The sequence below is a fragment of the Lissotriton helveticus genome, chromosome 6 (genome assembly GCF_964261635.1).
Source record: "Lissotriton helveticus chromosome 6, aLisHel1.1, whole genome shotgun sequence".
Classification (NCBI taxonomy): Eukaryota; Metazoa; Chordata; class Amphibia; order Caudata; family Salamandridae; genus Lissotriton; species Lissotriton helveticus.
Window position 1 is genome coordinate 1,796,747,646 of NC_136067.1, and position 72,089 is coordinate 1,796,819,734.

Below are 72,089 nucleotides of genomic sequence, written 5' to 3' on the forward strand. Positions count from 1 at the left end.
CACACCTGCCATAAGTTGGCAGGGTATGCTCTGATGTGAGTCCCTTGCTCACGTTGCCACTGGATTCAAGCAAGCCTGGATGAAGACAGCTGGAATGCCAAAAACCGGTCCTGGGAAGCTTGTTTCCGGTCCAGGGAAGGCATGGCTGGCAGTTCGGGCTGGACTGTTCCCATGAGGCACAGGGTCAGACTGATTTGCATATGGCCATGTCTGATCTGGGGTGGCAGAGTGGGCTAAAGAACGTTGATGGATTAAACCCAGATCTGTTGACTGGGTGTGAGTGTTTGATTGGTTGAGATGCTCCGCCCATCACCACCGCCTTTTGTACCGCTTTGTTCACCATAAGTTAGCAGGGTATGCTCAGACGTGAGTCCCTTGCTCACGTTGCCATTGGATTCAAGCAAGCCTGGCTGAAGACGGCTGAAATGCCAGAAACCGGTCCTAGGAAGCTTATTTCCGGTCCAGGGAAGGCATGGCTTGGCAGTTCGGGCTGAACTGTTCCCATGAGGCACAGGGTCAGACTGATTTGCATATGGCCATGTCTGAACTGGGGTGGCAGAGTGGGCTAAAGAACGGTGATGGATTAAACCCAGATCTGTTGACTGGGTGTAGGTGTTTGATTGGTTCAGATGCTCCGTCCATCACCACCCCCTTTTGTACCGCTTTGTTCTCCATAAGTTGGCAGGGTATGCCCGGATGTGAGTCCCTTGCTCACTTTGCCACTGGATTCAAGCAAGCCTGGCTGAGGACCGCTGAAATGCCAGAAACCGGTCCTAGGAAGCTTGTTTCCGGTCCAGGGAAGGCATGGCTTGGCAGTTCGGGCTGGACTGTTCCCATGAGGCACATGGTCAGACTGATTTGCATATGGCCATGTCTGAACTGGGGTGGCAGAGTGGGCTAAAGAACGGTGATGGATTAAACCCAGATCTGTTGACTGAGTGTGAGTGTTTGATTGGTTCAGATGCTCCGTCCATCACCACCCCCTTTTGTACCGCTTTGTTCGCCATAAGTTGGCAGGGTATACTCAGACGTGAGTCCCTTGCTCACTTTGCCACTGGATTCAAGCAAGCCTGGCTGAAGACGGCTGAAATGCCAGAAACCGGTCCTAGGAAGCTTGTTTCTGGTCCAGGGAAGGCATGGCTAGGCAGTTCAGGCTGGACTGTTCCCATGAGGCACAGAGTCAGACTGATTTGCATATGGCCATGTCTGAACTGGGGTGGCAGAGTGGGCTAAAGAATGGTGATGGATTAAACCCAGATCTGTTGACTGGGTGTGAGTGTTTGATTGGTCAGATGCGCCGTCCATCACCACCCCCTTTTGTACTGCTTTGTTCGCCATAAGTTGGCAGGGTATGCTCAGACGTGAGTCTCTTGCTCACTTAGCCACTGGATTCAAGCAAGCCTGGCTGAAGACGGCTGAAATACCAGAAACCGGTCCTAGGAAGCTTGTTTCCGGTCCAGGGAAGGCATGGCTTGGCAGTTCGGGCTGGACAGGTTCCCACGAGGCACAGGGTCAGACTAATTTGCATATGGCCATGTCTGAACTGGGGTGGCAGAGTGGGCTAAAGAACGGTGATGGATTAAACCCAGATCTGTTGACTGGGTGTGAGTGTTTGATTGGTTCAGATTCTCCGTCCATCACCACCCCCTTTTGTACGGAGTTGCGTCGCAAGCGCGACGCACCTCCAGCAAGGCTCTGGGGGGCCCAATCTTGTTAATGCTGCATTAATCCTTATTCCTGCTTCAAGCAGGCACAGGGTTTTGACTCCTTTCTGGTGAAGAATTGGCTTGGTAGTTTGGTCTGCCCTGTTCCCATGATGCACTGGGCCAGGGACAGACTAATTTGCATATAGCCAGGTTCTGAGCTGGGATGGGGCAGTGAGCTAAATAACGGTGATGGATCAAGCCCTGATCTTTGGACTGGGTAAGAGTGGTCTGCTTAATTCAGACACTCTGTTCATCACCACCCCCTTTTCTGAATCGTTTTTGGCCACTATAGGTGTGGCAGGGTATACTCAGACATGAGTCCCTTGCTCACTGCTCCATCAGGATTCAAGCAAGCCGGGCCGACGAGGCTGAAATGCCAGAAACCGGTCCCCGGTAGCTTGTCTCCTTTCTGGTGAAGAATTGGCTTGGTAGTTTGGTCTGCCCTGTTCCCATGATGCACTGGGCCAGGGACAGACTAATTTGCATATAGCCAGGTTCTGAGCTGGGATGGGGCAGTGAGCTAAATAACGGTGATGGATCAAGCCCTGATCTTTGGACTGGGTAAGAGTGGTCTGCTTAATTCAGACACTCTGTTCATCACCACCCCCTTTTCTGAATCGTTTTTGGCCACTATAGGTGTGGCAGGGTATACTCAGACATGAGTCCCTTGCTCACTGCTCCATCAGGATTCAAGCAAGCCGGGCCGACGAGGCTGAAATGCCAGAAACCGGTCCCCGGTAGCTTGTCTCCTTTCTGGTGAAGAATTGGCTTGGTAGTTTGGTCTGCCCTGTTCCCATGATGCACTGGGCCAGGGACAGACTAATTTGCATATAGCCAGGTTCTGAGCTGGGATGGGGCAGTGAGCTAAATAACGGTGATAGATCAAGCCCTGATCTTTGGACTGGGTAAGAGTGGTCTGCTTAATTCAGACACTCTGTTCATCACCACCCCCTTTTCTGAATCGTTTTTGGCCACTATAGGTGTGGCAGGGTATACTCAGACATGAGTCCCTTGCTCACTGCTCCATCAGGATTCAAGCAAGCCGGGCCGACGAGGCTGAAATGCCAGAAACCGGTCCCCGGTAGCTTGTCTCCTTTCTGGTGAAGAATTGGCTTGGTAGTTTGGTCTGCCCTGTTCCCATGATGCACTGGGCCAGGGACAGACTAATTTGCATATAGCCAGGTTCTGAGCTGGGATGGGGCAGTGAGCTAAATAACGGTGATGGATCAAGCCCTGATCTTTGGACTGGGTAAGAGTGGTCTGCTTAATTCAGACACTCTGTTCATCACCACCCCCTTTTCTGAATCGTTTTTGGCCACTATAGGTGTGGCAGGGTATACTCAGACATGAGTCCCTTGCTCACTGCTCCATCAGGATTCAAGCAAGCCGGGCCGACGAGGCTGAAATGCCAGAAACCGGTCCCCGGTAGCTTGTCTCCTTTCTGGTGAAGAATTGGCTTGGTAGTTTGGTCTGCCCTGTTCCCATGATGCACTGGGCCAGGGACAGACTAATTTGCATATAGCCAGGTTCTGAGCTGGGATGGGGCAGTGAGCTAAATAACGGTGATGGATCAAGCCCTGATCTTTGGACTGGGTAAGAGTGGTCTGCTTAATTCAGACACTCTGTTCATCACCACCCCCTTTTCTGAATCGTTTTTGGCCACTATAGGTGTGGCAGGGTATACTCAGACATGAGTCCCTTGCTCACTGCTCCATCAGGATTCAAGCAAGCCGGGTCGATGAGGCTGAAATGCCAGAAACCGGTCCCCGGTAGCTTGTCTCCTTTCTGGTGAAGAATTGGCTTGGTAGTTTGGTCTGCCCTGTTGCCATGATGCACTGGGCCAGGGACAGACTAATTTGCATATAGCCAGGTTCTGAGCTGGGATGGGGCAGTGAGCTAAATAACGGTGATGGATCAAGCCCTGATCTTTGGACTGGGTAAGAGTGGTCTGCTTAATTCAGACACTCTGTTCATCACCACCCCCTTTTCTGAATCGTTTTTGGCCACTATAGGTGTGGCAGGGTATACTCAGACATGAGTCCCTTGCTCACTGCTCCATCAGGATTCAAGCAAGCCGGGCCGACGAGGCTGAAATGCCAGAAACCGGTCCCCGGTAGCTTGTCTCCTTTCTGGTGAAGAATTGGCTTGGTAGTTTGGTCTGCCCTGTTCCCATGATGCACTGGGCCAGGGACAGACTAATTTGCATATAGCCAGGTTCTGAGCTGGGATGGGGCAGTGAGCTAAATAACGGTGATGGATCAAGCCCTGATCTTTGGACTGGGTAAGAGTGGTCTGCTTAATTCAGACACTCTGTTCATCACCACCCCCTTTTCTGAATCGTTTTTGGCCACTATAGGTGTGGCAGGGTATACTCAGACATGAGTCCCTTGCTCACTGCTCCATCAGGATTCAAGCAAGCCGGGCAGACGAGGCTGAAATGCCAGAAACCGGTCCCCGGTAGCTTGTCTCCTTTCTGGTGAAGAATTGGCTTGGTAGTTTGGTCTGCCCTGTTCCCATGATGCACTGGGCCAGGGACAGACTAATTTGCATATAGCCAGGTTCTGAGCTGGGATGGGACAGTGAGCTAAATAACGGTGATGGATCAAGCCCTGATCTTTGGACTGGGTAAGAGTGGTCTGCTTAATTTAGACACTCTGTTCATCACCACCCCCTTTTCTGAATCGTTTTTGGCCACTATAGGTGTGGCAGGGTATACTCAGACATGAGTCCCTTGCTCACTGCTCCATCAGGATTCAAGCAAGCCGGGTCGACGAGGCTGAAATGCCAGAAACCGGTCCCCGGTAGCTTGTCTCCTTTCTGGTGAAGAATTGGCTTGGTAGTTTGGTCTGCCCTGTTCCCATGATGCACTGGCCCAGGGACAGACTAATTTGCATATAGCCAGGTTCTGAGCTGGGATGGGGCAGTGAGCTAAATAACGGTGATGGATCAAGCCCTGATCTTTGGACTGGGTAAGAGTGGTCTGCTTAATTCAGACACTCTGTTCATCACCACCCCCTTTTCTGAATCGTTTTTGGCCACTATAGGTGTGGCAGGGTATACTCAGACATGAGTCCCTTGCTCACTGCTCCATCAGGATTCAAGCAAGCCGGGCCGACGAGGCTGAAATGCCAGAAACCGGTCCCCGGTAGCTTGTCTCCTTTCTGGTGAAGAATTGGCTTGGTAGTTTGGTCTGCCCTGTTCCCATGATGCACTGGGCCAGGGACAGACTAATTTGCATATAGCCAGGTTCTGAGCTGGGATGGGGCAGTGAGCTAAATAACGGTGATGGATCAAGCCCTGATCTTTGGACTGGGTAAGAGTGGTCTGCTTAATTCAGACACTCTGTTCATCACCACCCCCTTTTCTGAATCGTTTTTGGCCACTATAGGTGTGGCAGGGTATACTCAGACATGAGTCCCTTGCTCACTGCTCCATCAGGATTCAAGCAAGCCGGGCCGACGAGGCTGAAATGCCAGAAACCGGTCCCCGGTAGCTTGTCTCCTTTCTGGTGAAGAATTGGCTTGGTAGTTTGGTCTGCCCTGTTCCCATGATGCACTGGGCCAGGGACAGACTAATTTGCATATAGCCAGGTTCTGAGCTGGGATGGGGCAGTGAGCTAAATAACGGTGATGGATCAAGCCCTGATCTTTGGACTGAGTAAGAGTGGTCTGCTTAATTCAGACACTCTGTTCATCACCACCCCCTTTTCTGAATCGTTTTTGGCCACTATAGGTGTGGCAGGGTATACTCAGACATGAGTCCCTTGCTCACTGCTCCATCAGGATTCAAGCAAGCCGGGCCGACGAGGCTGAAATGCCAGAAACCGGTCCCCGGTAGCTTGTCTCCTTTCTGGTGAAGAATTGGCTTGGTAGTTTGGTCTGCCCTGTTCCCATGATGCACTGGGCCAGGGATAGACTAATTTGCATATAGCCAGGTTCTGAGCTGGGATGGGGCAGTGAGCTAAATAACGGTGATGGATCAAGCCCTGATCTTTGGACTGGGTAAGAGTGGTCTGCTTAATTCAGACACTCTGTTCATCACCACCCCCTTTTCTGAATCGTTTTTGGCCACTATAGGTGTGGCAGGGTATACTCAGACATGAGTCCCTTGCTCACTACTCCATCAGGATTCAAGCAAGCCGGGCAGACGAGGCTGAAATGCCAGAAACCGGTCCCCGGTAGCTTGTCTCCTTTCTGGTGAAGAATTGGCTTGGTAGTTTGGTCTGCCCTGTTCCCATGATGCACTGGGCCAGGGACAGACTAATTTGCATATAGCCAGGTTCTGAGCTGGGATGGGGCAGTGAGCTAAATAACAGTGATGGATCAAGCCCTGATCTTTGGACTGGGTAAGAGTGGTCTGCTTAATTCAGACACTCTGTTCATCACCACCCCCTTTTCTGAATCGTTTTTGGCCACTATAGGTGTGGCAGAGTATACTCAGACATGAGTCCCTTGCTCACTGCTCCATCAGGATTCAAGCAAGCAGGGCCGACGAGGCTGAAATGCCAGAAACCGGTCCCCGGTAGCTTGTCTCCTTTCTGGTGAAGAATTGGCTTGGTAGTTTGGTCTGCCCTGTTCCCATGATGCACTGGGCCAGGGACAGACTAATTTGCATATAGCCAGGTTCTGAGCTGGGATGGGGCAGTGAGCTAAATAACGGTGATGGATCAAGCCCTGATCTTTGGACTGGGTAAGAGTGGTCTGCTTAATTCAGACACTCTGTTCATCACCACCCCCTTTTCTGAATCGTTTTTGGCCACTATAGGTGTGGCAGGGTATACTCAGACATGAGTCCCTTGCTCACTGCTCCATCAGGATTCAAGCAAGCCGTGCCGACGAGGCTGAAATGCCAGAAACCGGTCCCCGGTAGCTTGTCTCCTTTCTGGTGAAGAATTGGCTTGGTAGTTTGGTCTGCCCTGTTCCCATGATGCACTGGGCCAGGGACAGACTAATTTGCATATAGCCAGGTTCTGAGCTGGGATGGGGCAGTGAGCTAAATAACGGTGATAGATCAAGCCCTGATCTTTGGACTGGGTAAGAGTGGTCTGCTTAATTCAGACACTCTGTTCATCACCACCCCCTTTTCTGAATCGTTTTTGGCCACTATAGGTGTGGCAGGGTATACTCAGACATGAGTCCCTTGCTCACTGCTCCATCAGGATTCAAGCAAGCCGGGCCGACGAGGCTGAAATGCCAGAAACCGGTCCCCGGTAGCTTGTCTCCTTTCTGGTGAAGAATTGGCTTGGTAGTTTGGTCTGCCCTGTTCCCATGATGCACTGGGCCAGGGACAGACTAATTTGCATATAGCCAGGTTCTGAGCTGGGATGGGGCAGTGAGCTAAATAACGGTGATGGATCAAGCCCTGATCTTTGGACTGGGTAAGAGTGGTCTGCTTAATTCAGACACTCTGTTCATCACCACCCCCTTTTCTGAATCGTTTGTGGCCACTATAGGTGTGGCAGGGTATACTCAGACATGAGTCCCTTGCTCACTGCTCCATCAGGATTCAAGCAAGCCGGGCCGACGAGGCTGAAATGCTAGAAACCGGTCCCCGGTAGCTTGTCTCCTTTCTGGTGAAGAATTGGCTTCGTAGTTTGGTCTGCCCTGTTCCCATGATGCACTGGGCCAGGGACAGACTAATTTGCATATAGCCAGGTTCTGAGCTGGGATGGGGCAGTGAGCTAAATAACGGTGATGGATCAAGCCCTGATCTTTGGACTGGGTAAGAGTGGTCTGCTTAATTCAGAAACTCTGTTCATCACCACCCCCTTTTCTGAATCGTTTGTGGCCACTATAGGTGTGGCAGGGTATACTCAGACATGAGTCCCTTGCTCACTGCTCCATCAGGATTCAAGCAAGCCGGGTCGATGAGGCTGAAATGCCAGAAACCGGTCCCCGGTAGCTTGTCTCCTTTCTGGTGAAGAATTGGCTTGGTAGTTTGGTCTGCCCTGTTGCCATGATGCACTGGGCCAGGGACAGACTAATTTGCATATAGCCAGGTTCTGAGCTGGGATGGGGCAGTGAGCTAAATAACGGTGATGGATCAAGCCCTGATCTTTGGACTGGGTAAGAGTGGTCTGCTTAATTCAGACACTCTGTTCATCACCACCCCCTTTTCTGAATCGTTTTTGGCCACTATAGGTGTGGCAGGGTATACTCAGACATGAGTCCCTTGCTCACTGCTCCATCAGGATTCAAGCAAGCCGGGCCGACGAGGCTGAAATGCCAGAAACCGGTCCCTGGTAGCTTGTCTCCTTTCTGGTGAAGAATTGGCTTGGTAGTTTGGTCTGCCCTGTTCCCATGATGCACTGGGCCAGGGACAGACTAATTTGCATATAGCCAGGTTCTGAGCTGGGATGGGGCAGTGAGCTAAATAACGGTGATGGATCAAGCCCTGATCTTTGGACTGGGTAAGAGTGGTCTGCTTAATTCAGACACTCTGTTCATCACCACCCCCTTTTCTGAATCGTTTTTGGCCACTATAGGTGTGGCAGGGTATACTCAGACATGAGTCCCTTGCTCACTGCTCCATCAGGATTCAAGCAAGCCGGGCCGACGAGGCTGAAATGCCAGAAACCGGTCCCCGGTAGCTTGTCTCCTTTCTGGTGAAGAATTGGCATGGTAGTTTGGTCTGCCCTGTTCCCATGATGCACTGGGCCAGGGACAGACTAATTTGCATATAGCCAGGTTCTGAGCTGGGATGGGGCAGTGAGCTAAATAACGGTGATGGATCAAGCCCTGATCTTTGGACTGGGTAAGAGTGGTCTGCTTAATTCAGACACTCTGTTCATCACCACCCCCTTTTCTGAATCGTTTTTGGCCACTATAGGTGTGGCAGGGTATACTCAGACATGAGTCCCTTGCTCACTGCTCCATCAGGATTCAAGCAAGCCGGGCCGACGAGGCTGAAATGCCAGAAACCGGTCCCCGGTAGCTTGTCTCCTTTCTGGTGAAGAATTGGCTTGGTAGTTTGGTCTGCCCTGTTCCCATGATGCACTGGGCCAGGGACAGACTAATTTGCATATAGCCAGGTTCTGAGCTGGGATGGGGCAGTGAGCTAAATAACGGTGATGGATCAAGCCCTGATCTTTGGACTGAGTAAGAGTGGTCTGCTTAATTCAGACACTCTGTTCATCACCACCCCCTTTTCTGAATCGTTTTTGGCCACTATAGGTGTGGCAGGGTATACTCAGACATGAGTCCCTTGCTCACTGCTCCATCAGGATTCAAGCAAGCCGGGCCGACGAGGCTGAAATGCCAGAAACCGGTCCCCGGTAGCTTGTCTCCTTTCTGGTGAAGAATTGGCTTGGTAGTTTGGTCTGCCCTGTTCCCATGATGCACTTGGCCAGGGACAGACTAATTTGCATATAGCCAGGTTCTGAGCTGGGATGGGGCAGTGAGCTAAATAACGGTGATGGATCAAGCCCTGATCTTTGGACTGGGTAAGAGTGGTCTGCTTAATTCAGACACTCTGTTCATCACCACCCCCTTTTCTGAATCGTTTTTGGCCACTATAGGTGTGGCAGGGTATACTCAGACATGAGTCCCTTGCTCACTGCTCCATCAGGATTCAAGCAAGCCGGGCAGACGAGGCTGAAATGCCAGAAACCGGTCCCCGGTAGCTTGTCTCCTTTCTGGTGAATAATTGGCTTGGTAGTTTGGTCTGCCCTGTTCCCATGATGCACTGGGCCAGGGACAGACTAATTTGCATATAGCCAGGTTCTGAGCTGGGATGGGGCAGTGAGCTAAATAACAGTGATGGATCAAGCCCTGATCTTTGGACTGGGTAAGAGTGGTCTGCTTAATTCAGACACTCTGTTCATCACCACCCCCTTTTCTGAATCGTTTTTGGCCACTATAGGTGTGGCAGGGTATACTCAGACATGAGTCCCTTGCTCACTGCTCCATCAGGATTCAAGCAAGCCGGGCCGACGAGGCTGAAATGCCAGAAACCGGTCCCCGGTAGCTTGTCTCCTTTCTGGTGAAGAATTGGCTTGGTAGTTTGGTCTGCCCTGTTCCCATGATGCACTGGGCCAGGGACAGACTAATTTGCATATAGCCAGGTTCTGAGCTGGGATGGGGCAGTGAGCTAAATAACGGTGATGGATCAAGCTCTGATCTTTGGACTGGGTAAGAGTGGTCTGCTTAATTCAGACACTCTGTTCATCACCACCCCCTTTTCTGAATCGTTTTTGGCCACTATAGGTGTGGCAGGGTATACTCAGACATGAGTCCCTTGCTCACTGCTCCATCAGGATTCAAGCAAGCCATGCCGACGAGGCTGAAATGCCAGAAACCGGTCCCCGGTTGCTTGTCTCCTTTCTGGTGAAGAATTGGCTTGGTAGTTTGGTCTGCCCTGTTCCCATGATGCACTGGGCCAGGGACAGACTAATTTGCATATAGCCAGGTTCTGAGCTGGGATGGGGCAGTGAGCTAAATAACGGTGATAGATCAAGCCCTGATCTTTGGACTGGGTAAGAGTGGTCTGCTTAATTCAGACACTCTGTTCATCACCACCCCCTTTTCTGAATCGTTTTTGGCCACTATAGGTGTGGCAGGGTATACTCAGACATGAGTCCCTTGCTCACTGCTCCATCAGGATTCAAGCAAGCCGGGCCGACGAGGCTGAAATGCCAGAAACCGGTCCCCGGTAGCTTGTCTCCTTTCTGGTGAAGAATTGGCTTGGTAGTTTGGTCTGCCCTGTTCCCATGATGCACTGGGCCAGGGACAGACTAATTTGCATATAGCCAGGTTCTGAGCTGGGATGGGGCAGTGAGCTAAATAACGGTGATGGATCAAGCCCTGATCTTTGGACTGGGTAAGAGTGGTTTGCTTAATTCAGACACTCTGTTCATCACCACCCCCTTTTCTGAATCGTTTTTGGCCACTATAGGTGTGGCAGGGTATACTCAGACATGAGTCCCTTGCTCACTGCTCCATCAGGATTCAAGCAAGCCGGGCCGACGAGGCTGAAATGCTAGAAACCGGTCCCCGGTAGCTTGTCTCCTTTCTGGTGAAGAATTGGCTTGGTAGTTTGGTCTGCCCTGTTGCCATGATGCACTGGGCTAGGGACAGACTAATTTGCATATAGCCAGGTTCTGAGCTGGGATGGGGCAGTGCGCTAAATAACGGTGATGGATCAAGCCCTGATCTTTGGACTGGGTAAGAGTGGTCTGCTTAATTCAGACACTCTGTTCATCACCACCCCCTTTTCTGAATCGTTTTTGGCCACTATAGGTGTGGCAGGGTATACTCAGACATGAGTCCCTTGCTCACTGCTCCATCAGGATTCAAGCAAGCCGGGCCGACGAGGCTGAAATGCCAGAAACCGGTCCCCGGTAGCTTGTCTCCTTTCTGGTGAAGAATTGGCTTGGTAGTTTGGTCTGCCCTGTTCCCATGATGCACTGGGCCAGGGACAGACTAATTTGCATATAGCCAGGTTTTGAGCTGGGATGGGGCAGTGAGCTAAATAACGGTGATGGATCAAGCCCTGATCTTTGGACTGGGTAAGAGTGGTCTGCTTAATTCAGACACTCTGTTCATCACCACCCCCTTTTCTGAATCGTTTTTGGCCACTATAGGTGTGGCAGGGTATACTCAGACATGAGTCCCTTGCTCACTGCTCCATCAGGATTCAAGCAAGCCGGGCCGACGAGGCTGAAATGCTAGAAACCGGTCCCCGGTAGCTTGTCTCCTTTCTGGTGAAGAATTGGCTTCGTAGTTTGGTCTGCCCTGTTCCCATGATGCACTGGGCCAGGGACAGACTAATTTGCATATAGCCAGGTTCTGAGCTGGGATGGGGCAGTGAGCTAAATAACGGTGATGGATCAAGCCCTGATCTTTGGACTGGGTAAGAGTGGTCTGCTTAATTCAGACACTCTGTTCATCACCACCCCCTTTTCTGAATCGTTTGTGGCCACTATAGGTGTGGCAGGGTATACTCAGACATGAGTCCCTTGCTCACTGCTCCATCAGGATTCAAGCAAGCCGGGTCGATGAGGCTGAAATGCCAGAAACCGGTCCCCGGTAGCTTGTCTCCTTTCTGGTGAAGAATTGGCTTGGTAGTTTGGTCTGCCCTGTTGCCATGATGCACTGGGCCAGGGACAGACTAATTTGCATATAGCCAGGTTCTGAGCTGGGATGGGGCAGTGAGCTAAATAACGGTGATGGATCAAGCCCTGATCTTTGGACTGGGTAAGAGTGGTCTGCTTAATTCAGACACTCTGTTCATCACCACCCCCTTTTCTGAATCGTTTTTGGCCACTATAGGTGTGGCAGGGTATACTCAGACATGAGTCCCTTGCTCACTGCTCCATCAGGATTCAAGCAAGCCGGGCCGACGAGGCTGAAATGCCAGAAACCGGTCCCCGGTAGCTTGTCTCCTTTCTGGTGAAGAATTGGCTTGGTAGTTTGGTCTGCCCTGTTCCCATGATGCACTGGGCCAGGGACAGACTAATTTGCATATAGCCAGGTTCTGAGCTGGGATGGGGCAGTGAGCTAAATAACGGTGATGGATCAAGCCCTGATCTTTGGACTGGGTAAGAGTGGTCTGCTTAATTCAGACACTCTGTTCATCACCACCCCCTTTTCTGAATCGTTTTTGGCCACTATAGGTGTGGCAGGGTATACTCAGACATGAGTCCCTTGCTCACTGCTCCATCAGGATTCAAGCAAGCCGGGCCGACGAGGCTGAAATGCCAGAAACCGGTCCCCGGTAGCTTGTCTCCTTTCTGGTGAAGAATTGGCTTGGTAGTTTGGTCTGCCCTGTTCCCATGATGCACTGGGCCAGGGACAGACTAATTTGCATATAGCCAGGTTCTGAGCTGGGATGGGGCAGTGAGCTAAATAACGGTGATGGATCAAGCCCTGATCTTTGGACTGGGTAAGAGTGGTCTGCTTAATTCAGACACTCTGTTCATCACCACCCCCTTTTCTGAATCGTTTTTGGCCACTATAGGTGTGGCAGGGTATACTCAGACATGAGTCCCTTGCTCACTGCTCCATCAGGATTCAAGCAAGCCGGGCCGACGAGGCTGAAATGCCAGAAACCGGTCCCCGGTAGCTTGTCTCCTTTCTGGTGAAGAATTGGCTTGGTAGTTTGGTCTGCCCTGTTCCCATGATGCACTGGGCCAGGGACAGACTAATTTGCATATAGCCAGGTTCTGAGCTGGGATGGGGCAGTGAGCTAAATAACGGTGATGGATCAAGCCCTGATCTTTGGACTGAGTAAGAGTGGTCTGCTTAATTCAGACACTCTGTTCATCACCACCCCCTTTTCTGAATCGTTTTTGGCCACTATAGGTGTGGCAGGGTATACTCAGACATGAGTCCCTTGCTCACTGCTCCATCAGGATTCAAGCAAGCCGGGCCGACGAGGCTGAAATGCCAGAAACCGGTCCCCGGTAGCTTGTCTCCTTTCTGGTGAAGAATTGGCTTGGTAGTTTGGTCTGCCCTGTTCCCATGATGCACTGGGCCAGGGACAGACTAATTTGCATATAGCCAGGTTCTGAGCTGGGATGGGGCAGTGAGCTAAATAACGGTGATGGATCAAGCCCTGATCTTTGGACTGGGTAAGAGTGGTCTGCTTAATTCAGACACTCTGTTCATCACCACCCCCTTTTCTGAATCGTTTTTGGCCACTATAGGTGTGGCAGGGTATACTCAGACATGAGTTCCTTGCTCACTGCTCCATCAGGATTCAAGCAAGCCGGGCAGACGAGGCTGAAATGCCAGAAACCGGTCCCCGGTAGCTTGTCTCCTTTCTGGTGAAGAATTGGCTTGGTAGTTTGGTCTGCCCTGTTCCCATGATGCACTGGGCCAGGGACAGACTAATTTGCATATAGCCAGGTTTTGAGCTGGGATGGGGCAGTGAGCTAAATAACGGTGATGGATCAAGCCCTGATCTTTGGACTGGGTAAGAGTGGTCTGCTTAATTCAGACACTCTGTTCATCACCACCCCCTTTTCTGAATCGTTTTTGGCCACTATAGGTGTGGCAGGGTATACTCAGACATGAGTCCCTTGCTCACTGCTCCATCAGGATTCAAGCAAGCCGGGCCGACGAGGCTGAAATGCTAGAAACCGGTCCCCGGTAGCTTGTCTCCTTTCTGGTGAAGAATTGGCTTCGTAGTTTGGTCTGCCCTGTTCCCATGATGCACTGGGCCAGGGACAGACTAATTTGCATATAGCCAGGTTCTGAGCTGGGATGGGGCAGTGAGCTAAATAACGGTGATGGATCAAGCCCTGATCTTTGGACTGGGTAAGAGTGGTCTGCTTAATTCAGACACTCTGTTCATCACCACCCCCTTTTCTGAATCGTTTGTGGCCACTATAGGTGTGGCAGGGTATACTCAGACATGAGTCCCTTGCTCACTGCTCCATCAGGATTCAAGCAAGCCGGGTCGATGAGGCTGAAATGCCAGAAACCGGTCCCCGGTAGCTTGTCTCCTTTCTGGTGAAGAATTGGCTTGGTAGTTTGGTCTGCCCTGTTGCCATGATGCACTGGGCCAGGGACAGACTAATTTGCATATAGCCAGGTTCTGAGCTTGGATGGGGCAGTGAGCTAAATAACGGTGATGGATCAAGCCCTGATCTTTGGACTGGGTAAGAGTGGTCTGCTTAATTCAGACACTCTGTTCATCACCACCCCCTTTTCTGAATCGTTTTTGGCCACTATAGGTGTGGCAGGGTATACTCAGACATGAGTCCCTTGCTCACTGCTCCATCAGGATTCAAGCAAGCCGGGCCGACGAGGCTGAAATGCCAGAAACCGGTCCCCGGTAGCTTGTCTCCTTTCTGGTGAAGAATTGGCTTGGTAGTTTGGTCTGCCCTGTTCCCATGATGCACTGGGCCAGGGACAGACTAATTTGCATATAGCCAGGTTCTGAGCTGGGATGGGGCAGTGAGCTAAATAACGGTGATGGATCAAGCCCTGATCTTTGGACTGGGTAAGAGTGGTCTGCTTAATTCAGACACTCTGTTCATCACCACCCCCTTTTCTGAATCGTTTTTGGCCACTATAGGTGTGGCAGGGTATACTCAGACATGAGTCCCTTGCTCACTGCTCCATCAGGATTCAAGCAAGCCGGGCCGACGAGGCTGAAATGCCAGAAACCGGTCCCCGGTAGCTTGTCTCCTTTCTGGTGAAGAATTGGCTTGGTAGTTTGGTCTGCCCTGTTCCCATGATGCACTGGGCCAGGGACAGACTAATTTGCATATAGCCAGGTTCTGAGCTGGGATGGGGCAGTGAGCTAAATAACGGTGATGGATCAAGCCCTGATCTTTGGACTGGGTAAGAGTGGTCTGCTTAATTCAGACACTCTGTTCATCACCACCCCCTTTTCTGAATCGTTTTTGGCCACTATAGGTGTGGCAGGGTATACTCAGACATGAGTCCCTTGCTCACTGCTCCATCAGGATTCAAGCAAGCCGGGCCGACGAGGCTGAAATGCCAGAAACCGGTCCCCGGTAGCTTGTCTCCTTTCTGGTGAAGAATTGGCTTGGTAGTTTGGTCTGCCCTGTTCCCATGATGCACTGGGCCAGGGACAGACTAATTTGCATATAGCCAGGTTCTGAGCTGGGATGGGGCAGTGAGCTAAATAACGGTGATGGATCAAGCCCTGATCTTTGGACTGAGTAAGAGTGGTCTGCTTAATTCAGACACTCTGTTCATCACCACCCCCTTTTCTGAATCGTTTTTGGCCACTATAGGTGTGGCAGGGTATACTCAGACATGAGTCCCTTGCTCACTGCTCCATCAGGATTCAAGCAAGCCGGGCCGACGAGGCTGAAATGCCAGAAACCGGTCCCCGGTAGCTTGTCTCCTTTCTGGTGAAGAATTGGCTTGGTAGTTTGGTCTGCCCTGTTCCCATGATGCACTGGGCCAGGGACAGACTAATTTGCATATAGCCAGGTTCTGAGCTGGGATGGGGCAGTGAGCTAAATAACGGTGATGGATCAAGCCCTGATCTTTGGACTGGGTAAGAGTGGTCTGCTTAATTCAGACACTCTGTTCATCACCACCCCCTTTTCTGAATCGTTTTTGGCCACTATAGGTGTGGCAGGGTATACTCAGACATGAGTCCCTTGCTCACTGCTCCATCAGGATTCAAGCAAGCCGGGCAGACGAGGCTGAAATGCCAGAAACCGGTCCCCGGTAGCTTGTCTCCTTTCTGGTGAAGAATTGGCTTGGTAGTTTGGTCTGCCCTGTTCCCATGATGCACTGGGCCAGGGACAGACTAATTTGCATATAGCCAGGTTCTGAGCTGGGATGGGGCAGTGAGCTAAATAACAGTGATGGATCAAGCCCTGATCTTTGGACTGGGTAAGAGTGGTCTGCTTAATTCAGACACTCTGTTCATCACCACCCCCTTTTCTGAATCGTTTTTGGCCACTATAGGTGTGGCAGGGTATACTCAGACATGAGTCCCTTGCTCACTGCTCCATCAGGATTCAAGCAAGCCGGGCCGACGAGGCTGAAATGCCAGAAACCGGTCCCCGGTAGCTTGTCTCCTTTCTGGTGAAGAATTGGCTTGGTAGTTTGGTCTGCCCTGTTCCCATGATGCACTGGGCCAGGGACAGACTAATTTGCATATAGCCAGGTTCTGAGCTGGGATGGGGCAGTGAGCTAAATAACGGTGATGGATCAAGCCCTGATCTTTGGACTGAGTAAGAGTGGTCTGCTTAATTCAGACACTCTGTTCATCACCACCCCCTTTTCTGAATCGTTTTTGGCCACTATAGGTGTGGCAGGGTATACTCAGACATGAGTCCCTTGCTCACTGCTCCATCAGGATTCAAGCAAGCCGGGCCGACGAGGCTGAAATGCCAGAAACCGGTCCCCGGTAGCTTGTCTCCTTTCTGGTGAAGAATTGGCTTGGTAGTTTGGTCTGCCCTGTTCCCATGATGCACTGGGCCAGGGACAGACTAATTTGCATATAGCCAGGTTCTGAGCTGGGATGGGGCAGTGAGCTAAATAACGGTGATGGATCAAGCCCTGATCTTTGGACTGGGTAAGAGTGGTCTGCTTAATTCAGACACTCTGTTCATCACCACCCCCTTTTCTGAATCGTTTTTGGCCACTATAGGTGTGGCAGGGTATACTCAGACATGAGTCCCTTGCTCACTGCTCCATCAGGATTCAAGCAAGCCGGGCAGACGAGGCTGAAATGCCAGAAACCGGTCCCCGGTAGCTTGTCTCCTTTCTGGTGAAGAATTGGCTTGGTAGTTTGGTCTGCCCTGTTCCCATGATGCACTGGGCCAGGGACAGACTAATTTGCATATAGCCAGGTTCTGAGCTGGGATGGGGCAGTGAGCTAAATAACAGTGATGGATCAAGCCCTGATCTTTGGACTGGGTAAGAGTGGTCTGCTTAATTCAGACACTCTGTTCATCACCACCCCCTTTTCTGAATCGTTTTTGGCCACTATAGGTGTGGCAGGGTATACTCAGACATGAGTCCCTTGCTCACTGCTCCATCAGGATTCAAGCAAGCCGGGCCGACGAGGCTGAAATGCCAGAAACCGGTCCCCGGTAGCTTGTCTCCTTTCTGGTGAAGAATTGGCTTGGTAGTTTGGTCTGCCCTGTTCCCATGATGCACTGGGCCAGGGACAGACTAATTTGCATATAGCCAGGTTCTGAGCTGGGATGGGGCAGTGAGCTAAATAACGGTGATGGATCAAGCCCTGATCTTTGGACTGGGTAAGAGTGGTCTGCTTAATTCAGACACTCTGTTCATCACCACCCCCTTTTCTGAATCGTTTTTGGCCACTATAGGTGTGGCAGGGTATACTCAGACATGAGTCCCTTGCTCACTGCTCCATCAGGATTCAAGCAAGCCGGGCAGACGAGGCTGAAATGCCAGAAACCGGTCCCCGGTAGCTTGTCTCCTTTCTGGTGAAGAATTGGCTTGGTAGTTTGGTCTGCCCTGTTCCCATGATGCACTGGGCCAGGGACAGACTAATTTGCATATAGCCAGGTTCTGAGCTGGGATGGGGCAGTGAGCTAAATAACAGTGATGGATCAAGCCCTGATCTTTGGACTGGGTAAGAGTGGTCTGCTTAATTCAGACACTCTGTTCATCACCACCCCCTTTTCTGAATCGTTTTTGGCCACTATAGGTGTGGCAGGGTATACTCAGACATGAGTCCCTTGCTCACTGCTCCTTCAGGATTCAAGCAAGCCGGGCCGACGAGGCTGAAATGCCAGAAACCGGTCCCCGGTAGCTTGTCTCCTTTCTGGTGAAGAATTGGCTTGGTAGTTTGGTCTGCCCTGTTCCCATGATGCACTGGGCCAGGGACAGACTCATTTGCATATAGCCAGGTTCTGAGCTGGGATGGGGCAGTGAGCTAAATAACGGTGATGGATCAAGCCCTGATCTTTGGACTGGGTAAGAGTGGTCTGCTTAATTCAGACACTCTGTTCATCACCACCCCCTTTTCTGAATCGTTTTTGGCCACTATAGGTGTGGCAGGGTATACTCAGACATGAGTCCCTTGCTCACTGCTCCATCAGGATTCAAGCAAGCCGTGCCGACGAGGCTGAAATGCCAGAAACCGGTCCCCGGTAGCTTGTCTCCTTTCTGGTGAAGAATTGGCTTGGTAGTTTGGTCTGCCCTGTTCCCATGATGCACTGGGCCAGGGACAGACTAATTTGCATATAGCCAGGTTCTGAGCTGGGATGGGGCAGTGAGCTAAATAACGGTGATAGATCAAGCCCTGATCTTTGGACTGGGTAAGAGTGGTCTGCTTAATTCAGACACTCTGTTCATCACCACCCCCTTTTCTGAATCGTTTTTGGCCACTATAGGTGTGGCAGGGTATACTCAGACATGAGTCCCTTGCTCACTGCTCCATCAGGATTCAAGCAAGCCGGGCCGACGAGGCTGAAATGCCAGAAACCGGTCCCCGGTAGCTTGTCTCCTTTCTGGTGAAGAATTGGCTTGGTAGTTTGGTCTGCCCTGTTCCCATGATGCACTGGGCCAGGGACAGACTAATTTGCATATAGCCAGGTTCTGAGCTGGGATGGGGCAGTGAGCTAAATAACGGTGATGGATCAAGCCCTGATCTTTGGACTGGGTAAGAGTGGTCTGCTTAATTCAGACACTCTGTTCATCACCACCCCCTTTTCTGAATCGTTTTTGGCCACTATAGGTGTGGCAGGGTATACTCAGACATGAGTCCCTTGCTCACTGCTCCATCAGGATTCAAGCAAGCCGGGCCGACGAGGCTGAAATGCTAGAAACCGGTCCCCGGTAGCTTGTCTCCTTTCTGGTGAAGAATTGGCTTGGTAGTTTGGTCTGCCCTGTTCCCATGATGCACTGGGCCAGGGACAGACTAATTTGCATATAGCCAGGTTCTGAGCTGGGATGGGGCAGTGAGCTAAATAACGGTGATGGATCAAGCCCTGATCTTTGGACTGGGTAAGAGTGGTCTGCTTAATTCAGACACTCTGTTCATCACCACCCCCTTTTCTGAATCGTTTTTGGCCACTATAGGTGTGGCAGGGTATACTCAGACATGAGTCCCTTGCTCACTGCTCCATCAGGATTCAAGCAAGCCGGGCAGACGAGGCTGAAATGCCAGAAACCGGTCCCCGGTAGCTTGTCTCCTTTCTGGTGAATAATTGGCTTGGTAGTTTGGTCTGCCCTGTTCCCATGATGCACTGGGCCAGGGACAGACTAATTTGCATATAGCCAGGTTCTGAGCTGGGATGGGGCAGTGAGCTAAATAACAGTGATGGATCAAGCCCTGATCTTTGGACTGGGTAAGAGTGGTCTGCTTAATTCAGACACTCTGTTCATCACCACCCCCTTTTCTGAATCGTTTTTGGCCACTATAGGTGTGGCAGGGTATACTCAGACATGAGTCCCTTGCTCACTGCTCCATCAGGATTCAAGCAAGCCGGGCCGACGAGGCTGAAATGCCAGAAACCGGTCCCCGGTAGCTTGTCTCCTTTCTGGTGAAGAATTGGCTTGGTAGTTTGGTCTGCCCTGTTCCCATGATGCACTGGGCCAGGGACAGACTAATTTGCATATAGCCAGGTTCTGAGCTGGGATGGGGCAGTGAGCTAAATAACGGTGATGGATCAAGCCCTGATCTTTGGACTGGGTAAGAGTGGTCTGCTTAATTCAGACACTCTGTTCATCACCACCCCCTTTTCTGAATCGTTTTTGGCCACTATAGGTGTGGCAGGGTATACTGAGACATGAGTCCCTTGCTCACTGCTCCATCAGGATTCAAGCAAGCCGGGCCGACGAGGCTGAAATGCCAGAAACCGGTCCCCGGTAGCTTGTCTCCTTTCTGGTGAAGAATTGGCTTGGTAGTTTGGTCTGCCCTGTTCCCATGATGCACTGGGCCAGGGACAGACTAATTTGCATATAGCCAGGTTCTGAGCTGGGATGGGGCAGTGAGCTAAATAACGGTGATGGATCAAGCCCTGATCTTTGGACTGGGTAAGAGTGGTCTGCTTAATTCAGACACTCTGTTCATCACCACCCCCTTTTCTGAATCGTTTTTGGCCACTATAGGTGTGGCAGGGTATACTCAGACATGAGTCCCTTGCTCACTGCTCCATCAGGATTCAAGCAAGCCGGGCAGACGAGGCTGAAATGCCAGAAACCGGTCCCCGGTAGCTTGTCTCCTTTCTGGTGAAGAATTGGCTTGGTAGTTTGGTCTGCCCTGTTCCCATGATGCACTGGGCCAGGGACAGACTAATTTGCATATAGCCAGGTTCTGAGCTGGGATGGGGCAGTGAGCTAAATAACAGTGATGGATCAAGCCCTGATCTTTGGACTGGGTAAGAGTGGTCTGCTTAATTCAGACACTCTGTTCATCACCACCCCCTTTTCTGAATCGTTTTTGGCCACTATAGGTGTGGCAGGGTATACTCAGACATGAGTCCCTTGCTCACTGCTCCTTCAGGATTCAAGCAAGCCGGGCCGACGAGGCTGAAATGCCAGAAACCGGTCCCCGGTAGCTTGTCTCCTTTCTGGTGAAGAATTGGCTTGGTAGTTTGGTCTGCCCTGTTCCCATGATGCACTGGGCCAGGGACAGACTAATTTGCATATAGCCAGGTTCTGAGCTGGGATGGGGCAGTGAGCTAAATAACGGTGATGGATCAAGCCCTGATCTTTGGACTGGGTAAGAGTGGTCTGCTTAATTCAGACACTCTGTTCATCACCACCCCCTTTTCTGAATCGTTTTTGGCCACTATAGGTGTGGCAGGGTATACTCAGACATGAGTCCCTTGCTCACTGCTCCATCAGGATTCAAGCAAGCCGTGCCGACGAGGCTGAAATGCCAGAAACCGGTCCCCGGTAGCTTGTCTCCTTTCTGGTGAAGAATTGGCTTGGTAGTTTGGTCTACCCTGTTCCCATGATGCACTGGGCCAGGGACAGACTAATTTGCATATAGCCAGGTTCTGAGCTGGGATGGGGCAGTGAGCTAAATAACGGTGATAGATCAAGCCCTGATCTTTGGACTGGGTAAGAGTGGTCTGCTTAATTCAGACACTCTGTTCATCACCACCCCCTTTTCTGAATCGTTTTTGGCCACTATAGGTGTGGCAGGGTATACTCAGACATGAGTCCCTTGCTCACTGCTCCATCAGGATTCAAGCAAGCCGGGCCGACGAGGCTGAAATGCCAGAAACCGGTCCCCGGTAGCTTGTCTCCTTTCTGGTGAAGAATTGGCTTGGTAGTTTGGTCTGCCCTGTTCCCATGATGCACTGGGCCAGGGACAGACTAATTTGCATATAGCCAGGTTCTGAGCTGGGATGGGGCAGTGAGCTAAATAACGGTGATGGATCAAGCCCTGATCTTTGGACTGGGTAAGAGTGGTCTGCTTAATTCAGACACTCTGTTCATCACCACCCCCTTTTCTGAATCGTTTTTGGCCACTATAGGTGTGGCAGGGTATACTCAGACATGAGTCCCTTGCTCACTGCTCCATCAGGATTCAAGCAAGCCGGGCCGACGAGGCTGAAATGCTAGAAACCGGTCCCCGGTAGCTTGTCTCCTTTCTGGTGAAGAATTGGCTTGGTAGTTTGGTCTGCCCTGTTGCCATGATGCACTGGGCCAGGGACAGACTAATTTGCATATAGCCAGGTTCTGAGCTGGGATGGGGCAGTGCGCTAAATAACGGTGATGGATCAAGCCCTGATCTTTGGACTGGGTAAGAGTGGTCTGCTTAATTCAGACACTCTGCTCATCACCACCCCCTTTTCTGAATCGTTTTTGGCCACTATAGGTGTGGCAGGATATACTCAGACATGAGTCCCTTGCTCACTGCTCCATCAGGATTCAAGCAAGCCGGGCCGACGAGGCTGAAATGCCAGAAACCGGTCCCCGGTAGCTTGTCTCCTTTCTGGTGAAGAATTGGCTTGGTAGTTTGGTCTGCCCTGTTCCCATGATGCACTGGGCCAGGGACAGACTAATTTGCATATAGCCAGGTTCTGAGCTGGGATGGGGCAGTGAGCTAAATAACGGTGATGGATCAAGCCCTGATCTTTGGACTGGGTAAGAGTGGTCTGCTTAATTCAGACACTCTGTTCATCACCACCCCCTTTTCTGAATCGTTTTTGGCCACTATAGGTGTGGCAGGGTATACTCAGACATGAGTCCCTTGCTCACTGCTCCATCAGGATTCAAGCAAGCCGGGCCGACGAGGCTGAAATGCCAGAAACCGGTCCCCGGTAGCTTGTCTCCTTTCTGGTGAAGAATTGGCTTGGTAGTTTGGTCTGCCCTGTTCCCATGATGCACTGGGCCAGGGACAGACTAATTTGCATATAGCCAGGTTCTGAGCTGGGATGGGGCAGTGAGCTAAATAACGGTGATGGATCAAGCCCTGATCTTTGGACTGGGTAAGAGTGGTCTGCTTAATTCAGACACTCTGTTCATCACCACCCCCTTTTCTGAATCGTTTTTGGCCACTATAGGTGTGGCAGGGTATACTCAGACATGAGTCCCTTGCTCACTGCTCCATCAGGATTCAAGCAAGCCGGGCAGACGAGGCTGAAATGCCAGAAACCGGTCCCCGGTAGCTTGTCTCCTTTCTGGTGAAGAATTGGCTTGGTAGTTTGGTCTGCCCTGTTCCCATGATGCACTGGGCCAGGGACAGACTAATTTGCATATAGCCAGGTTCTGAGCTGGGATGGGGCAGTGAGCTAAATAACGGTGATGGATCAAGCCCTGATCTTTGGACTGGGTAAGAGTGGTCTGCTTAATTCAGACACTCTGTTCATCACCCCCCCCTTTTCTGAATCGTTTTTGGCCACTATAGGTGTGGCAGGGTATACTCAGACATGAGTCCCTTGCTCACTGCTCCATCAGGATTCAAGCAAGCCGGGTCGACGAGGCTGAAATGCCAGAAACCGGTCCCCGGTAGCTTGTCTCCTTTCTGGTGAAGAATTGGCTTGGTAGTTTGGTCTGCCCTGTTCCCATGATGCACTGGGCCAGGGACAGACTAATTTGCATATAGCCAGGTTCTGAGCTGGGATGGGGCAGTGAGCTAAATAACGGTGATGGATCAAGCCCTGATCTTTGGACTGGGTAAGAGTGGTCTGCTTAATTCAGACGCTCTGTTCATCACCACCCCCTTTTCTGAATCGTTTTTGGCCACTATAGGTGTGGCAGGGTATACTCAGACATGAGTCCCTTGCTCACTGCTCCATCAGGATTCAAGCAAGCCGGGCCGACGAGGCTGAAATGCCAGAAACCGGTCCCCGGTAGCTTGTCTCCTTTCTGGTGAAGAATTGGCTTGGTAGTTTGGTCTGCCCTGTTCCCATGATGCACTGGGCCAGGGACAGACTAATTTGCATATAGCCAGGTTCTGAGCTGGGATGGGGCAGTGAGCTAAATAACGGTGATGGATCAAGCCCTGATCTTTGGACTGGGTAAGAGTGGTCTGCTTAATTCAGACACTCTGTTCATCACCACCCCCTTTTCTGAATCGTTTTTGGCCACTATAGGTGTGGCAGGGTATACTCAGACATGAGTCCCTTGCTCACTGCTCCATCAGGATTCAAGCAAGCCGGGCCGACGAGGCTGAAATGCCAGAAACCAGTCCCCGGTAGCTTGTCTCCTTTCTGGTGAAGAATTGGCTTGGTAGTTTGGTCTGCCCTGTTCCCATGATGCACTGGGCCAGGGACAGACTAATTTGCATATAGCCAGGTTCTGAGCTGGGATGGGGCAGTGAGCTAAATAACGGTGATGGATCAAGCCCTGATCTTTGGACTGAGTAAGAGTGGTCTGCTTAATTCAGACACTCTGTTCATCACCACCCCCTTTTCTGAATCGTTTTTGGCCACTATAGGTGTGGCAGGGTATACTCAGACATGAGTCCCTTGCTCACTGCTCCATCAGGATTCAAGCAAGCCGGGCCGACGAGGCTAAAATGCCAGAAACCGGTCCCCGGTAGCTTGTCTCCTTTCTGGTGAAGAATTGGCTTGGTAGTTTGGTCTGCCCTGTTCCCATGATGCACTGGGCCAGGGACAGACTAATTTGCATATAGCCAGGTTCTGAGCTGGGATGGGGCAGTGAGCTAAATAACGGTGATGGATCAAGCCCTGATCTTTGGACTGGGTAAGAGTGGTCTGCTTAATTCAGACACTCTGTTCATCACCACCCCCTTTTCTGAATCGTTTTTGGCCACTATAGGTGTGGCAGGGTATACTCAGACATGAGTCCCTTGCTCACTGCTCCATCAGGATTCAAGCAAGCCGGGCAGACGAGGCTGAAATGCCAGAAACCGGTCCCCGGTAGCTTGTCTCCTTTCTGGTGAAGAATTGGCTTGGTAGTTTGGTCTGCCCTGTTCCCATGATGCACTGGGCCAGGGACAGACTAATTTGCATATAGCCAGGTTCTGAGCTGGGATGGGGCAGTGAGCTAAATAACGGTGATGGATCAAGCCCTGATCTTTGGACTGGGTAAGAGTGGTCTGCTTAATTCAGACACTCTGTTCATCACCACCCCCTTTTCTGAATCGTTTTTGGCCACTATAGGTGTGGCAGGGTATACTCAGACATGAGTCCCTTGCTCACTGCTCCATCAGGATTCAAGCAAGCCGGGCCGACGAGGCTGAAATGCCAGAAACCGGTCCCCGGTAGCTTGTCTCCTTTCTGGTGAAGAATTGGCTTGGTAGTTTGGTCTGCCCTGTTCCCATGATGCACTGGGCCAGGGACAGACTAATTTGCATATAGCCAGGTTCTGAGCTGGGATGGGGCAGTGAGCTAAATAACGGTGATGGATCAAGCCCTGATCTTTGGACTGGGTAAGAGTGGTCTGCTTAATTCAGACACTCTGTTCATCACCACCCCCTTTTCTGAATCGTTTTTGGCCACTATAGGTGTGGCAGGGTATACTCAGACATGAGTCCCTTGCTCACTGCTCCATCAGGATTCAAGCAAGCCGGGCCGACGAGGCTGAAATGCCCGAAACCGGTCCCCGGTAGCTTGTCTCCTTTCTGGTGAAGAATTGGCTTGGTAGTTTGGTCTGCCCTGTTCCCATGATGCACTGGGCCAGGGACAGACTAATTTGCATATAGCCAGGTTCTGAGCTGGGATGGGGCAGTGAGCTAAATAACGGTGATGGATCAAGCCCTGATCTTTGGACTGGGTAAGAGTGGTCTGCTTAATTCAGACACTCTGTTCATCACCACCCCCTTTTCTGAATCGTTTTTGGCCACTATCGGTGTGGCAGGGTATACTCAGACATGAGTCCCTTGCTCACTGCTCCATCAGGATTCAAGCAAGCCGGGCGACGAGGCTGAAATGCCAGAAACCGGTCCCCGGTAGCTTGTCTCCTTTCTGGTGAAGAATTGGCTTGGTAGTTTGGTCTGCCCTGTTCCCATGATGCACTGGGCCAGGGACAGACTAATTTGCATATAGCCAGGTTCTGAGCTGGGATGGGGCAGTGAGCTAAATAACGGTGATGGATCAAGCCCTGATCTTTGGACTGGGTAAGAGTGGTCTGCTTAATTCAGACACTCTGTTCATCACCACCCCCTTTTCTGAATCGTTTTTGGCCACTATAGGTGTGGCAGGGTATACTCAGACATGAGTCCCTTGCTCACTGCTCCATCAGGATTCAAGCAAGCCGGGCCGACGAGGCTGAAATGCTAGAAACCGGTCCCCGGTAGCTTGTCTCCTTTCTGGTGAAGAATTGGCTTGGTAGTTTGGTCTGCCCTGTTCCCATGATGCACTGGGCCAGGGACAGACTAATTTGCATATAGCCAGGTTCTGAGCTGGGATGGGGCAGTGAGCTAAATAACGGTGATGGATCAAGCCCTGATCTTTGGACTGGGTAAGAGTGGTCTGCTTAATTCAGACACTCTGTTCATCACCACCCCCTTTTCTGAATCAGGGTTTTGACGCAGCATGGGCCCCAAAGTGACTGAGTGAAATCTTGTAGATTTCACACTGCCACTTTTAGGAGGCATTTCTGGGCCGGAACGCCCCCCCTTGAGCAGGAACGCATCCTTCTGGCGCAGGGCTTACTACGTGACACATCTCCCAGATGCGTCATGTTGTAAGTACCCCGCACATGGCGCTTCTTTTGCGCTGCCACTGTGTCACAAAAGTGATGCAACGGCGTCGTAAAAGGGGTGCAAGGGGTTTGTAAATCTGCTCTTGGTCTCTAATCGGAGCCCTCCTGTGACTGAAATCCCCACAGACATTCCCCTCTCCACCCCTGAGAATCTGAACCCTCCCCCACAACCTTCCCCCACCACCTACACAGACCCTGTTCCCACGTCCCCTACTTCCCCCTGGTTGAATGTCATTTCCACTCCAGTGGTCTCTCTCCCCCCTTCTACAACGACACCTTCCCTTCCGCTGTCACACACCCCATACACAACCCGCCTTCAACTCTATCCTCTTAGACACGCCCGGAACTCCGATGCCTTTCTTTAGTTTCTCTTTCTCCTCACATGCATACTAGTCCCACTTCTCCTCTGCTGAACTCCTTGAATGGGAACTTTTCTAATCCGGCTCCCTGCTTCCAACCTCTCCGCTCTCCTAATCCCAAGGAGCTCACAGACGCTCCCCTCTCTACCCCTGATAATCGGAGCCCTCCCTCACAACCTTCCCCTACCACCTACATTGTCCCTGTTCCCCCGACCCTTACTTCCCCCCTGTCTATTGTAATTGCCAACCCAGTTGTCTCTCTCCCCCTTCTACCACTACTTACTCCCCTGCCGCTGTCACACTCCCACATTCAAAACCTGCCTCCACCGCTTATCTCTCTGACAACGCCCGGAACTCTGACATCCGTCCCAGAATTTGTCTCCCTCCTCACTTGGACACCAGTCCCATTTCTCCTCCACCGAACTCTTCGAATAGGAACATTACATTACCGACTCACCGCGTACAATCTCCCCCCTCTCCTAATCCCAGGGACTCCATCCAACCCCTGACCCCTGCTTAATCTCCCCCCATAGACCCAAGTCTTCCTCGACCCCTGCCTAATACCTTAAACTATCTCAGCTCAATAGCACTGCAACTGAACAGAATGGAGCGGAAAATTAACTCCCTTGCTGCTGATTTCCTTTACTTACAACAAGACCTTCTTAACAGGGCCAAACCACCGTGCTCCCTCCCTCCGAGGTGTTGTGCTCCTACTACAGTCAATACATTGCACATGGCCCCACAGAACACCCCTCGACCCTCCAGCGCATCATCGAGACAGGCTCTCAGCCCCAACAAGGATAGCCAACCCGTTTTGGTACCGAAACCGGATGAGTTCTGCGACTCTCACCTCGCTTTGTACCAGAAGTCAGCCCCTTTCCACATCCCTGTTATTATCGGCACTAACAGAATCGCGAATACTGCCCACTCGCCTAGACCCCCTGCTCAATACACCTCTATCCACCTAACGCCCCCCATCTCTTGCATGCTCCTAAATTGCAGATCAGTAGTACAACACGCTACTGACATTGCTGAAACTCTTCTCGCTGAAGAAATTGACATCGCCTTCCTCACAGAATCCTGGCTCAATGCCCACTCTACCCCCTTGACATTCTCACCCCTCCAGGGTACAACATCATCAGACAAGACAGGCCAATCAAAACTGGGGGGGGGGGACTAGCCATCATGCATAGAGATGGAATACAGATTACCAAACTCAAACCTGCAGAATACCTATCGTTTGAGTACCTAGGCGTCAAACTCACTACCAAGGGCACCCCACCCATTAAATTCCACACCATCTACCATCCTCCTGCAGACCATACCCTTTTCCCCAAAGAACTAACAGAACTAATAACACGATTCTCCTTGACAGACACTAAAGACGTGTTCTTGGATGACCTCAATATCCACTGGAATGACCCAGAAGTCTCCACTGTCCTGAACCTTTCCAACCTTTTGGAAATATAAAACCTCAAGCAACTCTGCAATAACCCAATTCACATCTAAGGTGCTACACTAGATGCGATCATACCAACAACGATCTGATCTCCCTGAAAGAGATTTCTCCCATTGACTGGTCCGACCCCCACCTCATTCTGTTCAGGATTGACACACTTGTCAGCCTCTAACCTATTTGTGCTGTCAACCCGAAACTCTTGACAAGAAACATCAAAGAAATACCTTTATCCAAACTTGAAGCCAAGATTCATCTCCATATTCAACTCCATCCCTCACCATGGATAGCTGATGACCCTACTTCTCACTTTAACTCAAGAATGACAGAGGTTTTAGACCAAATAGTGCCTCTCAAACTCAAACAACCGAGGAGAACCAAATCAAAACCCTGGTTTAACGTGGAGCAGAATGATGAACGGAGTCAACTCAGACAAACGGAAAGTTCGTGGAGACAAAACCCCTCGTCCTTGCACCTAACACATCTTAGATCTGCTCGGCGGTCATTCAGAAAACACATCTTCAATGAAAAGGCATCTTTTTTCTGCAGCCAACTCGATCTGGCAAAAAACAGACCAAGAGAACTCTTCAACATTGTTAAAAGCCAAACTAACTGCACTCCCTCTCAAGAAGTTGAAGCCACCAATGAGCGATGTGAAGAAATTGCCACCTTCTTCACTAACAAAGTCTCTAAAATTGACCAATCCTTCTTGCAAACCGCTAACCCTCCTTCCCCCTTAACCGGCCCTCCTTCAACCGCCCTTGACCTCTCGGAAAGAGCTCTTAACAAGGTCAATCAAACCTACCTCCTGCTAAAAAACAATGCATAATTGTTCCGACTTTGAGCTAATGCTAATTTCTAAGTTTAAAAAAAAATTCAATTTCCTAACTATATCGTCCCTGTAAACTTTGTTTTTTCTGTGAATGTATATATTCACTGAAAAAACAAAGGTTACAGGGGTGTTATAGTTAGGTGAAAATGTCAATTAAAACATAACATTTTCTGCAAAACAAAACCACTATTCAAAGGTTATACCACACCGCCTCTCCTAAAAAAGAAAAGGTTTTGAGGGAAGGAGGTCCCTCGGGGGCCCAAAGTGGTACAGAGAGGAGAGCCATGCACCTCAACTGGATTTAAATTAAATAATACTCCACCTCCAACTGCTGTAGTGATGAGCTCCAGGGGTAGCTTGCTGCTGGTCCAGGCGTGGGTAATGGGTTCCCTGGATGCTGATTAGCTCCTTTTTAAAATCCTACTTTGCTACATGAACGAGGGTAGGCAGCACAGCAGGTGGCTCAAAACAAATGAACTTCTGTCTGTCTCTGATTTGTTGAGAGGGCTAGTATAAATGTGAGTCTGCACAATATTGATTCATGTGCTTGGTCACCTGTACCGCTTTAAAAAACTGGGGCATGTATTTATGCAAACATTTTCGAGACACCAGGACTGTCCTTTAAAACCAGAATTGTCTGGTCAAATTCAGGGCCACTGGTCACCCACCTACAAAGATCTGCTGTTGCCACAATGCCCCATACACTCCACGGACATTGGTGACTTCAGTGATAGTGGAGGCTCTTTATTAAAAGATGGGATTTTTATTTTTTTATTTGTATGGTCATGTACTTCAGGAGGAATTGACAAGGCAGGAAGGGGTCAGATGTGGCATCTGTTTTCCTGACACATTCTACTGCGCATTCGTACACCAGGTGAAGGGGAAGAAAGGGGTAGTGTGTGTGAAACTGTGCCCAACCCAATGTGAATTGCGAACTGCACACAGGTGTTGGAACAGCGACCAACCACATTGCTGCGCCAGTGCGAAAATCCAGAGCGCAAGACCCCTGTGAATGTAAATTATCATTTGCAAACACAGAAAAATTGTCCTTGCCCATTTCATTTTGACTAACATGTGCACATTGCACCCGCTAGTCAAATCTTTTATGAAATTAACCATTTTTGTTCAGTTGCTGCCTGGTACCACAAACAAAGAGTAAGCATTTTATCAACCTCAAGAGAATGAAAAGTAGAGACGCATTTCCATGTGAATGCATAAATGCAAAGGGTAAAATAAAACTGATTGCAGTGTTGTAGGTAATTAATTCAAGAGTAGAGCTATTTAAGTTTCTAAGTTCTCGTCTCGCAGACTCCGAATTCATTTGTGATTGTAGATTCTGTTCAGCAAATTTTAATTGGACAAAGAAATGTGTTTATGAGCTAAGGAGATAGGATCATAATCCATAATAAATTAGAAGCAAATCTAATTTAAATGTTGCCTGTTTCAGAAACCAAGGACATTATTCGTCGTTTAATCCTAGATTTTGTATCTGTCCTTAATAGAAAAAAAAGGCATTTTCTGTGTTTAAACTATTGTAATGAAATTCCGCGTCCAACAAAATGTCTGCGGCATTAGATTCAGGTTGAGTGATGCTAATGGAGAACCTTATCCTTACAAAGACAAGGAACAGGATACTGGTAAATGAGCTTTGAAGCAGTCCTATGTGTCTAATCTAAACCTTGCTGTTCCCTTTTTAAAATGTCTGCGTTCTGTGGGGAGCTAATAGAACTGTTTCTGAGATGAAATCTGGGACATTAAATAAACATGCTGATTCGCAGTGCATAGTAGCTAAATAGTTGGCAGTCCAAGATGGTAGGTGACTCAACTCGTGGCACACAAGTCAGACAGACCTGCTTCCCAGAGGAATTTCTCAAGAGAGGAAAGGATGCATTTTGATGATTTTCCGACTCGCTTGATGCCAGAGAGGTTATGCAGATCATTGCTGGAGGCCAAGCGGGCTCAGGGAGAGGAAGGAACACATTTCCATATATGCATTGCGTTGTCTGTTTTTATTTCTGTGAAGACGGCCTCTGATTATTTCAAAAGGCAGGGTTCTGTTTAATGTGCAAATTCCGTATCAATTATTGAACTTTGATTTTTATAATGGTTCTTTGCCAACTTGAAAGTGTATACTGCATCCCCATAGTTGTTGCTGGAAAATAAGTGCCACACCTTTGTAATAGACAGTGACCTTGAAAAATAATGTTTTTTACTAAATATAAATGCGTGCGTATTCTTATGTTTATCAGGCAGAACTAAAAAGGGGGTCCCATTAATTTGCAAAACCGCTTGGCAGTGCCTCCTGATCTGATCATATTAGAAGAATGGAGACAATCCTTTCTTTAACAAATGATAAGAATAGTGTACAAATACGTTTTCCATTTAATCTAGGAAATGGAATTCAAATCAGAGTTGATACTTTATATTCCATATTGCACCAAATGTTCTTGAATTTGGGAGGTGAATGAAGTCAGATTAATTGAACTTTTTTTTTTTAAATAAAAAATGCATTTAAGGTAAATCAGGAACAAGGGGCCTGATTTATGAGGCTGTGCGTCACTTTTACGCCGCCAGTGCGTCACTTTTTGTGACGCACCAGTGGTGTAAAAAATGCGCCTTGTTGAGCCATATTTACAAAGTGACGCATCTAGGTAGATGCGTCACTTTGTAAACCCCTGCGGCACATTATACCTGCGCCAGGTATAATGTATGCAAGAAAGGGTATTGCATATTGACGCAAGAAAGGGTGATGGAAGTGACGCAGTGAAATCTATGAGATTTCACTGGGCCACTTCTAGGACTCAAATGCGTCAAAATCTCACACCTGCCCACAGCATGCGTAAGACTGACGCAAGCCCTTTCACATGGGGCTTGCCCCATGTGAAAGGACACATTGCTGGAGTTGCTTAACTTTTGTGACTCACTCCAGAAAAGCGTCACTTTTGCGCCTACAGATATGTCAGAAATACTGACGTATCTGTAACACCTTGCGACTTGATGCGTCATACTGTAAATATGACGCATTATTGGTGTCGCAAGGAGGGCGCAATGAAAAGTGACGCTTTGCTGTTTTCACGCAGCGATGCGTCACTTTTCATAAATGAGGCCCAAGGATTTCAGGTGCCCGCACAAAGCATTTTCTGTCATTGTTATCTGTCGCTAGTTTGGCCTTGGTAGATGTTGTGTTTGAGGAATAGATATATACTATATTTGAGTCACAGTGAAATTAACTTAGCATTAATGCAACTTACAGAGAGGTGCAGAGGGACTCTTTCGAGTGCATACATGCGGGCAAGAAGAAGGTCTTTGGTTGATATCTTTGGTATAATGCTTTTGCTCATGGTAGAAAGTGGGAGTTGGAGGCACCAAAGCTTTATGTGGATGTATGGTGACTAGGTGAATGAGGTGTCATTATTGCGGAGGTCAGGCACAACCAAGTATTGATGACCTTTAGAAAGCAAGGTAGTGATAAAGTTTGCAGATTTGTACTGGCAGAAGGTTTCAAATCTTTCTAGTCAATACTTGTACAGAGGAATTTCAATGGTAGGATATGTGGGAGTGGGGAGTCCTGATCTGGAAGTGAATTCTGGGCCTAAGTCTGTGCTCTATGGTGAGATCAGAGGCGTTTCTTTTGAAGGACAATAGGGCAAATACCACTATGCACGATAGAGATTGCTTTCATTGAGATATGGTGGGATATTGGCAGTCAGTGGCGAATATGCAGAGAAGATGACTTTTTGCTGGCATGTTGTGGAACCCATTGTAATCTAAACAGGAGGTGTTCAGGAGCCTTCAGATGGATTATATTGGCATTATCTAGAGTAATATAATGGACAATTAATGGGCATATAAAGGACAATTATTGTGGAAGAGGTGTGGCGCAGCGGCCAGGGTGCCTGGCTCCGGCCCACAGGGTTCATGGTTGGATCCCCGGCTCCGGTGGCAGGATAGCCCAGCATCATGTGACTCTGGGCAATAGCTTGCTTAATCTTCCCGACGGCCCCCAGTGCCGGGACACTTGCGTCAGAGGTAGCTGTACGCTTTACAAATGCTGGCAGTTATTAGTCTACATTCTAACTTCTTTGAGTGTAATGTACGCAACCTATTCCTTAAACTACCTTGAATAATATTGAATACAGTTCATGACTGCGCCACTTCTCCCTGAAGCGGCAACCTGAGGTAAATGAAAATCCTGGTGGTATACTTTTCCTGGGAACCCGGAGCAGGTAGTGGTAAAAAAGGTTGTGATCTTTTACCACTGGTACCCTGGAAGCACAGTATGGTTGATTCAAAATTGAATGACCAAGTACGTCATTTCAGCGCTTGATTATCTAAAGGTATCAAAGTGACCAATCCCGTGCATGCTGGAGGAGGTGATGCATGTTTAGGCACTCAGAACAGTGTTAAAACAGTAGTACCAATCAATAAGATTACCACTTCAATCAGTGTTTTGCTCTAAAAAAACACTTTATTATCGATATGATAAAAATACTAAACTTAAAATTATAATAGGTAAAGAAAAGCATTTGTCTTTAGGACCTTCATAGCCAGAGGTGTGATCACCAAACCTGTGTATTGCATTCAAGCACTATGTACTATAAAAACAGTTCACATGGAGCCTATCACCAGTGTTACTCAATGGTATGCAAAGACATATTCACAACTGTGCAGTGCACCTAGATAACCACTTGTATGGCACAACAAGCTTGGAGGGATATATATATATATATCATAATCCACCTGTTGTGAAGAAGACATTAGAGGGACAGGGCACCAATAGAGATAACAGCAACCACCACTGGCCACTGAACCTGCATGGTTACATCTAGATACAATACGAGTCCTGGGATAGAGGCCAGGGATTTAAATCAAGATAAATCCCGAACTACTTGAACTATGACCACATTTGTAACAGCTCTGGATTCAGAGTGATACCCTCTAATTAAATCACTAAGGAGCATATTAGCAAGAACCTCGTTAAAATGATCGCCGTTTTAGCGGCAGGAAACTGCCCCTAAAACGGCGATAATGGGATTGCTAATTTACATTCCAGAATTCCAATAGAAACCAGGTCAGATGTGCAGGACATCTAACCTGGGCTTCTATTGGAATTTTATAAAGCATATTTGCAAGCCCATTATCGCCGTTTTAGCTGCAGTTTCCTGCCGCTAAAATGGCGATAATTTTAACAAGGTTCTTGCTAATAAGCCCCCATATCCTTGAGGCAGTAAGGAAATCCTCAAGACCTCTACATCAATTAGAAAGTATACCCAGGCTCTCCACAGCATGTGTGGATGAAATAGGCTCAATCTTATGGCAGCCATTTACATTGCCACTTTACACTCATAGATGCTTTGCAGCAGGTCGGGACTGAGCAAGTGACTATGGGTGTCACCATGTTCCTAGAGCAGGCCCCAGCCCATAGCTATCTCCTGCAGGTCCTCTCATTTAGGTGGCTGGCAGCTATCCCTTCTCTGAAGATGCAGACTTGTTTCTTACTCCAGACAGGTAGGTGTCAGACTCACGGTTCAACTGCAAGGACGTCTGGACTTCATTGCCACTCCATCTTAGCCACATTGTACTCCAAGAAGGCTAAATGGCACTCCTGAGTACACAGGGAAAAGGGGAATTGGGCAAAAATCATACATCACAATATTGAACTTTCACTTGGGCCGGATACGGATTCATCTCATATGTTTGAGCCCTGAAGAGAGTGACAAATAACATGACTACTTCTTCTGAACTGAACAATATAACATTGGGTGTATGGGTTTAGTAACACCATGCAGCTTGTGAATACAAAATACTTTGCCAGAAACATATAATGGACAATTATTTGTCTAAGGTTTAACTTCTTTGAGTGTAATGTATGCAACCTATTCCTTCAACTACCTTGAATATTACTGCAGTTCAGAGCATGTTCAGAAAGCCAAATCAAACATGTAGTCTAAAGTCTTTAGAAGTAATGAGAGATTATCAGTCAAAGTCAAAAAGGTAAGTTTACTTCTTTAAAATCGATCACAAAGTATACCATCTTTAAAGAAGAATTCCAAGGCCATATGAAAGCCCATAGCAGTATTCCAACATTAAGAATATTTCACAGGTTAGTCAAAGCATGATTCAGTCTTCCAACTGAGAGAGACACAAGCAAACAATAATGTGGCCATTAGGAAGTAAAGTTTGTCCAAGTAAGCTCCCTGGTAGATTAGAGTTTAAAGATGGCTGCCACACTCCAATTCACATTTGTTCTCATTTGACAGTCTTTCATTATGTGAGCACCATCTTCGGTGGGGTGAGGATGACATATCAGATACTCACCATTTTGGCCTCCATCTTAATGTGTGGTATGTTACTAAGATCTGAATTCAGTATTTACTACATGAAATCATAAGTCAAGATATATTGTTATGAATAATTAAAATTTGATAAACTATAAGCATACATAATGATTATGTTCATCTTCCTCAGTTGTCCCTTGTATCAAATCTGTATTTACTCTGACCACACGTGATATGCACCGTTTTGATGTTCCTGATAGTTTGGACACCCCCAAGAAAAATCATGATTTTGTTCACTAATCTAGGTACATGTATATTTATAGCTGGTTCCAAAGATCTTTCTTCTGGGCCAAATCCTTTAAAATCCACTAATTCTTGTACTCTGCATTGATGTATGTGGGTATCTAAAATACTCTTTGCTGCATATTCTTGTTTGGAAGCCACTACAATAGATGAAGGAGGCTACACCATATGTATATTGTTCTTCACCTGTTTTATTAGAGCCACGTGAAAGATGTGTGGATCTTCATAGTTGTGATAATGGCAATTTCAGAGCTGTATCACTTATTCATTTTGTAACAGTACGTGGGCCAATAAACAACGTAAAAATTTTATTTTTTCAAATGTGTCTTCAGGTTGATAAGTTGGGGCTTTATGTCAATCCTTACCTGCATACTTCATATTCTGTTCTTTGCTTTCAACAATTTGGTCTCTCTTTGTACGTTACACATTATAAAACCATGCAGTCCCTGATTGTACAGATGTAACTACTTGATCTATATCCAGGAGAAATCAGAGATGATACCTTTGTTGACAGAAAAATGGACTGTGATTCAATGAAGCACAAAGTGTGTTATTATGAAAAAAGCCAGCCAACCACAAATGTTGCACTCAGATGTCTGTTCTTGCATATAGCATTCTAAATAGTTTCCAAATATTGATTTGCTCATTTCGTTTTCGTATCAGATTGTGGATGATATGCAGGAGATAGCTAGACGTTTGATCCTATATACTTCCAAAATGTCCCCTCAAAATTGTGAGATAAACTAAGATCATCAACCCATAATTATTACTGAGGATAAACCATTGAGGTGCACAATATTTTGTAGAAACAACCCATTAGTTTCTGCTGTTGCCAGATTACTTTTTACTGAAATAAAGAGTGCTATGTTTGTGAATAAATCTACCATCAACGTAATAGTAGTGACTCCATTAAAAGAGGGTAATTCAACTATGAAATCTACTGACCCAGTATGTCAAGGATGCAGTGGGTCAGGAAATGAGTGTAAATAATTAATGGATTTCATTATATCATTCTTGGTCCTGCTGCAGATGTCACACGTAGATCCATATTGTTATACTTTCTTTCTTAACCTTTCCCACCAAAAATGTCTTTTGATTATTCCTTCAGATTTAGTGATGCCAATATGGCCAGCAAAAAGAGAATTACAAGTTTCACACATAATTTGTTGTTGCAGTTCAACAGTAGCTACCTAAATCTATACTTCATACCATACTAGACCATCTTTGAATTTTCTATTTTCTTCTTTAGTCACCCATTGAGCAATACATTCAGAAGTCAGATTTTTGTTGACTAATTCCCACCCAATTCCCACCGCCATATTACTATGGCGGAGGGGTGGGGGGGGGGGGGACCACGGCGGACGGAAATACCGTACGCCGCTTTTCCGCCTGGTGAACAAGTTCACCGGGCGGAAAAGGGTTTAATATGGTGGCGGTGTCTGTTAGACACCGTCAACCATATTACTATGCAGGTGGGGACATGTTGCCGCCACGGAAAGGCATGCGGTGTTTGACATTCGGGGCCCGTTGTGGGCCCCCAGGGACTCTGGTGGGTGGGGGGTGCCTATGATACCCCCCAGCAGTTCCATGCACAACATGGCAGGCACCGCGCAGTGCCTGCCATGTTGTGCATGGAAGTGCACAATATGCCTTCCTGGCATTGTGGCGGGCGGTGCTAAGTGCACTGCCTACCACAATGACAGGAATGCAGGATGCGCCCTGCCACTGTGGCGGGCGCATCCTAGTTTCCCCCACGGCACCCCCGCCCTTATGGCGAGCGGTCCCGTTTCCCGATAGGGTGGTGGGCGGACAAAGTCCGCCCGCTATCCTAATGACCCCCTTGGTCTCTGGCTGTGTTAATGCATAGATCCAGCTCTATATTGTAGATGCTTCTGGCTCAAAATCTAATCGACATTTGAAAGATCATTGAGGTGTTAATGTCTCTCCCTTCTTTTTTCTGAATACATCCAAGTAGCCACAATAAACTCGAAGCACCATGGCGATTGTAGATAACATTTATTGCTCCATGTTATCTTCAGAAATTGTGGCTAGAACTAAACAACCCTTTTTTGCAACCAATTCTTCATTGTTTGTTTGCTGCATTTCCCAAAATTCAGTTTAACTTTGCTGGGAAGTTGACTGTGCAGTACTCTGTGACCAATCTATGAATGGATTGTGCACAGTAAGCCGAGGAAGTCTCAAAATGATTTGCAAACGTGAAGCATCTATTGAATCAATGCTTATTTTCACCTTAGAAGTATGGAAACAGGTCATTATCAATTCTGTTGTGCCATGTGTAATGGGTCCTGATGTGCTCTTTGTACCATCAACACTAACTTCTTCAGGTTTTATTTTCCAGTGTATAGGTACACCTAAAGTCTTAGCATGCTTCCAATCAGCAACATTCTCTGTGGCTCCTGGGTCAACTTGTACAGATAAATTAGTATGCATTTTGTGGTGATCTGAAAATGTTACATCTAGCATAGGGTGAGGTGAACCCATATATACTGTATTTAATACATACCAACTTGCCTCAGTTCATAGATAAAAAAAGATGTCTGAGGAGAGACCCTAATTGCTGTGAACGTCATTATTTCTCTGATAATGATTCTTATTTTTCTTGGGACAACTATTGCCATAATGTGTGTCTGAACCACAAAACAGACATGGATTCTTAGACCAGCGATATTTGTTTTCTACTCTTGATAATTGTTGACCTATAGTTCCAATCTACATAGGTTCTGGGATAAACTGCAGCTTTTCTCTAATGATGAATTAAGATGGGGTTTACCATTTTCTCATCCTGTCGTTCTACCGATCTGTGATCTATTTATAATCCTTAGTCTAAATATTTATCACAGTTGTCAGTTCTATTTCATTCCCGAGTTAGCATACCCTGTAAATCATCAATGAACCCTCTGTAAACAAGCATTGGTAAAGTCAATCAGTCCTGCCTTTTGGCTTTGCCAATGGTTTTAGAAAATATGTTACTCCATATATGTTCCATATTTCACTTAAGTACATATTTTGACTTTGTTAACATTTGTAATTTCTCTTTGCTTTAGTGAAATTTTGTATAGTGATTGAAATTTACTAAGAGTTGGTAAAGCCAAGAGGTCTTGGCTCCAAAAGGCTGAGCTATTGTGTTATCAGATGTTTGTATGGGACATGTGAGCAGAGCCACATTAAGGTGTTTGGATGACTTCTGGTTGTGGGAGGGTGTTCCTTATGGGACACAATTGAACGCTCTGGAACAGAGGCTGAAGACATTGTGAGTCAGTGGGCCATAACTGCTCAGATTACATTCTAATCCAATTCTTGGTCTATCTCCAGTGAGCAAATAGCGATAGCCACATATGTGCCAAAATCATTGTTGTTACTCATTTATATCAAACTGCTAACAAGTACTCACAAAGCCAATAGGCCTGGCTTGTTTTCAGGATATGTTTATTATTGAGTGCTATATCTAGATGCAAGAGCAGCAAAGTAGCAAAAATGTACCTAAATGCTGGTTAGGCAGCATGTTTTGTAAAGTCCAGGACTGTAGTGAACATGTTTTAAGCCCCTCCCTAAATCATTTATGCGATGTCCCTTTTAGAGACCCTGAACCTTTTTCTTCCCACGTAAAGTACAGTGGTCTACCAAAAACTGTTGCCTACAGATAGCGTAGCTGTCTTATAACCTAGATCTAAACATTGTGACGTTGTAACTCTGGAGTGCGTGGAGTCAAATCTAAAGCTTGTGGAACAGAAAACAGAAGCGACTGCTTTGCTTCTTTGCGGCTCTCTCTCTGCAGTGCTCCTGGGAGGACAGGAGCTGCTGGTGTAACACCTCAGAGTGGGGAGTCATGAAATCAGTTAAAACATGCTGAGTGCCTGACATCCTCCACTGTGAAACACCAGGCTGTGATTGGAGATCCTGGTTACTCTCTGTGCCACCCCACCCCTTCATAAATGGAGGTAAAGTATTTATTCCTTGGTGAAGTTGATACAAGAGTTGTGCTTGTCATTTGCTACCTGGCTAAACAGATACAAATATCATCAGCTGCTCTGCGAGTCAAGCGGAAAGGGAGAAACACAGGCGGTGCAGAGTCTAAATATCGATTCCTAAATATCGACCTACAAATATACAGAATATAGAGGTCAAGAATATCGATGGACAGAATATCGACCCTAAGGTAAATAATATCGATGTTTTATATCGATGTAAGTAATATCGAAGTTAGTAATATCGATATCAAATATATCGTTGTTACTAATCTCGATGTTACTAATATCGATATTTGTATTATTGTCATGTATTTTATTATGTATTTAATATGTATGTGTTATATGATTTTTGTTATGTATTTTACTTGTTTTAAATTGTATGTGTACTATTTTTATATATCAATAATGTTATTTTTAAGTCAATTTTTTTTTTTTAGTACCGGAGCGAGTTGTGGGTTTATAGGGGAATAGGGTGGGAAGTAATTTAAATATACTTAATTCATTATTAATTTTTAGGAATTATAAATTAATTTTAATTAATTTTTGTGTTTAAGTTCTGTAGCGGGTTTTGGGTGTATAGGGGTATTGGGTGGGAAGTAGTTTAATTGTAATTAAGTAATGATTTATTTTTATTTATTGGTATTGATAATTATTTTATTTTTAATTAATTATTAATTGGCAAATCATTATTTTAATTGGTAATTACATTTTCTAATTGGTAATTAATGTTTTTAATTGGTAATTAATTTTTTTATTGGTAATTAATTTTGTTTATTGGCAAATACTATCTTTACTTAATAATTCATTTTTATTATTTGGGAAGTATTTTTAATTAAGTATTTTTTGGTATGAAAAAGAATGTTATTGTTTAATATTTTTTAATTGTCAATTTTTTAGTAATAAATATGTTTTTGTGATGCACAGCATTTTATTGTTCGATATTTATTATTTGGCGTCTAATATTTATTAATGAATATTTATTTTTAATTTATTGTTAATTACTTATTCAATTATAATTATGTTTAAATAATTAATAATGGGTATTTGTAAATGATGTAGAGTTATTTAAAAATTAAATTGTAAACATTTTTTAAATACAAAAATTATTTATAATTATGTTATATTTAACTTCTCCGCTATCCAACGCTTTCCCTACTGTTGCACTCTCTGGAGTGGGAATACTAATTTTTACCCCTACGCTATCCAACGCTTTCCCTACTGTTGCACTCTCTGGAGTTGAAATAGTAATTTTTATCCCTACCCTATCCAACGCTTTCCCTACTGTTGCACTCTCTGGAATGGAAATAGTAATTTTTATCCCTACGCTATCCAATGCTTTCCCTACTGTTGCACTCTCTGGAGTTGGAATAGTAATTTTTACCCCTACGCTATCCAATGCTTTCCCTACTGTTGCACTCTCTGGAGTTGGAATAGTAATTTTCACCCCTACGCTATCCAACGTTTTCCCCACTGTTGCACTCTCTGGAGTTGGAATAGTAATTTTCACCCCTATGCTATCCAACTCTTTCCCTACTGTTGCACTCACTTGAGTTGGAATAGTAATTTTCACCCCTACGCTATCCAACGCTTTCCCTACTGTTGCACTCTCTGGAGTTGGAATTGTAATTTTTACCCCTACGCTATCCAACGCTTTCCCCACTGTTGCACTCTCTGGAGTTGGAATAGTAATTTTTACCCCTACGCTATCCAACGCTTTCCCTACTGTTGCACTCTCTGGAGTTGGAATAGTAATTTTCACCCCTACGCTATCCAACGCTTTCCCCACTGTTGCACTCTCTGGAGTTGGAATAGTAATTTTCACCCCTATGCTATCCAACTCTTTCCCTACTGTTGCACTCACTGGAGTTGGAATAGTACTTTTCACCCCTACGCTATCCAACACTTTCCCTACTGTTGCACTCTCTGGAGTTGGAATAGTAATTTTTACCCCTACTCTATCCAACGCTCTCCCGACTGTTGCACTCTTTGGAGTGGGAATAGTAATTTTTACCCCTACGCTATCCAACACTGTTCCTACTGTTGCACTCTCTGGAGTTGGAATAGTAATTTTCATCCCTACGCTATCCGAACGCTTTCCGTACTGTTGCACTCCCTGGAGTTGGAATAGTAATTTTTACCCCTACGCTATCCAATGCTTTCTCTGCTGTTAAACTCGCTGGAGTTGGCATAATAATTTTCACCCCTACGCTATCCAACGCTTTCCCTACTGTTGCACTGTCTGGAGTTGGAATAGTAAATGTTATCCCTACGCTATCCAACGCTTTCCCTACTGCTTCACTCACTGGAGTTGGAATAGTAATTTTTACCCCTACGCTTTCCAACACTTTCCCTACTGTTGCACTCTCTGGAGTTGGAATAGTAATTTTTACCCCTACGCTTTCCAACGCTTTCCCTACTGTTGCACTCTCTGAAGTTGGAATAGTAATATTTACCCCTAGGCTATCCAACGCTTTCCCTACTGTTGCAATCTCTGGAGTGGGAATAGTAATTTTTACCCCTATGCTATCCAACGCTTTCCCTACTGTTGCACTCTCTGGAGTTGGAATAGTAATTTTTACCCCTACGCTATCCAACGCTTTCCCTACTATTCCACTCTTTGGAGTTGGAATAGTAATTTTCACCAATACGCTATCCAACGCTTTCCCCACTGTTGCACTCTCTGGAGTTGGAATAGTAATTTTCACCCCTACGCTATCTAACGCTTTCCCTACTGTTGCACTCTCTGGAGTTGGAATAGTAATTTTTACCCCTACGCTATCGAACGCTTTCCCTACTGTTGCACTCTCTGGAGTTGGAATAGTAATTTTTACCCCTACGCTATCCAACGCTTTCCCTACTATTCCACTCTTTGGAGTTGGAATAGTAATTTGCACCCCTACACTATCCAACGCTTTCCCCACTGTTGCACTCTCTGGAGTTGGAATAGTAATTTTTACCCCTACGCTATCTAACGCTTTCCCTACTGTTGCACTCTCTGGAGTTGGAATAGTAATTTTTATCCCTACGCTATCCGAACGCTTTCCCTACTGTTGCACTCCCTGGAGTTGGAATAGTAATTTTTACCCCTACAGTATCCAATGCTTACCCTGCTGTTGAAGTCGCTGTAGTTGGAATAATAATTTTCACCCCTACGATATCCAACGCTTTCCCTACTGTTGCACTCTCTGGAGTTGGAATAGTAATTTTTATCCCTACGCTATCCAACGCTTTCACTACTGTTTCACTCTCTGGAGTTGGAATAGTAATTTTTACCCCTACGATATCCAACGCTTTCCCTACTGTTTCACTCTCTGGAGTTGGAATAGTAATTTTCACCCCTACGCTATCCAACGCTTTCCCTACTGTTGCACTCTCTGGAGTTGGAATAGTAATTTTTACCCCTACGCTATCCAACGCTTTCACTACTGTTCCACTCTTTGGAGTTGGAATAGTAATTTTCACCCCTACACTATCCAACGCTTTCCCCACTGTTGCACTCTCTGGAGTTGGAATAGTCATTTTTACCCCTACGCTATCTAACGCTTTCCCTACTGTTGCACTCTCTGGAGTTGGAATAGTAATTTTTATCCCTACGCTATCCGAACGCTTTCCCTACTGTTGCACTCACTGGAGTTGGGATAGTAATTTTTTCCCCTACAGTATCCAATGCTTACCCTGCTGTTGAAGTCGCTGTAGTTGGAATAATAATTTTCACCCCTACGATATCCAACGCTATCCCTACTGTTGCACTCTCTGGAGTTGGAATAGTAATTTTTATCCCTACGCTATCCAACGCTTTCACTACTGTTTCACTCTCTGGGGTTGGAATAGTAATTTTTACCCCTGCAGTATCCAATGCTTACCCTGCTGTTGAAGTCGCTGTAGTTGGAATAATAATTTTCACCCCTACGATATCCAACGCTTTCCCTACTGTTGCACTCTCTGGAGTTGGAATAGTAATTTTTATCCCTACGCTATCCAACGCTTTCACTACTGTTTCACTCTCTGGAGTTGGAATAGTAATTTTTACCCCTACGATATCCAACGCTTTCCCTACTGTTGCACTCTCTGGAGTTGGAATAGTAATTTTCACCCCTACGCTATCCAACGCTTTCCCTACTGTTGCACTCTCTGGAGTTGGAATAGTAATTTTTACCCCTACGCTATCCAACGCTTTCCCGACTTTTGCACTCTTTGGAGTGGGAATAGTAATTTTTACCCCTAAGCTATCCAACGCTGTCCCTACTGTTGCACTCTCTGGAGTTGGAATAGTAATTTTTATCCCTACGCTATCCGAATGCTTTCCCTACTGTTGCACTCCCTGGAGTTGGAATAGTAATTTTTACCCCTACGCTATCCAACGCTTTCTCTGCTGTTAAACTCGCTGGAGTTGGAATAGTGATTTTCACCCCTACGCTATCCAGCGCTTTCCCTACTGTTGCACTCTCTGGAGTGGGAATAGTAATTTTAAGTGCTATGCTATCCAATGTTTTCATTACTGTAGTTTTTTTTGGACTTTGAATAGTAGTTTCATTTATTTAGCTATTTAATATTTTTTGAATTATTTTACCTAATACAGTACATAATTAATTTTAAAAATATTGAAAGTATATATATATTTTTTAATTTATTAAACATAATTATTTACTTTTTATTTATGTTATTGGTTTTTTTTGTAGATGTATTTGTAAATTATAATATTTTTTTATAATTTATAAGTTATTAAAATAAATATTAAAACGTATTATTAAGTAAGTATATATTATATATTTTATGTATATGTTTAATTTATGTTTTATTATTATATATCTATTATTTATTAATTTTAAACATTATTAAATATTTTTAACTATGTTTATTATATTTATAAGTATTATTTACTTTACACAATGTTTTTTTTTACAGAAAACCATGTTATAGATAGGATGTCGATATTCTTGCCTTCGATATTCCTGCGTCGATATTTCTGTAGGTCGATATTTTGTAGGTCGATATTCTGTCAGTGAGCCACACAGGCAAGAGCCAGCAACTTGAAGCATGGGGGTGGAAGCAAAACAGAGCAAGGAGGAGGACGAATCATGGAGGATGAGGGTAGGTTAAGCAACTCAGAGGGTGAGGTGGATGCAACCCGGGATCTGGCGGAGGAACGAAAACGGTAGACATAGGGGGGAGGAAAGCAAACTAATGGGGAGAGAGAGCAACTGGGGCAGGAACCAAGAGGTAGAGCAATGGGAGCTGACAGGGGAGAAGCATACAGGCAAGAGAGCAACATGGAGTGCAGAGGGGGGAAGAGAAGCACACTAGGGAGACATCTGGATAACACATGCGCTTTCATGGAGCACTTTAAAAAAGTGCCATTGACTGACTAGTGAAAGGATGGTTTAGGTTGTATTTTTCTCTTTGTAAGCCATTGTTGCAAAAGCAAGAAGGCTAGGCTTGGCTACTATACTATTTGAAATAAGATAAGTGTATTATTTTTTATTTTTTTAGAAAAGTAAAGGGAACAAGCATTGCCAAAATCATTGTGTTTCGCCTATGTGTTGTCAGTGCTTTTTAAAGATGTTGCACAGCAGTACGGGCAGCAGTGCAACCTGGTTTGAAGTAAATAAAAACAAAGCCATATGGCACAGCCAGCGTTGACCACCCTATAACGCTTTGTTGATATTTTCTGTAATTCATTTGCACAGCAGCCTGCACTGCTGTGCGACACTTTAAAAAAAAATCAACAAAACCAAATAGCTGTGCACATGCTATTTGGCATTGTTAGTGCATCTAAAAGCAAAGAGGGAGAGGCTGGGAGGGACAGAGCAGACAACAGGGACTGGAGAGAAGTTGGGAGGGATAGAGAGGGGTAGCTAGGACCTGTCAACACATGAACTCTTGGAGTACCTGACATAAAAAAAGTACCTGTACAAGCAGCCGCCAGTGAGAGGACACTGGCCAGAGAGATTGGAAACTGTACTTTGTCCCAGCTCCATGGACGACGGAAAAATCAAGGAGAAAGTGGAAGCAGCAGGAAGCCCTCACCAATGAGAAGCAAGGAATGAGAGTGACGAGGGAGCCAACCACTGGTAAGTAACGGTAAGTATGAGGCGGTTTCTAAACCCGTTGTAAAACTTTTTTTAATGTTTCCAATAACTTTCGCTGATAGCTCATGCGCGCTGTAGGCAAAACCTAAAAAAGTATGCAAGAACAAGGAAAACCAGGGAAGGGTGGGGGAAACAGGAGGAACCTGAAATTGGGTGTGGAACCAGGAATGGGGGAGGAGAAAAGGAGGACCAGGAAGGGAAAGGTGAAACCAAGGGAAAGCAGGGATGGGAACCACGGAGAGAAGAATGGGTTGGGTGGCAGGGCCCATGAAGGAGGGGGAGGCAGAAACCGGGATGGGGGAATGGAATACAGAAGATCAAAAGTGAGACAGCAGCAGAACAAATGGTGAGAAAAGTCAGTGGGGGTGACAGTGAGGATTCTAGGCCTGAAACACTGTTACAAATAATGATGGGCTCAGGTCTGTTACTAAGGTAAGAGAGACCAGGTTGGTTAAATCAGGGTTTACAGTCAGAAATCATAAGACGCCTTTTCCTAATCCAGGGATATCCAACTGGGTCCATGAAAGCTACATCTATGCTGGACTTTCAATTAAATTCTGTGAGACATCTTTAAATAAAATCAGTTTAAATTGACATCTATCACATGGGGTTAAATTGAAAATCTGGCTTGATTAGTCCTTCCTCGAACTATGTCGGACACCCCTGCTTTAAAACTGTCTGCTGGGCCACTGATGATGAGGGAGTTAAAGGGCAGGAGAGCTACAAGCTTCTACTGCACATTGGTGAAGGCAGAACCATAGCACACAACTAGTCTACTTCTGGTGTGAGCATCTTCCAGGGGGTCATTAGTAATGTTTTCATTGGGGACACACAACTTTCAACAACACTTCAAACTGGTGAGAGATTCATCTTCTCCTATAGGCTGACATGAAGTCATTACTAAAGAGGGCATGAAAAGGCATCAATGTTTAACTCAAAAAGTTCACATTTTATTACATTTAAGTAGTCTTCTTTCTGGAAGAAACCACATGCCCGTTGACTTCGAAATAACACGTCACAAGAGTACATTGTTTATTTTTGGTGGGAAGTCAAAATTTTGTTTTGGAGGTAAGACATGTTGACCATTTCAGCCGAGGCCTAGGCACAACCTGTGAAATGTGAAAATGGGTGCATGATGAAACCTGGGTCACAGTTCCTTATTCCAAAGGGGCAGGAGGTTCTCAGCAGAGCTCGAGGGGGGTTGCAGGAATGCGCATCACCACCTCCCATTGGTTGCAGCTAGGATGACTTTAAAGCGCCACATTGCATGGGCAGATCGCTACAGTTGAGATGGTGACAGCCACGCATCGGTGCCAAAGGTAAGCAGTAGGGTGGCATACCTGCCCTGAGAACTAATTATGAGTGATGGTGGAGGCCTGGGAGCACACAAAGATGGAAAGTGGAGATAGCATGATGGTGGCTGTGAATGTTAGTGTTGTCTTGTGTGCAGACATGAGGAAAACATGCATTTTGTTAGCAATTGATATTTTTAACCACTGAATGTGTGATTAATGCACTTCACACCTTGTTGGATTTTGCAGACTGTCCGTTCATACAGGGCAAAAAGCAAGGACGGGAGAGAGGTTGGGAGGGATCGAGAGGGGTAGAAAGGGCCTGCAAGCACATGCACTGTTTAGGAGTGTCTGATTATTTTTTAAAGTACTTGTACATGTAGGGGCCAGAGGTGGGACACTGGCCGCAGAGGCTGGAAACTGTACTTGTTCCAAGCTCCATGTACGATTGGATGACGGAAGAACGAAAGAGAAAGTGGAAGCAGTAGGAGGCCCTGACTAATACGAAGCAAGGAAATAAGAGCAATGTCGGAGCCAACCAATGGTAAGTAATAGTAAGTATGGAGCAGGCTCTGAGCTTGTTTTTATATTTACAATAGCTTTTGCTGACAGTACATGTGTGTAGTGAGGGTCCTACCCTCTGGAAGGCAGCATGAAGATTCACATTTGTGTAGACATGACAGCATAACACAGCAGTTGAAAAAGATACATCTGGTCCAACTTTACTTGAATGAAATGCTTAACTGGTTCAATGGAGCTCCTATCTTTTTCTAAATTAGATCAGTACAAAGGCTATCATCAGCTTCAATGCGATGAACAGTCTAAGTACATCATCATAACAACTCCAATAGGACTTTTTCTGAAAGAAAGACTTAACTTCAGAGAGTCCTCAGCAGCTGAAGTTACTTAATAAAACATCAGAAGACTTCTCAAGCTGCCAAAATGCTATTTTTATTATAATGATGGCAAGCTGTTTTTAGCAAAAATCAAGAGCAGCATGATGTTTCTTTATTTGACGTATGTTCTTGTCTAGAGACGCAGTAATTATACTAAATGCTGATCAATGTGAGCTAACAAAAATTAGATAACCTTTTTTGATTATATCTTCTCAAACCGGGGCATGCAACCAGATCTGGAAAAAGTTTCAGCTCTTCAGAGAAACTCATTCATAAGGATGTATCTTTTTGTCATGTTGTTTCTTTGTATGGTCAGCTATTTTGCCTGAAACATTGCACAATTAGGATGGATATATATTTTGCAACCCATATGGCCCAATTTGGCACTGGATCTGTGCAATAAATTTATAGATGATGCAAGGCCGGTGATAGTAGGGGCTACCCTAGGGCAGCGTAAACTAGGAAAAGACATACCAAGACAGCTTGTACTCTATGCCAGTCACTGTCTTAATGATTTTGAGAAGGTGTACTCGAAACCAGAAAAAAAGAGTTTGGTGATGGATTCAACATGTGAGCACCACCACACGGCCCTCTAAGGCAAGTTCCTTATGACTGAAACTGATCATCAAGCTCCTCTCACCATCCTTAGAAATACCAAAATGTGACATAGAATTGAGAGATAGGGTTTGTGTTTCATGTAGAAAGACTTTGAAATTGTGGGACAACTGTTCAAAGATCACAACACAGGAGACAACATTTCTAGACATCCTCTTGCTAAGAAACTGAAACTTCTCGTATCATGTGAAGGAGTACAACAACGTTATCATCTATCAAAGCACTACTGAAAGGCTTTCAAAAGGGAAACTGATTGGGTGTCTTAGGAAGATCCAACCCTAGAGAAAGTCTAGAAAGTTGGATTTACATATGACTAGTCAGAAGTCGAAACTACCGCGAACTCACAGAACACATATACATGGAGGAACTGTTGGCCTACAAACAAGTTCATGGTAAATTACTTATCACATCTGATGATTTCAGTATAAGATGAGTTGGTAATTTTATCCCTTTCTCTGTTTGCAAGTGGGTAATATAGATAGCGCAAGAAAGTCAATGAGAATATGTCTCCTCAAAGAAGTTCCTATGAAAGAAAGCATGGGCCTCTTTTTTGGATGCTCTTTTAGATGCAGTCATATAAATGCTACATCTGTGCCAAAGAACTGGGGTAACATCAGCAGCTGAAAAGCCGCCTGTACCAGACAAACTATTTGTAGCTTGGGACATCCACTCTATTTTGACTCTGGATAATAAATCCTCATTCAGGGAAAGTGATTTCTATTGGTTCATGGAATACTTGAGGATAGAACACAAGCCCACATCCCTTTGGCCTCACATTAAAGGCATGACTGACAAATGTCCACCATGAAAAAAATAGGGAGGAGGCCCTAGCTAATCCACATATCAGTATATCAAGTCCAAAGCCAAGTGCTCCAGTGGATTACTAGCACAATATCGGGGTTAGAAAATATTTTTCACAAAAATATCGTTTACCACAAAATCGTGCTCCTATCCTTATAATGGTAAGTGCCAAAATATCGGAAAAATATAGTTGACACTAATATCGTTCGTAATATTGTAATATAAATAAAGTTTAAAATATTAAACGTTACATTACATATTCTAATATACACATTTTAGATAATGTAAATTAAATAAATTACACTAATATTTCATACTTTATATAAACATCTAGTTGTATAAACACACAAATACATATTTATTTTTATGGAAACATGATGTATTTTTTTTTTCATCAGAGGCAAATTCGATGAGATATTTACCAATCTGAATACAATTACTTTCAAAAATGCATTTTTAGTATGAATATCAGGCTTACCCAGTGGCCCGTCATTTTGAGCTGAAGCATTAGAGTGACCCTAAGCATCTCCAATACTTCCTAATTGACACAGTACTGCCCCTGAAACGTGGAGGAGACAGAAAAGCTAGGTTGTGTCTCCTTGAGACACGATACATATTGAAATTAAATAGCAAAAACCCACGGGGATTGAACGCTAGCGAAGATATGTATACCTGTCTATAGCTCCAAATCGAGAGGGTCATTATAGGATTGCAGACTGCCACATTGATGTGCCCAGAATGAATGTCGCTACAGAAATGAATAACATCTAGGAGTGTGTGACACTTTCATTCCCTGATTTTAATATGTGCACATTATCAATTTTAATGTATACACAGATTAAGCACTTTAGGATATTATGGGTAATAGGCACTAGCACTAATTTATTTTTTCTACAGCACTTCAAGGTGGGTATTAAATAAGTTCCTAATTAGGATTTATGTGTGGATGGCTTAATGTGCATATTGGCCCACTTGGGCTTTATTTTTATGGAAACATGATGTATTTTTATTTCATCAGAGGCAAATTCGATGAGATATTTACCAATCTGAATACAATTATTTTCAACATTGCATTTTTAGTATGAATATTTATATGTATATATTTATATATTTCTTCTTATAGAAAAAACTTCTTATATATTTAAAACAATGTATATAATGTTTTTTATATATTTGGAATTTTCATACTATGGGGGTCGGAATTCAGGACCGCCCGCCATAAGGGCGGGGGTCCCGTGGGGGGTATTAGGATGTGCCCGCCACAGTGGTGGGCACATCCTGCATTTTTAGCATTTGCATTACCAAGCGGCAGGCACCGCGCGGTGCCTGCCGCTTTGTTAATGCAAATGAAGGGGGGTACCACAGGTACCTCCCGTGTGCACCCCCCACCTATACTTCAATCTGGGGGCCCGCAGGGGGCCCCCAGAGTGAAGACCGCATGCCTTTCCATGGCAGCATGGTAAACACCATCAATGTCAATGACTATAACCTTTAATTCACAGCACACATCAGTGACCGGAGGGTTCAGTTTTTAGACGTGGAAATATACATCTGTAATGATATAATCCAAAGTAATCTACATAGGAAGGAAACAGCGGGGAATTCCATTTTACAGGCTCATCAGTAGGGATCTTTCAACAGCTCTTACAAAGGCCAACTCCATCGAGAGACTTGAGGCTACTACAAGTAATTCTGAACCTATTTCCTTGGGTACTAATCCCACAGAATCAAGCACAGTAAGGTTGATTACCGCCTACAGTGATCAGAAACATCAAGTCAGAAAGATTATACTCAAGAATTGGCATATCAGCGCGCACCCAAGATGGTCGCGTGAGCTCAGAGCTCCCGGACCTTCGCCACCTCCACCGATTATCCTGCATCTTATCCTGATTTAGACGACGGGCTTTTGTGGTCGTGACCTTGCTGATCATTTATCCGTTTTCGAACTGCGAATTGGCCCACGGAAGCCGAAGATAAGGACTTTTGAACATTTCTGGCCTGCTCCAGGGTACTGCCCCGGGCTTGCTTTCTCTGCCAGCCCAGTGGTAATCGAACAACAACGGCCCTGGCGAGGCTCCCATGCCCGGTCTTCTACTTTCAGTTTCGATTCCGTTGGTCTGGCCTCACTGACTTTGCCTTGGTCGCCCTGGTTACTTGTTTCTTTCAATGTCGCGTCATCGCCTGGTGATCTAGACTTTCGCCGCACTTTGATCAGTGGCCGTCCCTCCACTTATTTTCAGAATTGGTCCGGGCGCATCGAGTGTAGCCATTTTTACTAGGTCTCAAAATACCCTCCGGGGCGCACGACCTAAAATGGCCACTAAGCCCGAGGCGGAGAGACGCAAAACCAGACCGGCAACTCGGGGAGGTCCTGTGCAGTCCAACGTTATGGATCGCTATACCCTCACTAAGGGATCTCCGAGCGGCATGACTAAGCCTCCGGCCACCTTTGGGGATGACTCCCTGTTGGGTGAAGAACCGTCGTTGAAAGACGTCATGGGCGCCATTGCTGGGATGAAGGCCGTGTTGGAACAACAGTATGAGGCCCTGACCCACAAGCTTGACACGGTTGCTATAGATGTTACTCTGATCAGGCCAGACCTCGCAAAGACTAACGAGAAGGTCAAATCCCTTGACTTGAAGACATCCAGTCTTGTCGCCGACGTCTCTGAATTACAGACGGAGGTCGGTAATTTGAGATCCGCCCGTGACTACCTCTCCCGACGCTTGGACGATTTTGAAGGCCGCGCACGGCGGAACAACGTCCGGTTGGTTGGTGTCCCGGAGACGACGGACTCGTCGGCGGTGGACCTACTGGTGGAGGACCTTGTCTTGAATCACCTAGCGCCCAAGGGCCTAAGCAAGTTTTTTGCAGTGGAACGGGCCCACCGAATCCCAAGTGGCCCGCCCAAGTTGGGAGCTTCTCCGCGCCCCATCATTGCACGGATCTTTAACTTTCGAGACAGAGATGCGATCCTGCAGGCATCCCGCACATCGGGCCCTACGAAATATGAAAACGCCGCGGTCAGCTTCTACCCGGACTTCACCCAACAGGTTCAGAAGCAGCGACTGGGATTTCAAGGAGTGAAGAAGAGACTGAGAGAGAGAGCCATGAAATATGCCATGCTTTTCCCGGCTCGTCTGCGTGTGGTTCACAATGACAGAACATTTTTCTTTGACCATCCTGGAGCTGCTAGTGACTGGTTGGACTCGCTGCCCCCTGGACAGGAACAATTTGATCATTCGGAACACTCCGGTGGAGCAGAGGGCAGCCTGATGGAGCAGGAATAGGGAGTGAATCGGCTCCGGGACCAACGTATTGACTTTCGGCAGTGGTTTGATGCTATGCTACGATTGTCCGCTATTGCGTTGTCTTACTGGGGTGTGGGAGGGGGTCGGGTGTGTCTTCCTCCTCTGGGGTTCTTTTCGTAGATTAGTTGTATGTTAGGGCGACAGGCACACTGCAAGTTGGGGTGGCTTTCGAGTCTTACGCAGGGCTGCGGGGTGGGGGGTATGATGTTGTTCGGGGGGTTGGGGGGTTCAACTTTAAGTTTTTTTGTTTTCTTCAAGGCATAGTACTGATGATCTCCTATGTTGCAGTGTCGCGGCTGGTGTGGGGGGAGACCTGGGGTGGATTTTGGGATGGGGATAGGGGACTACGCATTCTGTGTTGGAACGTAAATGGGTTGGGAGACAGGATTAAACGGGGGGTGGTATTGCAGTTGCTAAAACGCTTGTCTCCAGATGTGGTTCTGCTTCAAGAAACGCACTTGCTTGGTAATATGTGCCACGCCATGAATAGGCGTGGATACCGTCTCATAGCCCACTCGGGTTTCACTTCCGGCTCCAGAGGGGTGGGCATTCTGGTTCGAACCTCCCTCCCTCTTGCTGTTGATGACGTTATGCTTGATGATAGGGGACGTTATGCCGCTATTGTAGGGCGTTGGGAAGGGAGGGTGATTACTTTGCTCTCGGTTTACATACCCCCAGGCCTCCAAACTACGACCTATGCTGATTTGGGGAAAGTTATCCTGGGAGTACCCGAGGGTGTGCTTGTAGTAGGGGGAGACTTCAATTCAGTAGTGTCCGGCATGTATGATCGTCACCCTCCCCGAGTCCTCGTTAAATCTCAATCCTGGCTGGGGGACTTCTTGGAGGCACTGGGGCTAACTGATTGCTGGCGTTTACATCATCCTGGGCAACGGCAGTACACTTTTCACTCCGGGGCCCATGGCAGCCTTTCAAGATTGGATTATGTTTTGATGCCCTCCTCCCAGGCATCCCTCATAGGGGAGGTGAAACATCTTGCCAGGGGTATTTCGGATCACTCCCCGCTGTGGTTGGTTGTGAACGCTCGTCTGGGGTCAGGAGGTCGGGTTGCCCCGATTAACCCATGGTATCTCCGTGATCCTAAGATTAGAGTGGAATTATTTAAAGCGATCGATTGTTACTTTGCCGAAAATGTGGGTTCAGTGTCTTCTTCTGTCTCCTTGTGGGAGGCGTATAAAACTGTCATTCGGGGACAAGCCCTCTCATCGATTAGCAATGTTAAGAGATGTAAGCGGGAGGAGGTTGTCCGTCTTGAAACTGAACTTTCCATCCTTGAGGGAGAGTTGGATCCTGGAGCCTCCCCTGAGAAGCTGCACTTGTTAGACCTAAAACAGCACGAATATAGAGCACTTGTGACTGACGCTGCGAAAGAGATGAGTCGTGAACAGCAGGGGCGTCTGTATGATGTGGGGGATAAAGCTGGGAAATTGCTTGCTTGGTTGGATTGGAGAGAATGCGCGAGTCGAGTTATCCCTGTCATAGTTGGTGTGAATGGTGAAAATATCACTGACCCTGCTGGGATTGTTGCCCGGTTCGCCGATCATTTTTGAGTAGTGTACTCCCCTGTGTCCGATAGACCAGAGCAGGACTCCCGTTTGCTTCTACGTGATACCTCACTACCATGCTTGTCTGGCCCGGAACGGGACCTGCTGGAAGCTCCGCTCTCGGTTGATGAAATTGCGACCGCTATCCGATCGATCCGCTCCGGGAAGGCCTCGGGCCCTAATGGACTCCCCATTGAGCTTTACAAGCTCCGTCCGGACGTACTGGCGCCGTATTTGCGATCGATGTTTTTGGAATCCCTTGAGAGAGGGTCTCTTCCTCCTGATCAACGGTTAGCCTCCATAGTGGTTATCCATAAGGAGGGAAAGCCGCGTGACCGCTGCGAATCCTTCAGACCTATTTCCCTTATCAATGTTGAACCTAAGATCTTGGCCAAAGTTCTTGCTACTCGTTTAGTTTCTGTTATAGGAGATCTTGTTCACCCGGACCAATCCGGCTTTATACCACATCGCAATACGGCACTTAATCTTCGGCGCCTCCATGGAGTCCTGGCGCGAGTCGGGACTCTGCGGGAGTCGGCCATCTTGGCGTCTCTAGACGCCACTATGGCGTTTGATACGCTGGAGTGGCCTTATCTTTGGGCGGTCCTTTCTAAATTCGGTTTTGGGCCCGCCTTTATCCGTTGGGTGCAACTGCTTTATACTGATCCTTTGGCCCAGGTAGTGGTGAATGGGCGTGTTTCGGCCTCCTTTGCGCTTGGTAGGGGTATACGCCAGGGCTGTCCTCTGTCCCCACTTCTGTTTGCTCTTGCTTTAGAGCCATTGGCGGCTTGGTTGCGATGGGAGCCATCCTTGAAGGGTATCAGATGGTCACCGGGATTTGAAGACCGTATATCTCTATACGCAGATGATATACTCTTATACCTTACGTCGCCTCGAAAGTCGTTGATCGTCCTTTTCGACGTTTTGACTTCTTTCAATAAAAATTCCGGTCTAGTCATCAATTGGTCGAAATCTTGCATTTATGTTCTTTGCGGCGAGGCTCCCCTCCTACCACGTGGATGTCCGATTTCGGTGGTACTCGAGGGATTTAAATATCTGGGAATCTTTGTTACCCTGGACCCCACGCTCCGTTACGAGCGTAATTTGCTGCCCCCTCTCCGACGTCTTCGAGCGGATATAGAAACGTGGAACAGACTTCCTCTCTCTCCCCTGGGACGAGCGGCGTTGTTTAAGATGATGTCGCTCCCCCGATTTCTTTATGCGCTGCAAAACACGCTTGACATAGTACCAGCCGCTTATTTCCGGGAGATTGAAAGTTTACAGCCACAGTTGATATGGGGGGGCCGTTCTCGTATAGCTCTTTCGAAACTCACGCTCCCTTGGTACGATGGTGGCATCGCACTCCCTGACATCCGACGCTATTATTGGGCCTCTCAACTAGGGGCCATCAACCACGGCGCTTATGCTCATTCACTAAACCCGGCTTTTGCGATGGATAAATGGTTGCTGCCCGGCGGCGATTACAACAGGGCTTTATACGCGAAGTCAGCCGGTAGATCTCTGATGGGTCCCACTAAAACGGCGGTACAGGTGTGGTATCGAGCTACGGCGGCCACGGGATGGGCTGACAGGCTGACCCGGGCTACTCCACTCTATGCCTCGGATAAACTTGGCTCCCTTTGGCAATCGAAGGGATTCGATCGGTGGGACATGATTGGGATCAGCAGGGTTGATGATGTGTGGGTCAAGGATAGAATCAAAACGTTTGAGGAATTGAAAGTTGAGTATGGATTGAATGATAAGGAATCTTTTCGATATGCGCAAATCCGGCACGCAATCTTGTCTGTTTTTCCCCGAGGCTCGAACGTGCCGGAAGCATCCCCGCTTGAAGATCGGATACTAGATGGGCATATCCCCGATAGCACTATTTCGCTCATTTATAAAAAACTGATTAATACCAGGATTGATTTATTGGAAGACCTCCGAGGGTTGTGGACCAGTGATGGTCTGGAGCTTGATGATGAAGATTGGCAAGCCGCGATCTCTTCCCCGAAAGAGGTGGCTATTCCGGCACGCCTTCGGTTTGTCCAACTCAAAATTCTGCATAGGGTGTATGTGACTGGTCCGCGTCTGGTGCGAATGGGGTTCTCGGCGGATGGATTGTGCAGGCGTGGATGCGCCATGGTGGCTACGTTTCTTCATATGCTTTGGGAATGTCCTGCTGTGCTGAACTATTGGAATCGAGTACATGCGGTAATGAGCGAGGTTACGGGTGTGCGACTGATGCCTGAAGCGCGAAAGTGCTTGTTGAACGTCTGGGAGCCGAATGATTACAATCTGGCGCAGCTTCGATGGGCAACCTTAGGTAACATGATTGCCAAGCGTGACATTGCCCAACTATGGGGCGCCCAGAGGCCTCCGACAGTCCTGGGGTGGAAACAAAACATGGATTGGTGCATGTTTCGAGAAAAAACGGTTTATGTTTCCCGTGGCAAACCTGGCAAATGGGGGAAGATCTGGACTCAGTGGAACACATATCGTGGCGATATCTGTGCTCCCCCATATCGGAATGTGATATTGATTTGTCTTCCTCCCAACCTGATGTTTCCTCCGCAGGAATTTAACTGTTTTGTATACTTCTGGTCTCCTTCCCCCCCCCCGATTTATTGTTTGTGATGATATCTGATTTGCGTCTGTAACCCCCACCCACGGGCTAATTGGTGACACATTTCTATTGTAATGCCTTGCTATGTTTTGGTTTGTTTTCATGTTTTTATTTTCAATAAACAGTTTCAACAAAAAAAAAAAAGAATTTGCATATCGTCAAAACTGACTTGACTCTCTCTCAAATACTTCCAGACACCCCCTCTATCACATTCAGAAGGGCACCTTCCATGCGCAACAATCTGGTTAGAACTAACCCAGAAGTTGTTGAGGCACCCACTACTTGGCTGTCCCTGAAGAGTGTTTTTTTTTTAATGCAGCATTTGCAGAGCTTGTAAATTTGGTGTGAATAAAACTGAGTGCACCGATGCATTCCATTCTCAACCCATACCTATCAAGGGCCGTTTCACTTGCCGCACTGAATGTGCTGTTTACGTACTTGAGTGTACGTGTCATCTCAGATACGTAGGAAGCACTAAGCTTCAAGTGTATAACCGCATCTTACAGCATTTAAGGGCTATTGTTAATATAGATCACAATTACCCAGTAGCCCAACATTTCAACTTAGTACTTAACAACAATCTCAAAGACCTGACATACTATGTTGTTGACGCGGTTCTAAAACCACCTAGAGGGGGTAACAGAGAGAGAAAACTCTGTCAGCTTGAGCAACACTATATTCTGACTCTCGAGACCAAGATGCCCATTGGCATGATTACAGGCGAAGATTTGCACAATTATTTGTACTCATCACATCATTTTAAGATCAAGCTTTTTTTTATCTTTGGTGCAACATATGTATAGCGTTTTTTTTCTCTCACATGAATTGTAACATGCGCCTTGGCCTAGTGTTTTTATCGTTGTAAATATCCTTTTAAAGTGTTGTTTTCTAGGCACTCCTTTTATCCCTGTATCTTAAGCCGTGGTCTCCATCCTGATTTTACAGTCTTTAGCCAATATTGGGTTTTAGCTGTAAATGTTGGTCACAGATAGTGCGGTTTGTATCTGGTGATATATGGGAGATGGGTAGAGGACCACACTTCAGGGAATGAGCTGGATTCATTTATTTATTTATATAGTTTATATGTTGATACATACATTTATTTATGCATTTAAATGTTTATGTATTTGTTTATATATTTAAGGGTATATATCTTCACAGCGGAATTCACGGAGGTTAAGGTTATCTACTGAGTTTACTGTATATGTTATCTTGCTACATTTAAATTTCCTGACTAGGCATTTATTGCACGTTCTGGATTTATCCATGTATCGGTGCTCTGTACTATGCTGCTATTACTGTTAACTGATTACCTCTCTTGCTTACTTTTTGCACTATTACGTAACTATTAGCTAGTTTCTGCTTGCAGTTCCTGGCAGTACCCAGATCTTTCTATTATGCACGCTACTCCGGAACCCATAAAGGATTAATGGTGAATTAGTATAGTGAAATATGAAATTAATTTGAGATGTGGACATGTTAGTCTGTTATTTGGATTCAAAAGGATAGTAGAGGGATAGAAATGGGAAGGATTGAGACATTTTCTTTTTTTGTATTGTTTTGGAGGTAATAGCAGTAGGAGGAGGCAGTAGGAGGAGGCTTGGGATGAGTAAAAGGGATATGGAGGGGGAAGAGTCAAAGGGAAGGGTTTAGAAAGGCTTATTTTGGGAGTTCAGAAAAGAAAAAGAGGTATGAGATAATGCAAGGAGGTGTAGAGGAGGGAAGAGTCTAGAAAGGGGTATTTTGGGGATCATAGTAGTGGTGTGGGGTTTGGGATGAATGAGAGACTCTACCTCAACTCTCTGACTCATCTCCAACCTCTTCCAAAGCTGGTAAACAATGGTTCGTTTATGCAGCGTGTCGAATGCTCTTCAACCCTGTGTGCAGTGTAGGGTCTCTTCAGGACCTATGCTCCTAGGGACACCTGAAGGGTAATGGACCAGCTTGTGTGGAGGGTGTGGCACCGTGTAAAGGATTATAAAAAGATACTCACATGCGTCCCAATGGAAGGCTAGTTACAAGGGCAATGTATCACAATAATAAATACCTTTAGATACAATGCTGTTCTTTCTTATTCAAGGTATATACTCTCAGTCATAGCCAGACCCCCAGAGCTTCTTCTTCATTTTTGATGGCTGTATGGACTGTACTTTGGTGGGAGCGAAAAAAGGTTAATTATTAAAAGAATGTTATGCCCCTAATTTCCATGTTATTCATTGCAGAGTAAGTACCACTGTACTACATTTGATTAAGACCCACCTTGGGTTAACCCATTGCTCAGCAGCACCAAGGATAGGAAAATTGGTGCTACATGATTAAGAATAATATTTTGTCAAAGTGGGTCTTAATAAAATGTAATATTGCCCTTGTAACTAGCCTTCCACACGATTTAAGGTAAACAGGATTTATAGGCTGGACTTGTCTCGTAATTTAAAATATAAAGATCAGCCACCTCGTATAGCTAATTGCATACGCCCCGGACACACTATGAATTTACATAACCAAAATTCATCCTTCTAAAATTGATTACCAGCCACTTTGAATCTCCGCGAGTCAAAATATTTACCCAAACCTTAAACAATTTTTTTCCATGACACTAAAAAAGTATAGTTTGTAAAAAGGGAATGTTTTTATATAATGTTATTTTAATTGTTCTCTAACGTAAGCTTTTATATTGTTTGTCCAAATTGTTTTTAATTAATGAACTATTGTCCTGAAGAAGGTGACGAAACACCTATACACCGAAACGCCGCGTCGACAGTTTGTTCTCTTGCTTTGCTTTAAAAACTATATATATATTCTCAATGATATGCTTGTGAATTGACATAAATGTTTTTAAAAAGTGGTTCAACATGTGAATATTCATGCTTTTTATGTATAACATATTGCTTTAACGTATGAGTATAAATAAAACTTCTTTTGATATAACTTTTCCCTTTTAGAATTTATTATTTAATAGTAATGTTTTTTTCACTTGAATGAATAGAAATTTGTGATTTAGCGACCTGGAAATTTCTTACGGTTTTGTTATATTTGATTAAGATCACAGAGTAATTAATAGTGTCTGTTAAAAAAAATTGTTTGGGTCTTAGTTGGATCCCAACAGTAGAAATAAAATAGGGGATTTGTATTGTTTTGTGCTTATATACCCATCCCTTTTCTGAGTATTAGGGTACCTCCTGTACATTATTACACTGTAATCATTATCAATGCATGTCCTAATAGTGAAGTAAGAGCCGCAATTCACACTTTCTGGAATCAGTCTACAAAGTTTTGCCTTTACATCCTTTTGGTCTACTGCTTCAAAAGTTCAGATAAGTCCAACAATATTAGCACGCATTGTGACTTTTATCGTGGATACTGAGTAGTTGCTTCGTTATGTTCAGAATGACTGTTCTGTGTGCAGTTCTTTGCTTTACATCAAGGTGTGTAGTGTGAAAGTTCCTGTCTTACTCCTTTATTGGAGGAATAAGAGTCTGAACGAGGTGTTAATCCAGTCGCAATATTGAGATAAAACAATCTATTATTTGAGTCTGCACAGACCCCATTTTCAGGTGACAATTGAACAATAGCTTACAATGATTAAACTAAACAAGATTAGAGAGTATTTTATGACAAAAAGTAACAAGCATTTACAATGCAAAAGGTCTCGCAATTACATTATTTTGAGCTACTGAAATTGTAAATGGCAAGGTCTTTCAAAAAATGAAAAGGCATTGTTATTTACAATATCAAAAGCAAAACCTATAGCATTGCATAGGGCGGTGTCCATGAAGACGGCGCCGACCTTATTAAAGTAAAAAAAAAAAGTGTGCTGGGGGCAGGGCCCTGTGGTGATTCATTGTTGAGCTCCTTTAGTGCCTCCGGTCATTGGGGGCCAGAGTACTCTTATGTGGACCCCCTTATAATAGTTCTACTAAATCCCTTAAGTGCGCCCTCACAGCCGCTCTTTCTAAAAGTTCTTGTCATGCCTATAGCACTCAGCCCTCTCCCCTGAGCCAGAAGACCTTTTCAAGGCGTTGTGGTGTTCTGGGACATCCGTGTTTGTAATCTCTCGCAGCCCAGCCTCACCCTCTTCTCTCTACGGCATCAGCTGCTCAGCTCCACGAGCGAGCTCCCGCTGTTTACAGGGTCTCCCCACTCACTTGTGATAAGCTATATCGGCGAGATAAGGTATATCTCCCTTTGCTCTACGGAGACTACAGCCGCTGCCATCTTGCCAATTATCCTCACGTCTGGCAGCCGCAGCAAACCTCCGGCATACACGCAACTTTAAAGTAAATTTCTCTATCCTTGGCATCAGGGGTATGTGTTTAATATTCCAGAGAGTTTTTAATTATTTAACAGTATTAGGGTTGCTTTCTTCAGTAAACCTACCATGGGCTTATTAGACGGGCCAAAGCCATCTACTATACTGAAAGAATTGGGGCAGCAGGAAACTCCACGAAGGAACTTTTTAAGATCTATAAGGAGATTTCTACTTTGACATCATCCACTATTCCTATGGATAGCTCCGAGGAATCCTGCGATCGTATCGCGGGGTTCTTTGCAAAGAAAGTGGAAAACATATACGCTTCCTTTCCGGGAGCCAGGAAGGTGGGCGCAGAGTTTGTGGAAGTGATGGCAGATGGTGGGGGAAACCAAAGGCTGGATAGCTTTACCACTCCTCCCCCTGAGCTGCTCTGCACTATCTGCAGTTCCATAAAGTCTGGCTCACCGAGGGATCCGGCCTCCCCAAAACTGCTAAGGGAGATCATTGCCTCTCTTGAGCCTTATATCAGGCATATCCTAGATGTATCTTTCAGCATGCACAAGGTGCCTGATGTCTGGAAGCAGGCTGTGGTTCTTCCACTTCAGAAGAAGCCCAACATCACCATGGAGAAATTGGACAACCTCTGCCCTATCTCGTTGCTACCTTATTTAGCAAAAGTGGCCGAGAAGGTCGTAAACCTTCAACTTATGGCCTATGTGGAGGAAACCAACCTTCTTCATCCTACGCAGTTTGGTTTTCGGCCACTCCACTCTACTGAGTCAGCCTTACTTATGGCCACGGAGGCCATCCGGCAGGGTGTTGATGAGTGGCAGACAATGGCTCTTATCCTCCTGGACCTGAGTGCCGCCTTTGACACTGTAGCACACTACACCTTGCTGCAGTGTCTGAATAAGGGCGGCGTCTCAGGTGGGGCACTAAAATGGATACATTCTTTTCTTACGGAACACAGTTTCCAGGTCAGATTAGGAGCCCATTATTCTGGAGCTGTGACGCTGGATCAGGGTGTACCCCAGGGCTCTGCCTTGAGTCCCACCCTTTTTAACTTGTACGTGTCCCCAGTGGCTGGCATAGTGGAGAACTTTGGAATACGGATTGTGTCATATGCCGATGACACGCAGCTGGTGGTCTCGCTATCGCGGGCGCCGGATCTTGCTGCATCCATCTTCAGAGCATGTATGCAGGAGCTTGCCTCCTGGATGGCCAAAAACTGCCTAAAGTTGAATGGCAGCAAGACTGAGGTGCTCGTGGTGGGGAGGCCCGTCTGTGTGGTCATCGGCATGGTGGCCTCCCTGCATAGGCCCAGTCCCTAGTCCGTGCCCCCAGGCTAAGAACCTGGGGGTATGGGTAGACTCGGACCTTTCATTTGATCCCCAGATTAGACGTGTGGTGGGAATGTGTTTCGGCGTCCTCAAGAGCCTACGTAAGACCATGGGCCTTCTTCCTACAGAAGCTAGGAGGACGCTGGTTCACACACTTGTCACCTCATGTCTGGATTATGGCAACATATTGTATTTAGGTGCCACAGTTAAGAGTCTTGATCGGCTCCAGGTGCTGCAAAATGCGGTGACTCGGCTGGTCCTTACGCTTCCTAGAAGGGCCGCTTCAAAAAAAGCCTTGGACGCTCTCAATTGGATTCCTGTTAGGAAGCGGATAGTGTTTAAGGCCCTTTGTATGTGCCATCGTATTATTCAAGGCACGGCGCCAAGGTACTTGCAGAATCTCATCACGTGTTACAGGCCTGTCCGGTCTCTTAGATCTACCGGAACTGGCCTGGTGTTGATCCCTAAAGTCAGGAAAGCTCGGATGGGTGGCAGATCTTTCCGGCTTTTGGCGCCCAGGGATTCGAACAAACTCCCTACTGAGCTCTGGTTAGAACCTTCTGAGGTGAGGGTCAGAAGAGAGCTTAAAACATATTTGTTTCTCCACTAATTGACCCAGGCACTTCAGTCGGGGTATAGGGTTCTGAATCTCTCACTTGCTGCAGCGCGGGGACACGCCGGTGGGCGTAACCAGGCGCTTTATAAACTTCCTTATTATTATTATTATTATTATTATTAGAACTGCAGGCTGAAGTTGTTACTCTGCTGGGGAACCAGGTTCGGGTCTGGGCATCGGATAAACATCATGTGATTCTGAGTGAATCACTTAATCTCTCCGTGCCTACCAGAACAAGCTGTCGTCATTGCGAAAGCTGAAAGAAAACAAGCGTGGTGAAAGCATGCGCGGCAAATTCATTAAATAAATAAGCATGCGATCCAGTCCGGATGGGCCGGACATAAAGGAGAAAGGGCAGTGTCCAAGAAGCATCATTTTTAATGGGAAGCCAGCGTTTAGTATAAGCGCTGACGAGACCCAATGAAAGTGATGGGCCCCCTTCTGAAATCTCCTCTCTCACTTTAGGTCTCGCCGAGCGGGCAACGAATGCGCTGCAACGCTAGGCAAGACCTAAAAATGCTGTTATTAAGATTAATAGATGCAGAGGGACAGAAAGTGAATTTACCAGTGTGACTGCACTCCCTATTGGGTTATTATGTAGAAAGGTCTGCTTTTTAGTCAAAGTCTTGTAATTAAAACTGAAAATGAAACTGCATCAGGAGGTAGGTTGGAAACAAACAAAAACAAGCATTAGAAATGCAACAGGTATCACATTTGCTTGTGTTAGAGCTATTGGCCTTGTAATTGGCAATTTCTTTTAGCCATAAAATACACTTGTAATAATGTTTGTTTGAAATACTACAGACATACATAGAAAAGGAAAAGAAAGTTACGCTGTTTCCTATATGGGAGTAGAACATTTTGTAACCCGAGAAAACAAAATTTAGAAGAAGGGCTAGCAAGGAGATTGAATAGCATTTACACCTTTTTTATTTGAAACACAAGCGTAGGGTGTGCCAAGGGCAGGGGAGGGATAGTGTAAATAAATAACATATGCAGGGTTTTGAGTAGTTATAGGCTAGTGCTAGCAGGGGCCCACAGCGTGTGAGTTATAACCTCTGTACGAAACTTCAGCAGTGCGGAGAGTAGGACTATGGAAGTGGGGTCGCAGCAGTGGGAGTTTAGCATCCCCATGGGCTGACGCAGCATAGGACACAGGAGGCTCTGTTTCCAGGAGGGGGCCTGGGTGCCTGGAGCAGAGAGGGATTCTGCGAGGCTCTGCATCCCCTCACTTCATGGCTCAACTGCTGCAGGAAGTGTGTGGGGCTGAAAGTGATGCACAGAACCCTTAACAGTAATAAACCTGAAACAGCAGAAGCAGAGACGGTGGCACAGGTAGCTGGGGTTCGGTTTCATGTCCCTGATGCCTGTGCATATGTAACCCCCAATCCTGTACAGTCCCCACGAGTCCCCCTAGCTCTGGCAATGTCGGTGATCAATAACAAGGCATTTAAGTAATTGCTAGGCACTTACTGTTCTGCCTGAGCTTGGCGTAAAATAAGGGCGAGAGAGAGGCCGGGGAGAGGGTGGAACAAATGGAGCGGGAGGTTAAATGGAGGTGTGCGATCCGTGCAAAACAAAAGAAAGGTGTGTCAGCCATAGTTAAGGATACAGCCGGGCATGCCTGTGCTGCAATAAAAATTAAAAGTGCGCACCCGTTTAAGCAATGTGTACAGACGCGGTTTCAGCACTTACAAAGTGCAGGCTGGTACATTAGTGCCATGGTGGAGCAGGTAAACCCCCGGGAGAGGAGGCAGGAGGTCAGGCAGAGCTGCGAATGCTGCGGGAGGAAGGAAGAATGTCCTATTACTTGCTGGTAATATTCATTACTCCTGGTCCCGTTGTCCTCATCCTATTCCGTAACAAAGTGGAGATGACCATCTCCGTGACAGAAAAAAAGAAAAGGAGCATGCTGGGATACGCAACCCACTCCCTCCCACTGGGAGTACATAAGCGGTACCAGCCCAGAATGCAGCCTGAAAATACCAAGCCAACAGCCAAAAGCCTGACCGGCAGGAAGGGAGGGAGGGGAGTAAGGAATAGGATGAGGACAACAGGACCAGGAGTAATGAAGATTACCGGCAAGTAATAGGACATTACCCCAGGTCCCTCCTGTCCTCGTCCCATTCCGTAACAAAGTGGAGAATACCAAAGCAGAGAACCCGGCATTCCGGAACCCTACCAATCCCAGGGGCACCAGACCGAAAAACGGCACCCCTACAGGAGCAAAAGGAGCCCACAAGGGGAAAAAACGCAGGCAGGAGCACACAACCAACCCCGCCCCCAACCAAGCAAACAGAGTCGATACCTCAAATCCAGCAGGGGACAACCAGAAAAAACACCAGAACCCCCCAGGCAAGCCAGTAGGGTGCCCCATACACAAAGCCAACCCCCAAGGGAACAACCAGAGGAGCCAAAACAAAGCCCCCCCCAATGCCCCCCCAAACCACCCAAAGAAGGCCAGGAGAAGCGGACGTGCCCTAACGGAGAAACAGAGCCAGAAAGGGCAACCGACCATGGAGAATACCCCCAAGGGCAAAGCCCACAGCCCCAGGCACTAGGCAACCATCCAACCAGGGACCAAACAGGCCAATACAGCCCAACGGCCACGAGCAGAGGAGAACAGGCCACGAGGGCAGCAGGGCCGAAGGCCCAGGAAGTAACACAGCAGAGGCAAGCCAGAGAGCGAACCCCCCCCACAAAACAGGGAAGAAGAAGAACCACAGGCGCAGGAACCCACAAAGAACCACACCAAAAACGAGGGGCAGGAAGATGAAACCGAAGAGGCATGTCCAAGCAAGAGAGCAAGGAAAGACATGGCCAACCACAGGACCACCCAAACACACATGGGGAAGCCACCAGCCGAGCCGCAAAGACCAAAAAGGGTAGAACAGGACAAGAAAACAGGTACCGACCCAGAGGAACAGCCAGGAAGAAAAGGGAGCAGGGAACCCAAGCAAGGCCCCCCAGCTGACCACAGCAGCAACAGGGAACCTGAAGGCCAGAAACCACAGAAGGACCAGGCACAGGGCAGGACCGACCAACAGCCAACCCCAGCCGAGACACGGAAGAGCCGCAGGAAAAAAAAGGCCACCCCACCGGGAGAAGAACCCGGGGCACAAGAAATGGCCAAGGGCCAGGCGTGAGGCACACCCCCAAAGCAGGAGACACTGGGACAAGAAGCCCAGTAACCCACCCAACGGAGGCCAGGGAGAGCAAAGAAGTGCAACCCAGGGCACAACCAAGAAATGGATGTATGACGGTACGACGCGTACCGTCACAATGCGCACTTTTACAACGCGTCCCTTACAACGCAAGTCGTTACCACGACTTGTGTTGGGGGCGCGGATTGAGAATAGTATCATTTACTATTCTAACACCAGTCCCCGTGGACACTAGGGAAGGTGTTGGAATAGTAAATATACTATTCTTAATCCTCTAGCGCCCTCCAGCGCAATTCGTGGTTACGACTTGCGTTGTAATGGACGCGTTGTAAAAGCCTTGCGGAGTAAAATCCGCGTGGTAAAGGATGTTTCCCCCAAGAAAGATAACAACAGAGGCATAACACGAAACTGGGGAAACCAAACCCCAGAACCAGAAAGGAGGAAACACCCCCAAATAAGAGCTGCCCACCCATCAGGAGGAAAAAGGAGGACACCAAGGAACCACCGAAGACGAACCCCAAAAGGAGCAGCAGAAGCGCAAGGCAGGAAAGACCAATAAGGAGGCCAACAGCCCAACCCCGCAGGACCCAATACGCCCAAGAAGCCAGCCGGAGAAACCAGCAGGCCAGCCAGCCAGGAGGCACCCAACATGGTGCCACCAGAACCCGGAAGGAGAACCAAGAAGGGGCACAGGGAAAGGCATAGCAGCCAACCACAGCCCAGCCTCCCAGAGAGCGGAGAAGCAGAGGAATGGAGCCCAGCAGCCCACACACCAGACCCAGTGCCCCAGTCAGTCGTAAAGGAGCAGCACCGTGCCAAAGCCCAAGAGAACGAGCGGCCAGGAAAGGACTCAAGCAGGGACTAAAAGAGGACCCCAAGCAAACAAGGGCCCCAGAGCACAAAACCTGCACCAATAAGCCAAGAGGAGCACCAGCAACCCAGACGCACAAGCGAATGGGAGGCCAAACACAGGTATCGCAAGGCCAAACCCAACAGGGGCGGAGCCCAGGCCCCAATAGCACACCGGAAGAACCCAGGCACCAGAAACCAAAGGAGAGGAGCCCGGAGAAGCCAAAGGTGCACCACCCAACAGGGGAGTGGGAACAGACCCAAACAGGGGGAGAAGGAACACCCCAGAGCCAACAAGAGACCAAGGGTCACAGACACCACAGGTCGAAAACAGCCCGCGCAGGAGAACAGGCCCAACAACAGACCCCCGAAGGGAAAAGGCCAGAGCCCCAGACTCGAGGCAAAGCCAACCGCAACCCGAAGAGCAGTGAGAGGAACGGGAAGCAGCAAAGCGGCCCACACACCAGGGGAGGCCGACAGCCAAAAACCACAAGCAGGAAAAGGGCACAGCAAACAGGGGAGGGCACAGGAGCCGGGCACCAGAAGAACAAGGGGCTACCCAAGGCAGAGGCCAAGGAGGACCAACGAATCCCAGCCACCACAGGAGGCAAACGGGGAGGCAGGCGAGAAAGCAAGCCCAAACCACAACCAGCCAACAAGGGAGGCCCAAGAGAGGGGAAGGAAACTCAAATCAGAAACCACACCCCAGCAACCCAGCAACAGGCGAGAAGCAAACCCACCTCCAGCCAGAACCCACAAGGGCCAAAACCAGCACCGCACCGGAGCCAACAGCCTTACAAGGCCAAGGCCCACCAGGACACAGGGAAGGCAAATCAGCTCCTCCACCCCCCTTCCCCTGGAAAACAAGGTGGAGAAGCCAGCGAACCCGCGGAAGGCAGACACACAAGCACAAGACAAGCAAAAGCACCCGGAAGGATGCAAGAAGCGCCCAACAGGGAAACTGCAGGCAGACAGGCAGGCACCCAGACAGGCACGCACCAGGCCCGAACTTACAGAAGGGCAGGAACCAACGGGTGAAAGGGCCGTATGCAGTCCAAGGAAGCCCAAGAACTGCAAGGTACCAGGACCCTAAAAAGGGCGAAATGCCCGACAAGCAGCCAGAGATGACTCGAACAGGCCACAGCAACAGGCAAACCCAGGAGCACACCAAACCAGACACCAACCAGGAACGACCAGGGATAACAGAAGCCCACAGGACAGGACAGCCGGAGGCCCAGAGGACAGAGCAAAGAGGCCACAATAAGAAGCCAACAAACCCTGGGAGAGACTGCCCAAATCGAGCCACGGCCCAGCAAGCAGACACCACCCCAGGAAGGAACCGGGGCCGACCCGGCCAAACCACCAGGTGGGCAGCTGACGCAACAGAATCCAAGACTGCAGGCCATCACAGAGGGAGAACACAGCAAGCAAGAAATGGCCAGGCGGCATGCACCAAGGGGACAGGCCAACAGCACACCCACAGGTACCGACCACCAGACCAGACGCCAACCAGCAACAAGCGCGGAGCCAGCGAAAAGGCAGAAGGCCAGGGAACACACAACCCATGGAGGAATCCCCGACGGATCCTCTCACCCCCAGGCAGAACCATCAAAAAAAGGGCAGCGACCCAGGGGAAACCACGGCCCAAGACAGGACAGCGAAGTCAGGGGAGCCAATGTCGCAGGCTGCCAAAGATGCCGAAGGACCATCAGGAACCCGGGAGCTGGGGGCAGCAGAGGCGGAGAACCAGTCCGGAGTCACCAAAGGCCCTGGACCGAGACAGCAAACAGACCCACGCCTCACGCAACTAGCAAAGCACAGAGGGCCAGCACACAGGAACAGGAGCCAGCAAAGAGAAGCCCCAACAGGGATCCACCAGCACCAAGAGAGACCATAGGACGACAGGATTCAACAGCACTGGAAAGAAGGCACGGAACCCACAAGGCAAGGCTTCAGAGAGACCACCAGAACCCAGCTCAATGGCAGAGCGCAAGAAGCGCAAGAAAGAGGCCATGGAAACAAACCCAGGCGACCCCCAGAGGTCCAGGAATACAGCATGGCAGGGTCCAGGAGGACCAACCAGGCATCAACACAAACCCCAAAGATGGCAGACACACCAGCTGGGGCCGCCAGCGAATCCAACAGAAAGCACAAAACCCCCGAACCAGGAACATCCAGGCAAACTCCCTTCCAGGAAAGAACCAGACCTGACCCTGCCAACCACCGAAGGCACACAAGATCAGGGGGACACAGGGAGGAATGGCTGGAGGCCAAGACAGTCAACGTAACCATGGAAGAACCAGGAGTCGAACATGTAACCTGCAGAGCAAGAGACAGAAACCCCAATAGGTCAAAGTCGCCCACAATGGAGAAAAAAGGGAACCGCTATGCAGTACTCACCAAGGGGGCAGGAAGAGCCCACCACAAGCCCACTGCCCCCCCATCAGCCAGCCCAGGCGTGCACCAGGAAACCAGCACCGGGTGGCGAAGTCCGCCAGAAAGACCCTCCGAGGACACAGCAAGTCCAGCCCATGGAACAACCCAACTGAGCATCAGGGGCACCAGGAAGAAGAGGAGGCCGGCAGGACACCAAACACCAGGCACGGTCCCAGCAGAGCCCTAGGACCCACCAAACAGCTGCGGCAGCGTGTCCCCTAGACTGGCTAAGCCACAGGGAGACGTGCACTGCAACCCGGTAGAGACCGGGAGGAACGACGCCCCAGTCGCAAAGGGCCAGGCAGCAAATAACGCGGCTCCTGGCAAGCCCGGCAGGCCAGGAGAACGCGGAAAGAGGAGGGCGAGGAGAGCCCAGCAGCCACGACGAGACGTCCAGTGAAGAATCCATCAGGTTATTCCATAACACGACCCATTCTGTCGGAAGACAGAAGAAAAGAACAAGCTGCATGCTGGGCTGATACCACTTATGTACTCCCAGTGGGAGGGAGTGGGTTGGGTATCCCAGCATGCTGCTTTTCTTTTTTTCTGTCGCGGAGATGGTCATCTCCACTTTGTTACGGAATGGGACAAGGACAGGAGGGACCTGGGGGTAATGAGGATTTAAGAAGTATTGCTGCCTTATTAAGGGAAAGGCTGCAGCCATTGTGAAAGTGAAAGGATGGCATGAGGTTCTGCAAACAAAAACAAGAAGCGGTCGCCATTGCTGAAGTGCAGTGTCCCATGAGTGGTGTGTGGGGCTGGAAATAAAATAAGCGGCTGCCATTGCTCAAGAGGGGAGTGCCACGCTGCTTTAAATAAAACTTGAATATTGAAAAACAAAGCCGGAGGTTTGGGGGGGAGATGGACACCACCGGTATCTCACGTCTGTTTACATCAAAAAGATTTTGATTTTATGACAAAGAAATCATCTATGACACCTTTTTGCAAGAAAATAGCAAACATGTGCAAGTTACACGTTATGAGAAGTGACACAAATATACGAAATAATGGCTACTGCTTCATAAAAGCATGCAGCAGAAAGGTAGATTAGAGACATATATTATTCATTCAAATAATATAGATGTGATTTTAATAATGAGAATATATCCTATTTATTAATATGTGTGAGAAATATGTAGAATGATACATTTTCACGTAATGGCGATTATTGATATTCAACTTGATATTCATATATGAGTGTGAACGTTACGTAGACTAAATTGCAATTAAAATGAATTAACTTGGGTTTTGTGAGAAAAATTAATGTAAGTGACATTTCATGTAATAACATGATCACCGAAAATGACAAAAGAAAAGTTGCTGTTGCACAATCATAATTAACTTTGCTTTCATGAAGCTTCTCAAGAATGTATTTCCTATATATATAATAGTGATTTAGTTCATAAACGAAAATGCTTTAGACAAAATATTAGTTAGATATACACATTGGTATATTCAAAATTTTATGAGTACCCTATACTTAAATGTATTAATTTAAAACATATTGAACTGATTATTAGGGCATCAATGATATATTTGAACTTACATGTTAAAATTTTCTTTTAAATGTACGATTCACAAATAATTTGACTTTGCTGCATATTAAATTCATGTAGGCCTAATGGACTGTTATAACCAAAGCATATGGGAACATTCCACACTATTGTGCCAGTAGTATTGAATTAATAATTGTTTTCTTTGACTTCTCTTGTACTATGCAGGGCACATGTTACAATTATTGCTACAATTTAGAGCAGCTGCCTGGAAAAGTGCCCTTTTGAACTTGCTATGTTTTTTCCTTAATGTGCCTTTGTTCAATGTGTCGCATGATTGAATAACTTAAGGAAGTGGGTAATCGATCCACTTTTTTTCCGGATTTTGTATCTTCTTTACTGTCGCATCACACTCCTCCTATACGAACTGACTGTGAGAAGTTGGCCTGATATATAGTGCTCACTATTCTAGTGATCACTTTGTATCATACCAAACAACCCTTATTGATGATTGGTTGTAAGTCAACCTTATTAGACCAGCTATCCTAGTAGCATGGGCACGAGCAGTCTTTAGGCTAAACTCTAGAGGGCGTGTTAAGCCAGCTGTTTTACCATCACATATACCCCTTGAACACCAAGTGAAAGGACACCACACAAGTTGTTATGAAAATAAAGGATATTTTATTTATAACAAGTCTACCCTGAACTCTTTATGAGTCAGGGAGCTAAGCACAATACAAAACTCTTACGAAAATACTGTAAGTTGCACAATTTACACAAATGCCCGAGGGGCACGAAAAACCATATACACAAAAAGTGGAATGCGAAATACTAGCAGGTAAGTAACAAGATCCAGAGGCTTCAGGATCGCTAGGACTACACTACTGAACCCTAAGGTTAGGAGCAGGAGGCCTAGGGAGATCGGGTGCAGAGTGTGCACTCTCACGCGGGATGCGGGAAGAAGTCTATGGATGCTAGCGTTTCTAAAGTTACTGTTTCCGGACGAATCCGACTAGGTAGACTAAAAACGACAAAGGATCTGGACACTTGGATAGTGAACCTGTGCTGGAGTACCGGAATACTCAAGTTACCTAGCCCAGGGGCCGCGGCTGCATAGGGTTCAAAAGACGTCGGGAATCCTCGTTGAAGTCTATGGAGCCTTAAAGAAGAAGTTGCTGGCAGGCGACCAGTGAAGATGTTCGGAGTGATCCAAGCCTGGATCGGAGTTGAAGACGACCTGAAAGCAGAGGGGACTCAGTTCTTAATCACTAGCCAGTGATTATG